Consider the following 72,089-nt stretch of genomic DNA (forward strand, 5'->3'; position numbering starts at 1 on the left):
ACAAGATCTTCCTAAGGAGTCAAGGTCTCAAGCATGTGGGTGAGCTGGATGGGCCTTTTACTCAGTGTCATATTTTAAAATTTAGTTATCAAGATGTCCTCCTGCTTCATCATTTCATCTTTGCACTAGTAATCAAATCTCCTTGTTGCTTTTTATCTTTGTGCTGTAACCTTCCCTATTTAACTCTTCAAATCACAGAAGACTTCATTAAACCCCCCACAAAAACTATTGGTAAGAGAAGGCTTGTGTTACTAAACCTGCATTTATCTCTAATTATAATGATAGAACACACTACAATCTTTTAACAGGAAATATTCACAACTTGGCTCCACACCTGAAGTGCTTACGGATCAGAATGCCCAATTTTCAGTTATTAAAACTAAGTTAGAAGATGTATGTAAGGGATAAAAATGGTGAACAGTGAAACATTTTAGCTACATATGGAAAAAATCTGAAGGAAAAGTGGGGAGTTCAAACATATCAGCGATCAAGCCTAGAGTTTATGACATTCAGCAACAAAATTAAATACAGTTTACTGGAATTCTATTGCCAGAGAAAAGAGCAGGCTTCTGAAATTTACCAATCTCTACCCAGTGAATATATGATCAGCCAATGGCACAAGATGCTCCATTAGTGTGACAGAAGACAGATTTTAAACTCCAAAAGCTACATGACTGTGGATTTCAGCCTAAAACTGAAAAAACACATGCATCTGTCAAAAAACACAATCAAAAACCAACACCACAAAATCTCCCAAAACCCAAATAAATCCCCAAACCCCAATAACCACTCAACAATTCCCAAATCCTTCCTGTTTACCTTAACAATTACTAGGATAATTTTAAAGACTAATTCAACTCTGCACTTGATCTCAGGTAGACAAGTAGAGAAGAAAAGCAGAGAAATCCTTTTCTGAAGGTGTAATTACTTTGTGCATTCAGTAAAAGTAGTAGCAAATAAGGAAGCCAACTGTAGTTTACATAAAAGAATAAGGAAACAGTAAATGACCTTTCCCTTACAGACCTTCCCAGATTTCTCTAAAAGACGCTCCAAAATAAGCATATAAAGCAAGGTTTGCATCAATCACCTGGAAGCACAGAGGAATCTCCACTTCAAATCCCAGCCCCCTGCCCCATGGCTGGTTCTACTGTTTTCTAGGCTCTTGATTTGTTCTCTCTTAAAACTCCCTCCTGCTGGTTTACCACCCTGCACTCTGGGGAGCCAGCTCTCCACTGCCACTGACTCTTGCAGGAGCATCAGCAAGACATATGTTGCCCATTTCTTCTAAGTGCATTTTTTATTCAAGTACCACTTAAATCAGTGGAAGAAGTCTTGGGATGTTGGATCAGAACCCAGTATTAAAAACCACCTTTGAAATTAAATAGAACCTACAGTTTGTTAAAAGGGAGATGCTGGAAAGTAGTCTGCAGCCAGCAAGATGGGGCGTGAGACAGAACTTTCAGAGGTCAATGCAAACAAGTTTAACTTGCTACTCTCTTCTTTTGGTTATGGCACCAGTAACAACATTTTGGAAACTCTATTGAGTTTCCCATTTGAAAGTTTCCAAAAAAATGGTGGAGGTGGATACAGCCAGGTACTCCCCCAGGTTGAGCTAGTGAGTAGGCATCATCTAGCCCCAGCCACTCTGAAATGCCACTTCTATGCAACAGCTACTGGCAGCTACTTACAATCAACAGCTTAACTTACATTTTCTAAGTTTTCTGAGAGCTTTTCATAGGCAATGAACATGCAGTTTTAGGGAAGGTGACCAGCATTATGTAAATCCTAACTTTCAAAAATGTCTAAAACACAAGACTATTTTCAAGAGGATAAGACTACACTGATGTGACTGACAGTTTTCAGTGTGGTTTGTAGGGCAGAAATACCTTGTTTTAAACATGATAGTCAAGAAATCTCAGTTTTCTAATTGTAATGAGATTTTCATTTGAAATTTTGAAAACCATGATAGATTCCTTCAGTCCTTTACTATGACATCTGCATTTCCAGGCATATGGTTTGTCTCCTAATGCTTCACCCAGCACAGGACTTATTAGGGTCAGTTAAACATTTATATAGCAACAAGGCAGCAATTGTGATTTTTCTGACTATCATGAGCTAAAGGATTTGGTAGTTAATTACTGAAGTAACTCATACATGTCAAGAAACAGAATAATTTTGTAATTCTAGCCTACCCTGTTGCCTCTCGGTATTCCTTACAGATGCTTTTCTATTACTTTTTACACATTACAGAAGAAAAGCATCTGATATTTTATGAGGAATAGCCCTAGCAACAATGTAAAGTGCAAGTCTTAACCAGAAAGTTTTAGATCTTCATTTTTTCCCTTCTATAAGGCCCCTTTTCTTTTGCTTAGGCATCCACATTTTTTCCAGTGTTTTTTAAATGTTGTATGTATTTATGAAGGAATTTTCAAAGCCACCAAGAGGATTTTGATGTCAAACTGCAGCTTTTTGAATGAGTTCTGAACTTACATATCCATGCACAGACTGAATATACATTAGGCTTTCCATACGTGCTAGCAAACAGCTAACAGAACTAGCAACTATGAGGCACCCAAAACTATACTCAATTTGATTCTGCAACACTTTATTTATTGCAACCAGATCATCTACAGGCAACTGAGCCACATATTGCCATGGTGAGTCGGTTCTGTTGTGACAGACATTAAGAGCAAGAAGCTGAAAAGCAATTTCACTTGCCAAGCAAGTCAAATCCTAAATATAAACCTCCCACCACAGTATATTCAATTACAAAGTCACAACTGCCTCCTATTCCAATTAGTCTTTTTACAGGATTTTAGGGAACACCCCCTTCCATTTGCGGCCAACCAGTGCAATTCCCTTCCTTCAAGGATTCAATTTCTCTGTGTACTTCACCCCCAGAGGGCTGTTTTTCAGATAGTAATGTAGGCATTGCCTTTGAGAGGAGGTCTAATCCCAATGGCCTCACACATGCCTATGGTGGCCAACTGGACTTTGTGCTGGAAAAGTATAAAGCCATATGGGCACAATTGTCAGTCTGGTGTTAGCTCATGTTCCAGTAACTTTTTTTTTTCAGGGGGGCATGTTTGCAGTTTATAGATGTCCCAAAGAGAACAGTTAAATAAAGTTTTCAGGAAGCTACATGTCAGTTATAGAAAACAAGTGACATGCAGCACAGAGGATGGATTGCTACCAAATGTAAATGATACTAGGAATTGTCAGTGCAATAGACTTAGCAACAAGGGTTCATTTTTATCACAACTATTTTTATCTAAAACTGTTTTAGGAATAATATTTGTTGTCAGATAGAAGATAAAGTACAAAATAAATATGGCCTTTAGTAGGTAACTGGTGTTTTTAGTATCATTTTAGAAAACAGGCATACAATGATATAATCTGTAAATAATGGGTTCCCCGAAAATATGGAGGTTTTTTTCCTTTGCACAGAAATCTGCTTGAATGTCAATATAACAATTACTACCGGTAGATGGAATTTTTATATCCATTTGGTAGTGATTTACACCAGTGTTTTCAAGGCTGCCAACAAGCAAATCCAGAAGGCAGGCAGCCAAAATTCCAGAAGAGACAACTGTCTTTTATTTTATAGCTTATGCTTTTTGAGCTTAATATGATTTTCCACTAACAAGTTCTGTACCTTCTCCAAAGTGCTAAAACTGGTGTGCAGAATTGCAAAGTAACACAGCCTCTTCAAGGCAAGCTAATATTAAAGTCATGGTAAATTATAAAAGTTATACTGTTTACTTAGGGAAAAAAACTAGTAAGGTTAAAAGAACTGTGCATGATTTATTGCAGGCACTTGTTTCAACATTTAAGTTTTTCAGCTTGACTATATATAACACAACAATATTTCAGCTAAGTATTTTTCCCACTACATAAAAAAATCAATACTTAAGAAACAAGGAAAAGATTGCTGTAACACTTAATAGGAGCACAAAGTATTCATTGGCTATATCATGTGTTTGATAAGTAGGATGCAAATCATATCTAATCTTCTTAGAAAGGCATTAAAAACAAGCTGAATTTGAAGGAACCAAAAATGCACAAACAGAAACAATTTTCTTGTTTTTTCAAGAACTCTAGGAGGTGGGCACCCATTAGCAAGGTGAGGTGCAAGTATTGTCCTCAATATGATTAGTGATGTTTTCTAATGATTTCTAATGCTAATAGCATTAGAACATTTGTAAGAGCCATATTAGCAAAGAAAAAGCTACTCATCCATTAGTCTAGACTCTATACATGAAATGAAGGCCTTGTTATCTGTTTCATAACCATCAATGTGAAGGATGAAACAATTTTGCTGTGCAAAGCATTCATTCTTCCACTGATCCCATGCTGAAAAGGTGACCTCTCTAAGGATGGCATGTGCTCATTGCTCACCAGAGCAATAGCTGCCACTTGTCCATGACTATCTGAAACTAAAATCAAATTAGTAAAGTTGCTGACTTCGCAGAAAAGGTAGCTCTGCGTGCCTTCTGGTATTATAACTGCACAGAAGTGAACACCCAAAGAACACCTTCCAGTGTATTAGAAATTACTTTACAACTTCAGACATATAAGTTAAAGCCAATCAGGCTGTATACATAACATAATGCCAACATGCAGAGAATGACATTCATTCTGAAATTATGTCCTTACCTGAATCTCGGTGTTTAGATATGAATTGGGAATGAATCCCTTTTTTTGCTTTCTTCTTCCTGGCACAGTTTTTTGTCTGACTACAAAACTTACCATCCCATCTTCTTTCTTAGTAAAATTTGTCTGTCCCAATGAATTCCTAAGCTAAGTCTCGTTTGTGACTCCATGGCAGTACAAAGACCAAATAAATGCCAGCTTTAAAAGACACATAGCATCATGGATCCTGTTGCATGTGCAGGATATACTGTGTCAGTGTAGCCTCAGAAATAGGATCTTATTCAAAGACTGGTTATGAGACCACAGGCTGCAATTGTTTACATGCATGCTTGAGGAAAAGCAGCCACTGCACACATGCTACTGATCCCACAACCTCACACAGCCTAACCACACTGTATGCTTTCCCTCCACCTGTTAAGACCTGTACAATATATACGTCTGCACACATCCAGCATGTAGTAGCAGACTCCTAGGTACCAATTAGACACTTCCTTATAGCCCAGTTTTAATACATGTGATGCAAAGGACTTTGAAACATGCATTGAAGAAAAACCAGAGTTATTCTAGATGTATTGTCTGTGTATTTTATTGATCAATATACAAGCAGATACAGCATGTGTATGTGTCTGGATAAACATAGGTACACAAAATGTGTATGATACATACAACAAACAAGGCCAGATTATCTGGTCTTGCAGAGATCTTTGGTCCAGCACAGAACCTAAGACCAGGGTGGAGGCATACACAACCTTCAGAACTGTAACACTCTGTTCTTCCAGCTGCCTGAGCCCCAGGGCACCCTCTGTAATGCCAATAGGCATCTACTTGAGAGCTAGTAATAGAGAAGATGGTTGCTTTTATCTTCCCACTGATTATTCTGTTTTGATGAAACCACACCAGGTCAAACAAATCTTTGGGACCCACAGGCTGAGATTTGCAAAACCTGGGTAAAGACTAAGAAAGAGCTCAGTAGGAGTCCTTGTTTTATCCTTTGCCCACCCCCACACCTGCTGTACTTACACATCCCTCCAGTATCCTCCTCTAACACCACCACAGAATCAGTCAGAACCCACCAGTATGCTAACAAATGTTTTCCACAATAAAAAAAAATTACTTCCATTTATTTGTTATTAATGTATTTTATAAGATAAATGGTAAAATTGGCCAAATTGGTTATCAAGCACTTGGCTGTGTGTTTTACATAGGAAAGCACACGTGTGAGCTGGAAGAGAAGTGTATTCCCACAGTGTATTCTGGGAAAAACAAGAGGTATAGTTACCAAATTTCTGACTACATTATATTTTAACTTTTCAGGCTCGTGAAAACAGAAAAAACACTGGTGATGCAGCTCTGACAGGCATATTTTGCTGTTAAAAAGTAACAAAATATATTTTAAGCCATATTTTTTACCATAAAATACTGTCAGTTAATAACCTAGACCTGAATTTCTTCCTCTGTTGCAAGTTCGTAGCTTGGATCAATAAGACGTGTTCCTATCATTTTCCCATCAGACACTACTGGAGAAGCAGAAGGTGTCTGTATGGTAAGTAAAGAGAGAGTAGGAGAAAATCTGGGGGTCATAGTTGTTGGAGGGTATCCATGATTATGGATAATAGGAGGATAAGGGTATTTATTAAAAGCTTGCCCTGATATTACATTTGGCATTCTTGGGGGCACTGTCCTTATGCCAGGCTGTGCTACTGAAGTTATCAAGGGAGGAGGGAAAACAAGAGATATCTTCTCCTGAGAGAAGCTGTGAATGTGAATATTTTCATCTTTCAGTTCAGCAATATCATTAAACACTGAGGCAAGAGGTTGAAATCTGGGTTCGCAGCTCAGCACATAATCCCAGTTATAACCACCTCTGAGATCCTCATCTGAGGTGCCAACAGTTGCAAGCAAATCATACCCAGAGTCTTTCCTATCTGGCATCAAGACATAGTCTCTTGTGAGATCTGTCATTATGCCTTCCTCTTTTATTCCAGTTTTCATAAGTGTTTGAGACAAGATTTTGTGTGCATAGGCTGTGTCACAGGTTTCTTCCCTGCTTTCCCCTCTAATGGTCTGCACATTCTCCATGCTTTGCATGGTAGCTGTGACATCTGTTTCTCCAGAATGATATGAGAACTGATCAGACTCTCTTGGGATCCCTGAATCTGGCATCTGCAAGCCATGCTCGCTCAGTGCTGAGCCAATGCTTTTTCTGCAAGGACACTCATAGATCCGTTTGATTTCCTCGTCCTCTGCAGTCTCTCCTTCAGCAGAACCATGGCCACTGGAGTCTGAATGCCTGCAGGAGACATCATCATCCTTCCCCTCTCCGAGTCCTGCTAGGCTCAGCCATTTTGCGATAGCACCCATGGGAAGCATACTGCTCTCAGTACTTTGGATTTTCTGGCAGTCCTCGTCTTCTTTTATTGAATTCACATCAGCAGCTGAGGAGGATACTGGGTTTTTTTTCACACAAGCATTCATCCGATCTTTCTGCCTAAGTCTCAGAGTAAGTGTGATAAGACTGATGGCAAGCAGCAAAAACAACATCAGTGAGATGGAAACACTCACTGTCAGGCTGTGTGCTGACACTGTGGGATCACTCTCAGGAGAACTGGAAATATTTACAAAAACAGTGCACGCTGTGAACCTTGACATAATTTTGGGGCTATGAGCTCTTACCAACAATTTCAGAGTATCATCATTCCTTTTGATGCCATTTTTCCTTCTGTGAACACTCTGAGTCAAATAAATATTGCCACTGGTTTGATTCACAGAAAAGAATGGAGAAGGTTTTAGAAGGGAGTAATGAACAACTCCATCCAGTCCACCATCACTGTCGAATGCTGTCACTCTACCAATCAACTGGCCTGCTTCATTCTTGTCAGGGAGATTAAAGAAATAATGTTCTTGTGTAAACACTGGGTCAAATTCATCTCTCCCCTCAATATCTATCTGAACTGCAGTCGTAGCCAGTGAATCGCCTCTGTCTTTTGCTTGGATTATGAGACAGTACCTATTTTGACTTTCATAGTCAAACATTTGCTTTGTATGAATATCTCCTGTTAAAGGATCAATGAAGAACATGCCATGGTCTCTAGCAGCTTCACGATGAGCCAAACATGAAGACTGAATGGAGTAGGTAAGGTGCCCATAGGAGCCTTTATCAAGATCCAATGCACAAACAGCACACACAAAAGAAAACGTAGGCAGATTTTCACTGACAGTGCAGCTCAGACTGGGAAACAAAAAAAGCGGGGCATAATCATTGTCATCTAGGACACCAACAAGAATAACAGCAAAAGCCATATTTTTTACATCAGTTCCTCCATCTGTGGCTTGGATAACCAAAGTGAATTTCATGGTATCCTCATAATCCAGCGTTTTTGTCAAATTTACAGATCCTGTTCTACCATCCAAGCAAAAATGCCCTCTGTCATTTCCAGAGATGATAGCATAAGTGATATCTGCATTAGTGCCTGCATCACAGTCTTTTGCTGAAACTTCAGTGATGTGACTGCCTATGGGGATGCTTTCTTTGACATGAACATGATACTCTGGACTGCTAAATACTGGAGGGTTATCATTAACATCCAGCACAGTTATTAGCACTGTGGCAGTGGAGTTCAAGGAAGGTGTTCCACGATCAGAGGCAAGGAGAACCAACTGGTGAGAAGCAGCTGTTTCCCTGTCAAGGGCACTGCTCAAAACAAGACTGCCGACAAGTTTGTAGGATGTTTCCGACCCCATGACACTTGTTTGTATGGAGAATAAATTCTCAGCATTGCCACCAATAATAGAGTATTCAACAAACGCGTTGTCACGTGTCCAATCGCAGTCAACGGCTGAGAACAGGAGGACACTTTCTCCAACTGAGGCATCCTCACTCACGCTGAGATTGTACAGAACCTTTGTGAAGCGAGGGGCGCAGTTATTGACATCTTCTACATGTACCTCTAAGGAGGTAACAGCACTCAGAGGGGGACTGCCACCATCTGTGGCCTCTATCAGGAGATGAATAATGGAAATATTTTTCAGCTGCATAACTGGTTCTGTGGCAAAGAGTGAACCTGAAAATAAAACAGAATTAACAAAAGCTCACACTTCACAGGCAAGTAAATGTGATTCCAAAAGCTGATTCTAAACAGCCATATTTGAAAATGACCCAGCTGTAATGGCTGTACACAACAAAATAACTCTCTTGCACATGGAAAGTAGTGGGTCAATGTCTGGATGGACATCAGTGACAAGTGACATCCCCCAGGGGTCTATACTGGGACCAGTACTGTTTAATTCCTTCTTCAGTGATACAGACAGTGGGATAGAGTGCACTCTCAGCATGTTTGCAGATGACACCAAGCTGAGTGCGGCAGCTGACATGCCTGAGGGATGGGATGCCATCCAGGTGGACCTGGACAAGCCTAAGAAGTGGCTCCATGAACCTCATGAAGTTTAACAAAGAGGGGTGCAAGGTCCTGCACATGAATCAGGCAACTTTTGATATCAACAGAGGGTGGGGAGGAAGGGATAGAGAGCAGCCATGTGGACAAGGACTTGGGGGTATCAGTAGATTAAAACCTGGACATGACCCATCAATGTGCACTTACAGCCCAGAAAGCCAATTGTATCCTGGGTTGCACCAAAAGCAGCGTGGGCAGCAGAGAGGAGGACATTATTCACTCCATCTGCTCTTGTTAGAGCCCAGCTGGGGTGCTGCATCCAGCTCTGGAATTCTCAGCAAAGAAAACACATGAACCTGTTGGAGCGAGTCTAGAGGAGAGCCATAAAAATGACCACAGGACTTGAGCCCCTCTCCTGTGAGAAAAGGGTGAGATAGTTCAGCCCAGAGAAAGCTCCAGGGAGATCTTATTTTGGCCCTAAAGAGGGTTTATAAGAATGGGTACAGACATTTTAGTAAGGCCTTTCATGATAGGACAAGGGGTAATAGTTTTCAACAAAAAGAGGGTAAATTCAGATCAGATATGAGGAAAAAAATTTCCAGTGAGGGTGATGAAACATTGGAACACATTACCCAGAAAGATGGTAGATATGCCCCATCCCCAGAAACATTCAAGGTCAGGTTGGACAGGACAATGAGCAACCTGACCTATTTGAAGATGTCTCTGCTCATTGCAGAGGGTTTGAACTAGAGAACCATTAAATATCATGTCCAAACTATTCCATGATGCTAAGAAATCATAGCTAATGCTGTGAAGGCAATACCTCCCCTCAATGATGTAGTATCAAATACACATACTGCATTTAGACCAGAAAAAATACACATGGTTTGAGGACAAACTGAGAACTCCAGTTTTTGATGCGATAGTTCCCCACTGATAATGGCAGGTTTAGCAAAAACACAACGGACTTTGGCCACCACAAATTTCCAGAACTCAAGTCATCACTGGTAACAGGTAAGAAAGCAATAGGACTTTGATTTATACTTAAAAAGCTGAAGTAAGAAACCATGCAGACTCACCATTCTTGTGATCAATGGAAAATCCCTCACAGGAAGAGAGGATTTTGTAGGAAATCATTCCATTATGTTCAGAATCTCTGTCTATGGCAGAGAGTGTCAGAACAGTGGCATCCATAGAAATGAGCTCTGGCAAGTTCACCTGACATATAAAATAAAAATAGAGCTTAATAAAAGATTTTAGAAATTAAAAAAATTTGCCTTTATTTGATCTTATCAGTAAAACCCACACAATTCCCAGCTTTGGAAGAAGCTTTAGCTTTTTCTTCTGGGACAAAAACCAGAAAGAGCTGAGATATTGAAAACTGTGCCTTCAATATGGCCAAAATTCACAATAAGCTTTAAACAGTAGTAAAATCCATCTAGTGCATTATGACAGCAAGTTCAGAAAATAAATGAATCACTTTTTTCAAGAGTACAGTTATGGACTGCAACTAAAGGCTTTTCCCCTTTCTTTCAAAACCCCCATCATTTCCATACATGGAATACAGTCTGTAGTCTCTGTCTGGAGTACATGACTGAATGCTAAAAAAGCCAATATGTGAACCCTGAAAACTCCAGCACTAGGGCACTTAATCACCACTGGATTATTCCTAGAATTTAACTTTTCAAACTGCTTCCTTTTTTTTCTTCTAAGAAACCAAGAAAGTCCATTCCCTTTTTAAGAATTTTCATTGTTTCAAGTTTCATACAGACTTTTGTGACCAAAGTTTCCTTCCACTTTATAAAACCAATTTCAAATGAACAGTATGATATAGCAGCTACCTCGTCATAACTTGAAGTGTTAGTTTAAGTAATTTAAACAGAGAGATTATATGTATATAATAACCACATACATATATTAAACTATATATGAGGAGCATAAATACGAAAACACTTGAAGGAACAAAAAGGGTAAAAATCCAGGATGATGAATAGGGAATTATACATATTGTCAACCAAAAAGAAGCAGTGCATCTTACTTGCCAAGCAACACATCAAAACATCAGGACTGTGGAAAGAGAAGCTCAGTAGTTTACATTAAAATAGTAAATAAAGCTACACTGTTTTGAATCAATAATAATGCTCCCTATAATGTCTGCTCCAATCTACAAAAAAAATTTCTAGCACTGGCACAAGCAAGTACTTGCTTAAACTACTCTCCAAAATCAGACACATATGAGGATTGAGGAAAATAAAGGTCTAAAAATCACTTAGAGTATTAATAATGAATTTTTTCCAGAATGTAGATTTACTACTTTAAGTGGAAAATTTACACAAATTCTGTTCACTCAGGCACCCAATAGTTTCACAAGTGCCTACAGTTTGTCCCAGAGGTATCTAAGTGACAAAACTACTGTGCCTGCACATGCTCAGAGGTAGAAAATTCTTTACTAGGCCAAATGTTTAGACTTATTTCTTTACTAAAACTGTCTGAGACTTACAAATGGAACATTATTAAAACCAAGTCTTCGGTGGTGTCTCATATTTTTGGCTCTGAGGACATCTACCACACACAAAAAACATCAAGTCAAACAGCTCAGTTCACAGGATTGCCGAATGGCTGGGGCTGTTGGGTACCTCCAAGGTGCAATCTTTGGTCAGAGTAGGATCACCTAAAATAGGATCACCATGACTACATACGCCTGAGTTTTAAATATCTCCGGAGACAGAGATTCCCCAACCTCTCTGGAAGACCTGTGCCAATACTTAGTCACTGTTAGTATTTGAAGGGGGAAAAAAAAAGGTGTTTCCTGATGTTTAAACAGAACTTCTTGTACATCCATTTATGCCTACTGTCTCCTGTCCTGTCACTGGACACAGCAGAGAAGACTTTGGTTTGTCCATCTTTACTTGCCCAGGCTAGTTTTTACACAAATTGGTAAGGCTGAGCCTCCTCTTCCTGAGGCTGAAATGTTTCTTCATGTAGAGGGTGGTCAAGCACAGGAACAGGTTTCCTCAAGAGGTGGTCAATGCCTCAAGCCTGTCCGTGTTTAAGAGGCATTTGGCCAATGCCCTTAACAACATGCTTTAGCTTTTGGTCAGCCCTGAAGTGGTCAGGAACTTGGACTAGATGGTGTTTGTAGATGCCATGAATCCCAAACTATTCTATGATTCAATGATTCTATTTTATGTATGCTCCACTTTCCTTAACCTCCACTTTTCTTTATGGCCCACAGCTGTCCATAGTGACTAAAAGATTTGTTTTCACTGTTGGACAACTTCATTTCTACAACAGTACCAGTTCAAATGCTTGTCCAGGAGTCCAAAAACTGAGCTCTGTACCCTCCTCAGTCTCAAGAGATGTTAGGAAGGTCAAAACTCATATCCTTCACTCCCTTGGTGAGTGCTATTGCCATAAGGCAGCATTACACATTGCAAACTGTATGTGCATCATCTACCACAAGGGCATTTGCTACACCTCTGTGGAGTTGTGTAACTGAAAATGAGGAAATTCATGCCAAAGTAACTGGGCCAGTATAAGGTACTGACTTGTTTAGCATTTTCTCTCAGAAGAAAGAAGTTCTCAACACTGGACCCTGCTCCCCAGACTGGACTGGATTGTATCCAGTATTGTATCCTAGTAATGACTGCATGCTTTATGAGCTAGCATTCACACCACTTGCTGTCTGAAGACAGAAACCACAAACATTGAAACTGAATAGTTTCCTCAGCCCTTTTAGCAGAATTCTTAGGAAGGGGCTGGAGGTCCCTAGAAGGGCTCTGCTCTGTTTCTGCTCAGTAATAGTTGGCAGAGACCTTTCTTCTCAGTTTTCACATACATTCAAAGACAAATACGAACAAGCACTCCTACTATTTATCATCCTATATAGAAAGATACCACATGCTGATTATTCATTTGCCGTGTTCCTACCTGATAAAAATCTTGAGTAAACATTGGAGGGTTATCATTGATATCCAAAACAAGGATGGTGAGCTCTGCTTCTGTTTGATGCACAGAATCTGAAACTATGATATGCAGCGTATACACAGCAGTTTCTTCAAAATCTAATGGTTCCACCACTGTGATGACACCAGTGTGTTGATCGATGGCAAATTTCATTTCAGGACTATTATCATAAATAAAACCAAACTGAAGTGCTGGCCTTGAGTCTGCATCACTTGCTGACACTTGAGTCACTATAAAACCAGGCAGGGCATCTGAAACAATAATTTTGAGAATAAATCAGAGTTAAAAGATAAAGTTACAATTTCTAAAGATTTTGCGCATTTTGTAATATTGGCCCTTGGATATATGTAACCTTTCTGTATAGCTTTTGATGTATTTAAACTGTGTGTTTTACAATAATCACAATATCCAGAAAAGCTATGGAAAGAGTAGTGTATTTCTTCAAAGGTATGTGCTGTATCCCAGTTTTAATTTGGGTTTTCTTTAGACTTTGCCAGATCCAGTGCAGTCATAACAGTTTCTTCACCAGCAGCAGGAACCTACATGGTTTTCCACAAGCATTTACTGAACAATGCCACAAGAAAAGTCAAATTATTTTGAAAAAGTCAATTATTTAAATGAGGCATTAGAGACCCTGATCTGTGTAGAACCAGCAAATGCAATTCCAGAGTTTTACAAATGAGGAGCAGGCCACTAGAGAGAAACAAGGCCTTCAGACAGACCTACATGGCGCAAAAATATGAAGAGATGAAGGTATAATCCTACGAGACTGAGAAACTGGATACAGACAGCTTTTGTCATGGGCCAATTTGATAGTACCAGAGATTGCAAACTGAGCCTATTAGTGATCATTTCACAAAGCCTGGTGCTAACAGAAGCTAAACCATTTCTCATTTGCATGCCTTGGGCATGAAGCCTCAAAAATACTGTGCCATGTCCTAAAGCAAGCGTTCTTAAAAGAATACAAAATACTAATTAAATAACCTGTAGTTTACAGTCACTGTGCATCCATGAATTCTTACTTGTCATTACCAGTGGCATGTAAATGTAGGAAAGACTAAAATATACCAGAAAAGACAAACTTGATATCTTGTGTTAACAGGAGTACTGATGTTTATAAGTTTTTTGCTGTGTATCTTAATGCATTAACATATAAGATGCCTGTATTTGAAAATTACAGGCCCAGGAGTCAAGCTGTGCAGATGTGGAGCTAATGTCACACAACACACAAGATGCATGCTGGGATGAGAACTCAGGAGGTCGAGTCCTTCTCTTAATGATCATCAACTGGATTTAGCTACAGAGTTTGAGTAACAGTTCATTCAAATGTATAGGAAGTATTTCTTTCATCACTATGAAGTTCAAAATGTCTCATTTCTAGCAATACTGGTTTAAACACCAAACATTTTTATTGGAGAAGAGCAGAAATCAAAGACATATGAAGAGTACAATACTGAAAATGAACAGATTAAAGTTGTATTTCTGCAGATTTTTCCCTCCTCCTAAATAGCCTATGGTTTTATTTCAAACTATTCACAATGTATAAAGATTAAAAATAATGACTCTGAGAATAAAAGCAGATCAAAATTTGCTTTGATATTTCATCTTTAATACTATCCATTATGATTTTTACTACAGTTGTTTGGTTACACAAATCACCAAAAGCACTAAATCATTATCCGAGGATTCCTAGGCTTAGGAATTAGGAAGGAAACTTAGCCGTACTTTCACACTTACTTTCTGGGACCTCCACTTCACCTAGTGGTTGGACAACTGGAGCGTTGTCATTAACATCTAACACTTGTATCCTCACAATAGTTGTAGCAGAGAGTCTGGGGTTTCCTTTATCAGCAGCTTGTACAACCAACCTACAATTAAAGGAGGCACTAATTGTCACTTTTGATCAGAAATCACTGAATTATCCAAAACAATTATAAGCAGGGGAAGTTTTAAAACCCCCAAAAAATAGCCATTTCTGTTCCTCACTGCAACTCTTAAATTCCATCTTTCTTTCTGTAAGGTTGACTGTGCACTGTTTTTCATTTTGCAGGAATAATGTCCAGGAGATTCTACGTGGCAAAAGAATGGTAAAATCATACAAAGAAAGGGAAGTGTTCATCTGTACTCATTGAATCCAGTTTCATACCAAATGTAAGTGGTTAAACAACTCTTTCAAATAAGACACAGTTCTCTCGTTGGTAATTCAGAGCAGGAATAAAAACCTTAGCACTAAATTATCATTTGCAGGAACTAGACTCTCCTCATTGTTTATAAAGGGACAAAAGGGATGTGGAAATTGGAAAATACAAAAACATCCAAAATAGTATTCAGCCAGAATGCCTGCAGACACAGAGTAGTCCTTCCATTACATTATAAATGCAAGTGATAAAGTGAAAACCCCGAATACATGTGCCATTTGACAATAGCAAATTCCCACTGATTTTAGTGGGATCAGAACCTTGCTGACAGATTAGAAGAGTTTTGACTTTAAACTTCCATTTCACATCTGCATAAGGATGGGTTGTAAATTCTGTCAACAACATTTCATTTCCACAAACAATGTAGCAAAGAAAATAGTGAGCAGCAACATGATAAACATGGATAAAAGGTTTACTCTTTGCGGGAATCAGTTTCCAAACAATAAAAAGCAAATGTGAGCTGAGATTATTTGGAAGACTTTACCACTTCCCAGCACGGAAGATCCCAGAAACTAATTCAAAGTTAAATCTAACTCAACAGGTGATCTTAAAAAAACAAAAAGGGAAAAAAGTAAACAATAAACGAGGCTAAAGGATATACAGGCTAAAGCTGAGCATCTCAATCAAATGTTTTATGTACTAACAACTGTTTTCATGTTGCTCCACATTTTTTTGCCTCCTCAAAGATCTCTTAAACACTTCATTTCTCCATTTTTCTTCTAAGTAACAGTTAATAAGTGTCAAATACATATTTTACTTCCTAAATGTTCACTTGACAATATGGATTACCAAGGCTGTAACTCAAGCTGTGGCTTACAGCATTTCCATTCCTTAACCACACCAGCTCTACTCTGGATATCCTTGTGGTTTCTGATCCAACAGAAGATAACTTAAATTGCAGGCTAGTATTCAATCAGTGACCATGAATAATTCCATATAGAAAGTGTATTTTTTCTAGAATGAATATTGGTAAGGTATACATATGGAAATATTTTACTAAAAATAATCACTTTCTAAGGTTTCAGGAAAAAAACCCTCTCATAAAAACACTTTAGCCAAGGCATTAAAATTAAGGTTCTGTCAACACTTTCATTATAAGCCCTGTTGTAAGGGATTTAGAACTCCTGGGGATGAAAATGTTCAATTCAGATATATAAACTCCCTGCAAATTAGAAAAAAACAACAGTAACATTTTGACATGAAACAGGAAATAATTTTGAAAGCTTCTTTTGCTATTCACTTTTCACCTAACAATGTACCGATTAATAACTTGCTTTAGAGAGCAGGAATATGAAGCCACAGATTCCCTGAACAAACTGTCAAAGTCCAGAATTCTAACATAGATACTGAAATAAATCACTCTCCCATTTAAAGAGCTATATGAGAATTATTATGCTCCCATGTTCAACATTTCACCAACAGTAAACATCCTTCCTTTGAAGGACTTATTCCAGGTGTTCTTCTAAAGTATTAGTTACAAATAAAATGTATTATTTAAATTTCTGAAAATCAGAATGTATGTTTTTGATTCAGTGAAAGACTGAAAAAACCCCTCCAAATTAAGTGTCACATGTATTAAGTTAAAACAAAGTATTTTGGGGACATTATTATCAAATCAGCCTGGTATTACAAAAACCCCACATACTCTGTCAATATTCTTGGATGTGGTTTTCTACAAGTTATTCTCATTCATAAGAATTCTTATTGGATATTTAAAACTTTCAGATCCCACAGGACAGTAAAACGTGCAAATATTTTAACTGATACCACAATCAGGTGGGGGAAAAAAAAAAGTAACTTCTACTGGCACATACACAGAAATAATACTTTCTGTGGAGATTGCAGTACTTAAAATGGGTCTATTAATGAATCTTGATAGTAATATTTTCTCTTCAAGGTGCTATTTATTTGTTTTATAATTCCAACTATGGAATGACCCATAAAGAAAAACTGTCATGTCCACTTGACCATATATATTCAGAGGTTCAGAAAAACTGGGAAAAGATATTACTTAGTACAAGAGAGGTTATAGATAGAAATGGTTTTACAAGAGTCTTTATCACAATATTTACTAGAAACTTTGAACTATCTACCAAATAAAAATGGGAACATATCCCTATTTCTTGGACTTGATTTGAGTGTTTTAACTGTGTCTTTATAAAGTAGATTTCCAGAGAAAGAATGGCTGTACAGTTATTTAGAAACTAAAATCCAGGAACTGTCATTGTTGCTATAGTGAATAATCGCACTTATATCAATAAGTGTTGTCATTGATTAGACTAGACTATATTTCTTTCTCTAAATTTGGTAACTACACAAGAATCTATAGGACAAATGGGCAGCTTTAGAGCTGTTCTCAGTGCTGTCTGGCTTGCACCCAGGTTCTGTGGGTAACGGATATCAACAGGAAACGATAAAATATGTAACATTAATATTCTCAAATTAGACTAGACAAAAAGAATACATTTGTATGAGAACCTAAAATACAAACCTGTAAGATGAAGTGTTTTCATAATCTAAGCCTGTATTAGTTGCTAGAATTCCTCGTGCTGAATCAATCAGAAATGTTGCATTTTCATTACCAGATACAATTGAGTATTCAGTTTCTCCATTCAGCCCACTGTCAAGGTCAGTTGCAAATACCTGTTTGTGAGCAAACCTGAGGCTTAATTAAAAACAGTAGAACATGATTTCAGAAGGAAAACCCTTATACTACACTCAGATATTTCTGATTACTTTCAACTGCACATATTTAAATAAATCCTCATCTTTGTCCCCAGCTTGAGTATTGTGTAAGGTCACAAAATCTGCTCATGAACTGCAAGGGGCTGCACATGAATGAGTAATTTTGAATTCAGCTACATAAAGTATTAGGGCTGAATGCAATCATTTTACTATTAGGTTGCTGTTAGAATGCTCTCCCTGTTGAGCACATAAAAATGCACTTTCTCAGTGGTACAGGACTGACCTTTAAAGTAGTGCTGCTATACTAACAGATAAAGGATAAAATAATTAAACTACTATGTTTTCAGAGCTTTCATGGAATAGTTCATTAATTACCTTTTAAAAATACCATCCAGAAAATGTAAAAAGGGCAGAGGCAATCTGTAAAGATTTACCAACAAAATAAGGAACATTCAGCAGGAGTGAACAGGTTTCCCAAAGAGTCCTCTTACTCTTTGAAGAGTCATCTTTGTATTTTTTTGTTGCTGAACAAGCATTATAATGAGTCTGGGATCCAAAACATAGCAGAGGCAACCAGTCAAATTGAATAAAGGAAACATAATAGAATGTATTCTGTCATAAAATTTTGATTACACATCTGGCTTGACTGCCTTTTGATTTTTCTCCATTCCTGGACATATGTTTCTCTAAATAGAATGTCCATCAGTTTCTAATCACTTTGCCCTGGAGGCATTTGTAGCTTTTCATTTATTTATTCTCTAGAGAGGGAATATCTTTAGTACCTAACATGACCCTCACCGTGACCTGACTTGCAATGCAAGAACATGTACTGAGGAAATTATGTGCTCTTCTAGTCCAACTGATGTCTTCTTTTGCTCTAACACAGCCAGCTGGAAACATTTTGGGAGAATAGACCCATTCAGAGGAAGAAGTGTTTGCACATTTAAATTAAGACAAGCTGCTCTTTAGGCATCAGATTTTAAATTGAACACTTGGGTTTGACTCTACTAGTCTGATGAGTAGAAAGTATTCTTTTTATTGCTATAGTCCTTTCAGTAGATGCACTAATACAAGACCCAGCCTATATTGTAACCAGAACCACAGGTTTGAATGGTATTTTTCAATTGCAGATCTCTAGAAACAGATCTCTTTAAAAAGAGAATTTAAATTCCAGGTGCAGAGTTATCCAGAAGATATAGAATTCTCTTTCAGATCAACAGACCTGAATGAATGATCTGAAATACGGTCTAGAAAAAAGAATCATGTAATATTTTAGATATCCAAGCAGACTAGTAGCAACACCAAGAACCCTACCTCCAGTTTTTAAGACAGAGTGGTCCAGAACAGAGCTAACAGGATTGTAGTGATGAACAGATCAGCCAAACTTCTTTTGAACTGCAGCACTGTGCTTGGGAAGATACATTTCCACTTACCTGTATGATGTCTGTTTTAGGACTCTGGCCTTCCCATATTGATGCTTTGTAATAGCTTTGCTCAAATTTAGGTGTATTATCATTCACATCTTGAATCAAAACTGTCACTCCACAGAACACTGAATTGAAGCTATTTTCAGCCACAACTGTGAGATATATTTTACACTTATCTTCATAATCAAGGTATTTTGGCTCTTTTACTGTGATTGTGCCTGGTTTATTACAAGAAAAAAAGAAACCTCAAGATGTGACATACTCATTCAGGAAAAAACATGTACAAATGCAGTTTTGAAATTCCAAACATATATGGTCACCTCCACTGAATGCAGGACAGAATTCCAGCAAGCTTGCCATTGTGTCCTTTTTTCACCTACCATCGCTGCAATATGCTAGCTACTGAATAAATCTTGGATAGCTCAGTTTTCACCAACCACCTCTACACTGGCAATTTCCAAATACTAAGCCAATTTACTAGCAGAGGAATAAAGACAAAATGTCTGCATGATGTTTCCTCCTTAGTGCCCGACAGTGAGACAGGCATGTGAGAAGAGACCCTTGTCCCTCATCTGGCAGTGGCTACATCTATTCCTCCATCAAAATCCACATCAGGAAACAGCTGTAGCAATTTCTGTACCTGACTGACACAGAGCAAAACACTCACTCCTTGTGATGCAGAGAGCCCCCTTCCACTGAGCTGTTATTCCATCAAAAATAAACAAAGAATGAGACTTATTGAGATGACAAGCACAACTGGTCACCTCCACATTAAACATGAAATGTCCTTGGAAATCCATAGACATTGTTTCAGTGTTCTAGGAACATACTCATAATTCTGCATTACATCTAAGTATAAAACATACTTGATTTGTATATTAGTTTTCATTAGAATTGAAACTCAGTTTTGCATGAACTTTTCAGTAATCATGTCATGAATCGTATCCCAAACTTGGGTTATCATAAGAATGCATCAACTGTGGATCCCCAAACTAGTGTTTTTTATTTTTTTTTCTAGGATAAGCAAATATTAACTACATTTTATGGACCTACGACTTGAATATAAAGATTTCAAAGGTGTTTTATTTTCAGCACAACACTTTAAAATATCACATTCTGTTTACAGAGAAAAGAAAACAGACAGTGGCAGAAGAAATAAATTTCCAGATGACAGAGAGCAAACTGAAAGGCTCTAGAGCAGACTGAAACAAATAATCAAGTTTGAGGTACACCACCTAGGAGGAACATGTGAAAGAACCAGAGCTGCTCATTCTTCAGAAGTGCACTTGAAGAAAAAACAGGGTAACAATCTTCAAATATGCAAATAATAGGGGGGTTGCCTTTGTCTCAATGTCTACTCTTACTAGATTAAGAAGTAATAAAACATTTCAGCAAACATTCAGATAAATATGAAGAAAAACTTTCCAACTGCCAAAACCTTTTCAGACTTTTAAGATGGTTTGCAGAATCACTGTCCCAGATGGTTTTGAAAGACAGTACAAATTTCTGTCATATTTTGGCACAATTGATTCCCCTCCTGAATCAGAGGGACAGACTAATTCATGCCTTTGAGTCACCTCCTACTCTTTCTACAATTCTACAGCATAAAAAAATTTTTTTAAATGGTATAAAGTCTTCTCCAAAATGTGGCTAATTAACATCAGTGCTTGAACAGGCAAGTAGAGCAGACCTTTGGCTGTTCAGAACATGAATTACAGATGGGGCATTGATATAGCTCAAAAGAAGCAAGGGGTAGAGAATTACTGGTGTCAAAATTATGCTAATGTAAGCAGTGCTCTTCAAAAGTCTTGAAAGGTTGAACTTCAATTAATTTTTTCTAAGAAACACAAGAGAGGCTTCAGAAGAAAGGAAACAGAAGAAACCACAATGGATCAAATGTCTGAAAAGAAGACTTGTGACATTCACTGCTATAGAAATTCCACTCCTGTTTGGGAAGACAGTGCTTATGAGATCCTTCAAAGCATCATGTAACCATTTTTCAGCCTAGCTTGAAAAAAAAAGAAAATACCATTTGAATTTTCTTTTTTTAAGGTGATATTGGAGAAGATTCATTTCCTCAGTAAAAAACCTGTAAGGTGTTCTTTAAGGCTAATCTCTCTAGTTTTATTTCAGTGAAATAAGAAGGACTTGAAAATCAAAAGTCTGCACTTCAAGCACACCTCATCTAAAATATTATTCAAGTGGTAGGCCATTTGTTGTCTGGAGACATCAGGATAATCAGAGGTTAAAGTCTTCAGAAACTCAGGGATAAAGCTATTTATTAAGGGTACAAATATTTACACTGTTTCTGAGGAAAACTGCTTGCACTGTCTATATGTCATCCCAAAAAGAGAGACTGCAGCTATTCAGAAGTCAAACTTATTGCAGATGTTTAGGAGTTGAGAGGTAACCAGAGTAGCTGTGCTCTTACGAGCCTTAGAGGAGAAAATGTAAATGTACATGGGGAACAGCTCACCCTCCTGCACCTGAAATTCCTGACAGAAGAGCAGGTGAAAGCAGAACTGATGCAGAACACAAATACAATCATAAAAAAATAAACAGACTTTAAAACATGTTGATGTTTGCCTGGAACAAAGAGCATTAAAATCAACAAGAGTCTAATGCTTCTACTTTAAAAGTGTTTTGAAGGATTTTGTTTATTGAGTTTTTTGGGAAACTGTACCATGAGAAACAAGCTGGAATCTCAGCTTGAATCACAAAGCAGTAGTTTATCAACTCTCAGCACCTGGTGATAAGTAGTAAATCAGAACTGAGTGTTTTAAACAGGTATACTGGTGCTCAATTTCTTTTTACATCAAGTTTACAAAAGTATATGGATTTACTAATGACCTGCTCAATGTAACAAATTATTACTAGGGAGTACTCTTAGGATACCTAGCCCTTGTTCTTGTGGTAAGAACTTGCTAATGCTCCAAAATACACACAGACTGAAAAAATTATAAAATTATAAAATATACCTGTAACAGGGTGTATGGAGAATATTTCCTGGTCACTGAAGATGCTGTATTTTATGTTTTCTCCTCTAAATTTGTGTTCATAGGCTTCTACTGTTAGAAGTGATGTACCTATAGAAGCAATAAGACATTTTCATCATGTTTACCGTAAAAGGTTTTGTTCTAATTTTATAGCATTGATATTAATAGTAGATACACAACTACATACTAGGTTAGGTGCTCAGTCATTAGTTTAGTAGACAATAACTCTCTGTGATTTTTCCTATAAGACAAAGCACTGTCTATCCCTCCTTCCTCAGTAAATTACACATCTGATAACAACTTTACGTGCCTAAATAAAATTATGAGATGTAACCTTTCCTAATTGCAAACTCACAGCAATCATTGGATGTCTCTCTTACCTGAGGTCTTTTTTTTTTTTTTTTTTGGTGCATCATGTCACCCACAAATGACCAGAAAGAGTTTAATTTTTTTTTATCCATTTATCAGGATTCAATATGGGTTTTTGAACAGTACCTTAAATTAAATATCCTTCAGAATTTTAATAAGTCACCTTTTGACAAAGAGAAAGAAAAGATGAAACTATGGGTGTAGCTGTGTGTCAATTCACATGGACTCCAAATTCTATGAAAAGACCAATAACTTAATATAGAAAGCAGGAAACATGAAATAGAAATCCTGTTTGGAATAAAATAAAAGGGAAAATGTGCAACTCAATAAATTATCCAGCTCAGAACCATCAAATTTAACAAAAATATAGTAAGTTCAAAAGGCATTATCACAACCTCCAAATAATTATTCTTTTCAAGTGACTTACGAAATTGTCTAGCATATATGGCCATTGATTTTAATGCTTTTAATTATTTAATTAAATTGTAATTGTTTCCATGCAGCTGTGATGGAATGAGGCAACCTGAGCTCTTTCAAACAGCATTAGAGACAACTAGTTATTTTATTGTATCACAAAGCACAAAGGTCATAGTCAGTGTCCTGGATATCACAGGAAAAGCCTTTACTATAAAAAATGAGAGGAAACATTGTTATTACAATGATCCAATACCATTTTTCTTTCAGCAGTTACATATTATATTTTAGAAACCAGAATTTTTCAATTAAGGGTTTACTATTTGGTCTCAAAATCTGTCTGCCAAAAGAAAAAGTATGCCAATTTTGACATGTGATTTTCTGTACTTGTCAATATACTTGTAAGATATTTACTAGAAAAGCTCTGGAATCAACATCTATCTGTTCAATATGTACGCAAAGATATAAGAATGCTGACCTAGATTTTTTTAGGAACTAAAATAAGGGGCTGTAGGTTGAATTTTCATTGCCAAGCAAACTTGATTTACTACAGAAAACTGCAAGGACAATCATTCACACCATCCTCAGAGCAGAGTTAGAGATAAAAAACTCCATGGTCTGAAGGATATTGCTCTTTATCTTTTAACACTCTCTGCATCTTTTTGTTTGTTTAAGAAGAAATACTACCAGAAATAAAGGAAGCAGCAGCATTTCTACTTGAATCCTTGTTTTTCAGAGGTTAATAAACACTTTTCTGAGTCCTCTAATCCTAAAGCTCAACATTTTTCATGCAGATAGAATTGTTTACAACTTCTTTTTTAGCAGAGTACAAATCTCTTGTTCTGATACCCTCCACAGAAAACGATTCCTCCAAATAGTGAATTTTTACAGTTCATTGTCAAAAAAATATGACCAAAGTGTGAGGTCAGCTGTGACATAAGCAGGCCCTATACAGATAAAGAGCAATAGAAAGTATCCATCTGCTGGAACTCGCCATTCCAATCACATGCAATTCAGACATTGCCTCAAGCAGCGGTCACATAATGTAGCCCTTAACAGAGAAAAATCAGGGAAAGGGAGCTTTCTCCCTGCAAAACACATCGAGGCTGAGATCAGCACTGAACAGATAGAGCAAGGGAGCAGGGAGATCAGGATCAAAGCAAAAGCAGTCAGATTGGCTTGAAATGCTAGGCAATTGACCTCTGAATTAGTAAAAAAATATTGAAAGACATGAAGAGTGATGCAAAATATGTAAATCTAGGCTTTTTTTCTGTTTAATCACATACAGTCTGACAGCATATGGAAGTATCTCAAACTGTTTTATACCTCCCAACATTATGGCTGCAGACTCAAAACCAAAACACAGCAGAGTGAACAGCATTTGCCTACCTGGCCAAATCAGCTCCAAAACACTTGCTGAATTCTTTGTTAGGGCATATATGTTTTATATATATGGGACTTTTTTCATATGTATGTCCTAACACCAGCATCACACAGAGCTGCTGTATCACTGTAGCATTTTCTTCTTTCTTCAGTCCTCATTATAGTAGTCACTTTTCACTGTCCTCTTCTATGTAACTTGTGTTCATCCTTGCTGTTATTAATTCAGACCTCTTAATTGCCATGAAATGAAAAGCTGAGCATGGAGATAATGATTCAAGAACCATCTGGACACAATCCTGTGCCATGTGCTCTGTGATGACCTTGCTTGAACAATGAGGTGGGACCCAACGACCCTTTTGGTCCCTAACACTAATCCATCCTCACCCACTCTGTGATTCTTTGACTTAAAGAATGAGGGGATACATATTTGATATCTAACAGAAAAAGAAAATAGAGGAGTCAAGAAGTTTTACTGGTGAATTTGTCTCCAAGTGTTAGGCAAACAACCATTCAACTAAAAGCTAGGTAAATAATAAAGGTTTCTTACCCTCTGAAGAGCACAGTCACTTGATTATTTACTGATTAGTTTCTACTGTACTGCTGTAGTACAGTTTATAATATTTAAAGACATTAAATGTTCAATATTAAACCAAAAAAAATTAGAAAAGTGGGGTTTTCTAAAGGTCATCAAACTTGGAGGTTAAACACTTAAAGAAAATGTGACCACAAGGACCAGTTCCTGAGGCACTTGCTCATTTGATGGGTTTAGACTAAATTAAAACTAAGGATCCCTGGCTTTGGTTTTTTGTCATTTATATTATTCACATTTTTTATTCTTTTTAAAATAAACGTAGCATTTTTTCCCTCCATCAGTTAAGGCAGAAATAAAATTATGAAAAGAAGCCACATTTATTAATACCAGTTCTACAAATAATCAGTATGTAATGTAAATCTTCCCTGGACTGAATACACTGGTACCATTCACATTTGTAGGGGTCCCAGGATCACATCTATCCTATAAGCTAACTTCTATGAGAGTTTTAATTACAATCATGCTTTTCTTCCCCACTGAAATGTAAAATATTTGATATTTATTTATGTTTATGAAAAAAGGAAAATAGTATAAACAGAGACAAACAGTACTAGCATTTGGTAAAATCTCTTATATTCTTAGAAGAATTTGATCTTCTTAGCAAATAGAAGTATTATTAAACAAAAACTAACATTTTGTGATCAAACCCGCCTGTTTACCCTGAAGCTTTGCTAAATTTCCTTTAATCAAAACAACTTAAATTGAATCTTAATTATATTTCTATAGATTGAATGGGAGAGCACAATGGCATTCTGATTCCACAGTTCCTTGGGGCATTTCTGTAGTTTCAGGCTGGCATTTCAGCCTGACCTGGGAACACATCTACACTTGAAAAAATCTAGGATCACAGCAGTTTATCTATTGCCATAAAGCTCTGATCTTTATTTTCTTTCATTAAATGGAACTATTCAAAAATTTGGCTTGTAGTTCCAAACAAGCACAGAGGAAGGAATGGCTGAATAACCACAGCAGTAATTACTGCAACAACCATCTTCACCCTTCAGTCCTCTTCTGTTTGCAATCATCCAAGACTATTGATTGGTTTTCCAAAATTACTAACACATTTCTTATTTACTGAATCATAATCCAATATACAGGCTGTTACTCAAGATCTAGGAATCCACTAGTCTCACCCTTAGGATATAAGGGAATGCTGCTTTTGTTTTACTAAGGATAGTTTGAATTATAAAAGAGAAATTACTTGTTCAAGGTGGAATTTCATGAGCTGTTTTAATTGAGAATATAGTGCAAGTCAGATCTTGAAATACATCTGGCCAATTAAATCTTGAGATTTGTGGACAGAAACATGTGAAAGCCATTTCTTTCTGCCCCTCATCAGGACAGAACCAATCCCTGATGCAGGAGAAGATAGCACATCTAATTGGCTGGAGGGATAATTATTAATGTTCTTTGAATGATAAAAAGTAGAGCAGTAATTCTCATCAATATCCAGAACAAACCCAAATAAATCTGTAAGCACCTTGTAAATGAAGCTGGTTGGTCTATAGGTGGCATTCCATAGTGCAGTCTCACCTAGAGAGAAACTGTAGAAGCATGTCCAAGTGACCATGTACCAATAGCTTCCAACCTTCTCTACCCCATCCTACTCACCTTTCTTCTTCTGCAAAGTCCAAAACTTCAGTAAGGTATTTGTGAAAGCTACTACAGTTTGTGAAGCATTTTGTGAAAAGAAGAAATGCCAGGTTGCAACTGGTTCCCAACACTCAACTCATCTGAGCTGGTGTGCACTGCCCAGTAAAACAACAAGTAAATTCTGTCCATCCATCAGTAAAGTAATTTTGCTAAATGAATAAACCCACTGATGATTAGACAATGCCTCCTCCATTGCATCTTCTTCATGCTGGTGCATTTGAAAGGGGCAAATTTGTATTGGCTACATCCACATTAACTTTTCCCTGCTGCTGCACAGAAAAAAAAAGGTTTTCCTATATTATTCATTACAATTTCCATTCTAAAAGGAGGAGACATTGGCGACTACAAGAAGAGGGATTTCACACCCACCTGCTGCACTGTTCTCAGGCACACTTGCTTCGTAGAGGCTGTGGCTGAATGAGATCACCTCCTCTTGCTCTTCTGTAAAGATAATGACCACAGCTGTGGCCGTTCGAGGTGTGATGCCTTGATCTGAAGCTGTCACTACCAGCTGGGTACTGAAGTCCTTGGAAGCCAAGGGCTCCCGAAGAATGATGTCACCTGTCTTCACATCAACCTGAAATACAGTTTCTGCCACCAGCAAATTAAAAACAACAGCTCCATTTGATCCCAGATCCACATCCTCTGCTCTCACAGTGGCTACTGTCTCATTCACAGCAATTTCAGCAGGCACAAAGACCCTGATAGGATTCTGCATAAAAACAGGATCGTTGTCATTGACATCATTAACGTGCACCACAACACTGACAGTGGTGCTCCTTGGAAAATGGGTACTGCAGTCACTTGCCACAGCCCTAAAAGTGTACCGGGACTTGGTCTCCCTGTCCAGTGCCTTTGTAGTAATGATGGATCCTGTGACACTATCGATGGCAAATGCTCCATAGGTATCATCAATAAGGGAGTACATAACTTCACCATTCAGGCCAGCATCTTCGTCAGAAGCAGAGAGCTCCAGGACGGCTGAGCCTTCCTCCAGGTCTTCTGTCACAGAGATTTGATACTGGGTCTTCGCAAACAATGGGCTGTGGTCATTTTCATCCAAGACTGTTAGATACAGCTGTGCAGTGGAGCTTCTTGAGGGACTGCCTAGGTCATGGCACTCAATTACAAGAGTGAAATTGCTGATGTCTTCTCTGTCTAAGCTACGAGTGACCAGCAGCTTGCCCGCTGTATTATTTAGTGTGAAGTATTCTCCAACATTTCCACCTTTCAAACACATAAAAAATGAAATGATCACAACTACTTTTAAAAAAGAACTCCTTGTGAATGCTCTATGCTAATTGCAATAACGAGGTCCAATTGCTCATACAGCGGGTGTGCTCATGTGCCTTTCACATATTTTATTTCTCATACAAATTAAAACCTGTATTTCATTTAAATGAGTGAGTGGCAATGATAGCAAATGCAGAATGTCATAACAATTTACAGACTGGCCTTTTGGCCAGATGCATGTCTTTTTTTCCCAAACCAGCCCACCTATGCTGCTCCATGAAGTGACCTCTTCCCAACCTTAGTTACAAAATCCACAAATCTATAAAGCATTGCTGACAATTGTAATTGCTTGTTCCTAGTTCTCTTCTACAAACCTATCTCTTGGAATTCAAGGTCATGATTCGGGAGCACCGGGAATAAAAATGAAGCAGTCAACTGAAAAGTCAGCATTTTTAGTAACAGTGAATGGCTTACATACTTGATAACATGCAGAAGGACCAAAGGTAACTAAATTAAATGTCATAAAGATCACAACATTAAAACCAAGAAAACAAAGGAATTCACAACATTATTTGTTTCTTCAAAGAAAAATGTGTTGGTTTTAACTGCAGTAGCTCTCTGCCTACATTTGAGCTATTGCTGAGAGCCACAAACCAAAGTAAGCACAGCAAACTTGTACTTGTCCAAAGATACTACAGGAGGATTTGAACAGTTGTGGAGCTTACATTGGCATAGTGGACACAGGGAGAGTTTGGCAAGATGGAAGCCAAGTATGACATTACTAATTGCTGGGTGAAAGAAGCTCTCATGAAATAAAATTTAATAAATAGTGTTAAATAAATAAATTTCAATTAATTCTTGGGTATATTTTCAAGGGAATATTTATATTCAGACTTCTACAACTATAACAGAAAGGACAAAAATTATGCCTTCATGATTAATGTCTCGTTCCAGCATTTGGTATTTTTTTTTTTGTTTCTCTGTTCTGCACTATTTCAAATCCAGAACGCAGAATGAAAGTATGCCTGGGAAGTGCTTATTACTGCTGACAAAAGGGTGATAGATCTCTTTTCTTTTCCACATAAAAGAAGCATGTGGACAAGATGGGAGCTCAGGAGGCCTGGTAAAGTCAAGACTAGCCTAAAACTTGCATGCTGCTGTTTAAATATTTCCCTGATTTATAATAACAAAATGATGGAATATAACTTACCAGTTATTTTGTATCTTAGAGCTCCATTATTGCCAGCATCCATATCTAGAGCCCGGATAACATAAACAACAGAAAGCTGTTGGTTCTCTGGAATAAAGATCTCAGAGGGAGGAAGAAGAAATGTGGGAGAGTGATCATTTTCATCCAGCACTGTGCAGATCACTGTCACTGTGCTTGACAGCGACGGAGTTCCACTGTCCTGAACCAAAACTAAGATCAATAAAAAGAAAGAAAATTTCATTCAGTGGTTGTGGTTGCAACAACAGATGTTCTTTAATAATATCAGAGTAGGAGAGTTATTTGTGCTATGCAAAAAGCATATGCTCTTCTGTACTGGAAAAATCTTACCACTTGTATCTAATTCAGAAGGCATGAAAAAAGTAATGCTGATAGTAACACCTCACTCTCACTTCCCACTCTAGAGGCATTCATAGATATTTCACACTGCTACCTTTAATGCTGAAAACCTCCTGCGTTTCCCTGTCCAGTGATGCAGCTGTTACGAGTTCTCCACTGTCCGAGTTCATCTTGAATTTCTCATAACCAGTTCCTGGTAAGATTTCATAGTGAAGCAAGGAATTCAGCCCTTTAAAACAGAATGGAAATCTTAGTAAAACAGCAATTCTCCTCACATTCAGGTCTACTTATTTGTCACTTTCTTTTCCCTCCAGGCTCTTCTGAATGACAATTCCATACGGTTCCTGATCAGACCTACCAGTTGCAGGGATATTGGCCTTCCCATCTTTCTCTAGGAAATAGGCTAAATCTTTTAAAGGTTTTAGAAACCATTCTTTCAAAGTTGCCTGCCTTAGTTGAACAGGAAATCAGACTCAACATTCTTACTTATTATGGTTGTGAGATAATTCCTTTCATATTTCTTCTAATTTCAACATCCTCCCAAGGAAAGTATAATGCCATCTCCATCACACTTATATTATTACCTTTAATGAGTTTTATCCTATTTTATACCTGAAGGGTTTGACTATTGTGCCCTTATTTTTTTGAAAATTTTCTTACATTCCAGTCAACCATTCTGTGTTTTTCCCACCCAGAATTAATCCTTGAGTAGGGCAGGGACAGTTGGTACACCTGAAAAATTACAAGATACTTGTCATATGCAAACACTGCCTGCCTGTTCTCATCTGCTGCAGTCAAGCACAAGACAATCTGCACTGGAGTTGATGGAGAAACACCCATGTAAGAGAAGAAACAGAGTCTACAGTTTTTAACACAGTCAATTTCATTTGCCTTTGAATAGATTTGGTAAGTGGTTGACAGTGCTACTGAAATTCGATTAAGAGAATTACTACCATGAATGCATTCACACCTAAACTAAGTCAAGGGAGGGATGTATACAATACACACCAGGAGGAAAAATGACTTACAGAAATCCTTTCAGCTTTACAGAAGAAGGAAGAAAAATCACATCAGTGAGGACAGTCAAGGTGTATGTCTTCAAAGTCTTAGGTTATATTTATCTGATCTGCCCATATCAGATAACATTCAACTAAATTTTAAAAGCCATTCACAGTTCTGCCTGCATTCATCTATCCCTTTTCACCAATATGCTACCAATAAATAAAAAAAAAAAAGAGATACAAAGCTGCAGGTCTGATAGTATTAGCTTCTTGCCTCCTGCAATTGAGCAGCTTCAATCCAGTTCCTTCTCCAGCAGATTCCACAATGGACACTATTCACAACCAGGGCTGAAAAAACATGAGTGCCATCCAAGTTGATAATTCACACAATGCTGAAGTTAAAACTTTTAATCCTTAAAAAACACAGATATTAACATCTTAATTACATTTATTTACCAAACATTTACTGACTCCTTTCCCATATCCAACTGCTAGGAGTGTAAAGGAGCATTTGGAAATAGCTGCACACCCTGCCCAGGAGTGGAGCATGCTGACTCTACACATGCACACACCACAGCACAGCAGCTAGCACATATGCACTCAATCCAACCTGCTGGTTAATTATTCAGTAGCACTGGTCACACTTTAGGACCTGAAATTACAAACTGAAATAAAAAATGTTCCCCCTGCCCCAAATCCAGATTCAAGTCTCATCTTTATAAGACTTTACAATAATGTCTAATGGATGGCAGTAAGCCCTGTCTCATAACTCAAAGTCAATGGTTCCTATTAACCTTTAAAATTTTTTTCCTAAGGCTCCAGACAGAACTACTGAACCACAGAAGTACACATCAGCTTAAAAGGAGACCTTGCCAAATGCTAGTTTGGTTTGCTAGTTTAGTCTTCTGCAAAGACCTACCTCAAGCAAAAACCCTGACCTATCTTAAATATGCTGCTGGTATCTTTGCTTTGCCATGTGTATTTTTCCAACATGCATATTTTTCCAATGTTAACGTCTTTTACACTTGCATTTACTGATGTTGAGCTGTCAGATGTCAGCTGGGTAGGGGTGAGGGCACGAAGGGCTCCCTAAAGGCTCCCAAAGTCAGGCAACATAGAGATGCAGTAAGCACAGATGTTGTAATGTCCAGGAGATGGGTAGCTGAACAAAAGTTTTCAAGGATATTCATGTGAAAGAAAACCATTCAAAAGTCAGAAGTTTTACTTGTGATTTCCCCCAAAAAATACCCCCTACTAGTCACAGAGAATGAAGAAGAAAGGAAAATAAAACAAAAGGTTGCTAATGACTGGTTCCTCCCAGTGGTCACTCAGGGAACATACAAAGCAAACAAAAAAGTGTGATGGGACAAAGTCCTCCACTGAGAGTATGCAAATATTAATGGGAAGTGAACTGCAATTTAAAGAGTGTGTAAAAAATATATATATGATGGAAAAATAAAAAAAAAGGACACCATGACAGGAGTAATTTTATTCCAAAACTGTGTTCCAAAAACATAAGAAAAGTGAGTAGCATTATATTTATATGACTCCTACACAAATCATATTTTCTTACATTATGAATATCACTTCAATATTAATTGAAACAATGACACACCCACGTCATGGGCCCAAATCATGCAAATGTAAGAAAAAGACCCAACAGAAGGACTGTGGTTACTGGAAAATGTACTTTAAAAAACCAGCAGGAAGGAACCATCAGCCACAACAGTGCTCCAGCCCAAAGTGTCTGCACAGGCAGGCACACACTGTGCCACCCAGTACACTTGGAATGTCCTTCCTCTTCACCCTGCCAAGCCACCCCAACTCCTTCCCACTAACTGCTCTGGAAAGTTCCTTTCTTCTGTATTTCCCACAAAATGTGAAAAAAAAAACCAATAAGGGATGGAAAAGGAGGGAGCAGAATTCAAGCAAATTCTCAGTTGTCTCCTTTATCTTCCAAACCTTTCTTCAAGTATCACTTTTTTTGTGATCCACAAAAGAAATAAAATATTTGTAAGAGTGAGATACAGAGGCAGACTGCAGTACAGCTCAGCTGTTATGGAGATCATAACAGACAGGGATACCTACACATTCCTACTTTCTAAATACTTCACATAGTTATGGGGAAATGTCTTCTCTACATAATACCTCTACTGAGCCCACATCAGCCTTTTGTAATCTATATGTGCTCTACATTAAAATTACAAGTCTTACTGAATACATAAGATTATTTTGCTTACAAGTTCAATTATCTGTTTTTAACATCGCACACTCTTACACAATTCTAAAGAAAGTACAGGAAGTGAACCCACAGTAAAAATGAAGTCATTCACAGAGCTGAGACTACCTTTGGGCCAAAGATGGCAGTATTGTAATATTTAACTCTCTTTCCAGATTTTATTATTTATCATGCAGACTTGTATAAGTGCTCCAGCACATGGACTAGCTGTAACATCATATGCTATGCATTTTAGACAGTTCAAAAGAGCAGGCAGTTGAAGAACTGGAGGGAATTTTTTGTTGCTTAGCAGACTCTCTCAAGTTTAGTCCTTACATGTGATTCACTGAGGAGATGAACCATCCCCACATCTTATTCATCCATTCTGTGTCTTGTCAAAAAGCAATGTATTAACACACTTTAGCATGCAAAGGCCTCTTTAAAACCCGGAGCAGCTTCCACTATCCCTCACAGTTCAACCAGCTTGAAAAACTTGGATGACAGTGCCCCTCTCTGGTCAGAAAAGATAAGTGCACATTTGTCGGCTCTTAAAAAACCAGGCTAGTGAACTGCTTTAAAACTATTCAAAATGCTCTGATTAAGATCGATAAAATGTTCAGATATTAACTTTGAGTTGAATATTGTTTGCTGATTTATAACCAAAAAACGTTGGCTTTCTTCACGTGAAACCTACAATATGCTGTGTCACACAAGAACAGTTTTTACTTTTAATATAACCATCAGAGCTGAAGCCACCCCAAAGTGGGTGTAAGTCAGAATAGCTGCAAGCTCTAATTAAAGATCGAGAGTCTGACCCAAAACTCACATTTGGAAACTCAAAAGACATACATTACCTTGGGAAAAGCACAACATCTGTACACACAAGACATCAAGATTGGCCTACTATGATCCACAAGTAAATTACAAGCAAAGGACATATCTTACCTGCATCTCGGTCCACAGCCTCCACTCGTATGACAAACTCCCCTGGATCTCGGTTCTCATGAACTGCAGCCTCATAAAGTTGCTCCAGGAATCCTGGGGCCTCATCATTCACATCAAGAACAATGATGGTTAGAACTTGTGTGGCAGAGAGAGCTGGGCTGCCGTCATCAAGAGCTATGACTGTCAAACTGTAGCGCTCCTGAACCTCACGGTCTAGAAACTGGGCTGTAGTCAAGAGTCCTAGTTTAAAGAAAAAAGGTTTTTAAAAAGGAACCCAGCTGATCCAGCACACACAGCTTCAATGTAGCATCACCAAGTCACTGCTGCAAGGCGTCTGGACTTTGCAGTCATTCATTACCTTTGATTCCCTCTACAGTGCTAACTGGCTCAGAAATACTGCCTTTGGCATCCAGGGAAATTTGAATTCATGGAAAATTAAAGTGAATTTCAGAGATTGCTTTTTATTTAACTTTGGGCTTAACTTTTTAGCTATATTTAACTTAAATATTTGTCTTCTTCTGCAAGTAAGTTATGCAGTTAGGAGCTCTACAAATCAGTGTCAGCTGCATCACCTAATGGATTCAAAATCAGAGTAAGAACCAGAAAATATTACAACAATTAAGGTTATACTTGTATTTGTGAGAACATAGTATAATAGTTAAGAAGCAGAGAATTTCAGAGGGCTGAAGAATGAAATTCATCAGCACTTTGAGCTTCCACTGAACACACTCCACCCACAGTGTAATGCAGACTCCCTGATCTCAACTTTGCCTTTCCTCATAGGTACGTACCATAACATACATGTGTGCACATGCTTTAAGTATGCATCGTGCCAAAATCAGAATGAAGTATTTCACTGCCTGCTTTTTCTTCCCACCTTCCTCAATACACTATTGGAGGATGCCCCAGTACACCTACATAACACAGTAACAGTGTTATGCCAAAATTTTTGAGCTGAGTCTCACAGCGCTTGACTACTGTGCTCTGCACTGCCCTGCTTGTGTGGTGCTCTGCCCAAGGTAATCACCCCTGAGGACATTAAGTCACCTGGGCAGAGTGCCACACTAGTGTGGTATTTCACTATTGTATGGTAGGCTCTCCCAAATGTTACTGTGAGAATCATAACACAAGAAACCCCAGAGAAGATACAGTACCTGTGATTTTATCCAGTACAAATGCTTTGTTTTCATTGCCTGAAAGAATGTGATATGTAACTTGTCCATTTCTTCCCTCATCAGGATCCTTTGCAATTATATGATGTACAAGGAAGCCCACCTCCACATCCTCCATGACATAGGAAAGAGGCGAAGACATAAAACTGGGACTGTTGTCATTGGTATCTAAAATAACAATTTTGACAGCCAGGGAATCCAGACGACGATCAGTCAGATTTATTGCCTGGTCTTCTGCAAACACTGTCAAGATCACAGAACGTGTAATCTCCCTGTCCAGTGGAGAAGCTGTGGTCAAAGTGCCATACAAAGGGTGAATAAGAAATTGATTTTCACCTGTGTTACTTATTTCTAAGGAATACTCTATTTTGCTGTTCAGAAAACCGCCATCTCCATCCTTTGCATTGAATGTGTAAACGAGAGTGCCAATGGGTACATTTTCTTCTATGCCAATCACTACAAAGTCGTCTTGAAAATGTGGAGAATGATCATTCTTATCTTCTACATCAATACTTAGGAATACAGTGCTATTTTGGGGGGGATTATTATAATCCTTTATAATAACTTGCAAAAGAAAGTGCGAATCTGTTTCATAATCAAGTTCCTTGGAAAGATAAAGGTCTCCCGTTAAGCTGTCTATTTCAAAATGAACATTATCATCTTTAGCAATACTGAAATGCAGTTTCCTGTTAGGTGCTAGATGGTTACTCGATGCCTTCAGAGAATCCAACACTTGGGCAGGTTTAAAATTTTCAGGTACAACAAAGTGCTTGAAGTCCTGAAAGAAGCCAGATCTCCCGCTGGAAAGTGGGATTACCTGCAACCAAAACACAAAGACTGCAGTATTTTCCCACTGTTATTATGAATATTGTAATGTGTAGTGGCCTGACCCTGGCTGAATGCCAGGTACCAGCAAAGCTTCTTTCTCACTCCCCTCTGCCACTGGACAGGGGACAGGAAACAAAATGAAAGTTCATGAGCTAAGATAAGGACCAGGAGAGATCACTCAGCAAATACAATCATGGCCAAAACAGACTAGAAATAGAGATATTAACTGAAGTTATTACAAACAAAATTAGAGCAGGATACTGAGAAGTACAATAAGAGCTTGATACACAACTTCCCGCCACCCCTCCCTCCTCCTCCAGGGGTGCAGGGAGAGAGGGAATGGGAGTCACAGTCAGTTCATCAGCCAGTGTTTCTCCCATTGCTCAGGAAGAGGAGTCCTTTAACTCTCTTTAACCTGGGAACAGCTTTTGCCTTGCCTGGACTGAAGCTACAAGCTATCCAAAATTAACCATCTTTAGGGTGACTTGAATATAGCAGCTTCAATAACATTCAGCCTCTGACAGAGGAGTGCACAGGTGGCCTGGACAAAGCAGCCCCACTGCAGCTCGATGAACAGCAGGTGGCTGGCTATGGAATGAGCACATGCTGCATTTCATACTCCCATGAAGAGCAGCCCTGTATAAACCAGCACAAAGAAATAAGATATCCTTATACAAGGTTATAGAGACAGAATTTAGAAAAGAGAGCAACTTAGTGGAGAAAACAAGAAAGTCTACTCTCTTCCACACCTTCAATCCCACTTGATACTTTTCTCTCTGCCTACCTGGATATTTTCCTCCTATTTCCCAGTGTTTCCAATGATCTCCTAAAGCACAAGCATCATCTATTTGCAAGATGATCCAGAATGCTGCTGTGCATTCTTAACAAATCAAAATGAATCTGCCCTCTGACTTCCTCCCTCAACAGAAAAACAGCTAAGGAAAATTACCACTAGACAAGGTGCCTAAAATTTTGAACTTCTTCCTTTTTTCAGTTTATTTCCCAACCTTCCTCCAAAGTTGTTTTTTCTTCAAAGAAACTAAGCATTTAACATAATTAAATCTATCTGTACAAGGTAAATAAGTACCTGGATGTAAACAGCAGCATGCCCTTGAAGCGAAGGCATCCCCTGGTCCTTGGCTATCACCATCATTCTGTAGTCAGATCTCTCAGCATGTGACAGAGTCTGGGTTGTTCTTAACTCTCCACTGACAGCATCAATCTGGAAGTAGCCTATATCCTCTTCTGTGGGGTAAAAATGTATATGTGTTATTGCAAATCAGTAACAGATTGCCTCCATAGTACCGAACATTGTAATGAACGGTGAAAAGGAGCAGGACCCACAGGAAAGGAACCTGCTGCACTCATTTGGATCTCTCTGGCTTGTTTGGTTCACCTCCTCTTCCTTCATTGAGTACTTACTTATTATAAACCACTTAATGTCGACTTAGAAAAATATGTGAGAAACTGCATTGAGTACTAAAGCAATAGCCCAGTTTTGTACCAACTTTACTCACACCAATGATGTGTGCATCAGGAGGGTGACAGCCCAGGACTGGTTCTCCTATTTCTAACCCTGGCAGACAGGGCCAGAGAAAGAATTAAGTCTTAGTCTCCAAAGTGGCATGAAGGGTCGAGTATCTCCTGTGACTTGTAGATTACGGGGCCAGCAAAGAGCACTGCTGGCCCCTATGATACACCGTGACTGCAGCCATGCCACCTGCCCTTCCCCTGCTCTGTACCAGCAGCCAGTTGGGGGAAGCTACAATCTTACAGTAAGCTGTTGCAAGTGAATATTGGAAATTATGCTTGTATCTTTCATTGAGGACTGGTGGCACTCTAAAAATAAGTGGCTTTTAATTAAAGTTATTATTTGCAGCCACATCATTTATTCAGCAGCTGCAAAGAATTATTTAAACACATGTGAATAAATATCTCTTCATGACTTAGAATTAGAGAATCATTTAAGTTGAAGAAAAGAACCTTAAGATCATCAAGTGGAACCTTTAACCCCACACTGCCAAATTCCCAAAACCATGTCCCTAAGTACCATGTCTACATGTATTTTAAATAACTCTGGGGATGATGACTCCACCACCTCCCTGGGCAGCCTGTTCCAATGCTTGACAAACCATTAAGTAAAGAAATTTTTCCTAATATCCAATCTAAACCTCCCCTGGGAAAAGAGACTGATACATAACTGCCCCATGTTCAAGAAATAGAATACAAATTACTTTCAAATTTTTGTAAAATGGAATAGTATCTATTACTCTGTATACATCACCAGAAACTGAGAAAATCACAATTGTTACGAGTACTTCTCTCTTAGAATACTATCCAAACAGCTTTCTTTTATGTGAATTTTTAATAAGGTGTGCTAGCGGGTTAAATAAAGTCATGCAGCACAAGAACCACTATTACAGTAAGCAATTGTGGTAAAAATAAATTCAGTGCAGATGTAGCACACAAAACACGCATAAACAACTATATTTCCATAGGCATCTAAGTGAGCATGAAGCTGTTTACGTTCTCCAAATCTGCACATTCAAATTAGTTAACAGCACATATAGATGTTCACTTTTGTATCCAATTATATCATCTGCAACTGTAAAATATTTGCACCTGTAACATTTGAAGAAAAAAACATTTAGCAAGCTAATTATAAAACTGGATTTTCACAAACAACAAATAGGAGTTTTTTCAAAATTGTTCTGCTATTTTTTGCGTGAATATATCTTTCTAATTCTCCATCAGTCCCTTCTGAGTTGAGTCTTGCTGTCTGGAACATTAACAAGGAAATTGCCAAAAAAAGGAAACAATATATAAAGACAATTATATTGAATGAGACAGTCTTGCATTTTTCATGGTAGTTTCAAAATATTAATGCTGCCATATTACTGCTTTCATAAATAGCTTTTGGTTTACTTTCCTGCTGTAGGTCCCAAAAATATGTCTACAGTCACAGATCTGCTATTTTGTTCCATAGAATGTTTAATGACACAAAATCCCAGGTAAGCAAAAGTCACAGGAGATATGTGAAACAGAACACAATGTGAATTGCAAGTGTATATTTTCAGTATTTTGCTAAAATCTATACTAACAGTTACAACAAAATTCAAATATTGCATGAAATAGTTTTGTACATATTTTGATGGCAATAAAAGTAACAAAAAAGTCTGAAAATGCTGGAAGGAGATATTGTATAGAAAAAAACCCCCTTGGGACTTCAATTTTGTAATTGTTTCACATTTTTATTTTTTTTATCTGATACCACATTATAAAAACAGTCAAAACTGAAATGCCCCATGTCTGGTTTTAGTATTATTAGTGATCTCTTTTTAAAATGTATTCCAAGTGTAGCCATTTGATTGAAATTCAGAAACAACTTTTACACTGAGAAAAAAGTTTAACACCTATACAGCATCTAAGTCATTGGTCTAAAAGCTCATGCTCACTGCATTTCCAGAAACATTTCTTTAGCTCTCATCTCCACAAGTCACCTCAATTAGACAACTGCGGCTTATATCATACACCCTAAATATGTCCTTTTCTACCTGAGGAGAAAAGGAAGAAAGTATAGGAGAAATGGTTAAGAAATAAGGAAACTGGTAAGAGCAGATGAAGCATGGAACAGAAAAAAAATTGGATCTCTCAAAACTAGACTCCAATGGCCACAGTCTCTTCTTGAGTTTGCAAAAGTAACCTGCCAATAAATACATATGTTTTTACAATTAAATTTTTAATTTTTCACCTCTGTCTTGTCCAACTGTTGGCCAGACTTTCATTTACATGAGGTTCTCCAAAACTCAGACATTCTTTCAGCTCTGTGCTCTCAAAGATGATCAGAGAAATTGTAGTTTAGGACCAAAAAGAAAAAAAAATGGCGCCCTGAGAAACATCAAGCAATGTCTTACTGTGAACTTTGGCCAGCTGAACATTCAGGCCTTACAGAAACTGGCATTTAGGCAAACTGACCATGTCCTTCTCCTTTGAAATGATGGAAAAGTCATTTCCTTTAACAGAAAAGAGGAAGGCAAGGCCATGGCTCCCAAAGAACCTGAACATTATGGGGGCTTGTGCAGAAATGTAGCCCTCTACAAGTCTATGAATGCTCCCTGCATGCTGCTTCCAAGTCATTCTGGACAACAAGGACTTCTTCACAGACACATGGACAGCACGTGCCAATTTGTGCATGTTAGCAGTGTAACTAGGCTTCTCTTGGCACTTGTGTAGTCAAGGGCTAATGTTGCATTCACATAATTGCTCCAAATATAACTGTAAAAGCCTCTGTCAATGCTAGACTTAACACAGAAAGCAGTAGTTCCAGATGCCCTATAAATACACACTAATTTCTGTTATAAATGCTATACTATATCCTATTGACACTCATAAAGAAGAACAGGCAAATAACTTTCTGACTGCCAGCATCACTAAGGAAAAAATAGTACACACAGCTGGGATTAACTCCCTCTGAATTGGTGATAACACAGAAGTGGAAGTAGGGTCATGTGACCTAAGTGACCACCCACTCCCATACATACACATTTTTAAAGGATGGTTTGCTTTGATTTTCTAGGAAGAGGAAGGGGCATTTTGAAGGAAACACTTCCCTGTAACTTAAAATTCATCTGGTGTGTAAACAACATAGTTCTTTTACAGATTTCCCCTCATATATTTTGTTGGCATTTGTCATTAACATTCCTGCACAGCTTAATAGATTGCTCCTATCTTGAAATTTTTTAAGACCTCAAAAACATTAAAAATTACCCAGCAACATTTACATGCTTAACAGATGACACTGACACAGCTCTCCATCTTGTGGCAGCCCCATGACTGAAGAATAGAGCACTGGTCTGCATGGAGTTCTCCAATTAACCTGCTGTCTCTCTGTTTAACAAATATGGCTGTAAATCAGATCATGTTTCTTCTTCATATTTAAAGAAGAAATTGTTCTGTCCCAGAACAAGAAAATACTATTTCAAATATAAACCAGGCAAAAACTTCACCATGAAACAGAAGACCAGATGTTAAAGGCTGTGAGCCAACTAACAACAAAAATTAGTATCAGAGAAGCTCAGCTGTTTCTGGATTTGTTTATCAGGAAAATATCTAGTTCCAAGGCTGGGAGTGATTTTTTAGTGGGTTTTTTGCATTTGAAATGGGGGAAATGGGGGTGTGTTTGCTGCTGGTTTTATGCTTTTGTTCTTTCCAAAGACAGCTTTTGCAAGACCAGTCATATTTTTTGTTGCTAGTCATTTTTATAATTTGAACTCTTACTTACTCCCCTCTGGGGACTCTACAGTGAAGCCAGCAAGAAAGTCCTATGTGCTGTTTGAAGGAAGGGGATATAGTTAGATACATGAACAGGCAGAGACCCCTGAAAAACACTTCCAGTATTGCCTGGCCATCACTCTTCAAACAAAGGGTTGCACACTACTCATTCCCTTTTTTACAAGGAGGAACTTATTTGTGCAAAATAGTCTTACTCAAAATGCAGAAGTCTAAGATACCATCCAATTCCCTCTGGAATAGGCAGCCATTTATATCCAAATTAAGGGAATTATGCTTTCTTGCTCTGATAAAACTGTAAGATCTGTATGCAAATTGCCATAGATTACAAACCCCAAGCTTAAAAAGTACTGATTACATTAAACTGGTAAAATAGAACAGAAATCAAGCAAAAAAGAAGTAGTCCTGTTCCTGGGAACTCTTACTGTTTTGAAGCAATAGTGAGGGAAAGCAGGAGGAACAGACCTGTTTTCCTTCCTGGTTATAGATGGAGCTCTCACTCTTATGAAAGCATAGCAAGCTGTATGCAGCAAATCCAGACATCACATCTATGTCTCCTACGAGTATTAATGCCCCAGTTCCACTCATGTTCTAACTTAGGACTGCTCTGTTATTAATTTCACTTCAAACAAAACTGGATCCTACCACTTATCCCAGAAGTGAACTACTACATGTAGGAATTATGGGGAAAACTAAAGAGAAGTGTTTTTAAGCAGCCACACTATGTCAGGTTAGCACACTGCTAAACAAAGGGTGAAACCTGAACTAAAAACCACAAACCTCATTGTTTGCCCAGATTATCTGCTGATCCCTCTGATCCCTGTCTCAGACTGTCACAAACTGTTATTTTAGCAGGAAAATTTTCAACTGGTCATGGGAAAAGGGGAATAATTTTTTCTTTAAGATGCAAACTTACTGAAATACTAAACTGTACAGTACAAGATCATGGTCCTAGTCTTTTCTGAGAGCTGTTTGAACACTCTCTGGCCAGCCACAGAAGAAACCAAACCACATGAAAGATGGGGCAGAGAGCAAAGGGAGGAAAGGCAGCTGCTTGCACTTCCTTAAATATTTCATAAGACACATGGTGGTGCTGATTCCTATTTACAAAGGCAGCTTTATTTTACTTGACACAAAATAAACATAAAATCTTGTATGATACATGGTTTTTCTAAAATGCTACTTATTTTAATGTAGCATTTATCTTTTTATATTAATTAACCCTTAAAATTCTTACCTGATTCTAGTGAATATAATACAGCACCATTGTTTCCAGAATCAAAGTCTTTTGCAAAGACGGTGGCAACAAGTGTTCCTGATGGCTGCCCTTCCAAAACCTGCAGTTCATAAATTATTTGCAATTATACACAGATACTGCCAGTCTTAAAACAAATCCCTTGCCATAACACAAGAGTTTAGTTGCTGCACTATTTTCCATTTCACTAATATTCAGAGTGTGCAATGAGCATTTCAGGAGATGGTTAAACAACAGAGTTCTAGCAACCCTCTGTCGCAGTCTGCATAGAGCACTAACTCGAACATCTTTACTCTGGCAAGCTCGGAGGTAGGGACCCAAAAGGGAAGCCACTGCACACACGAGCAGAGCTGCGCTCGTGTTATCCTTTAGCGCTGCGTGCAGTGCCCCGGTTTGGAAGGGCCCGCAGCGTGCGGTGCAGCCGCGGGCGGCGCTGTGCGGTTCCCCGCCCCACCTGTCGGCGCAGCGCCCCCTGCGGGAAGCGCGGCGCGTGGTCGTTGCGGTCGCGGATGGTGATGTGCACGGTGGCCGTGGCGCTGCGCCGCGGCTGCCCCGCGTCCGTCGCCAGCACCCGCAGCTCGTGGTGCGCCCGCTCCTCGCGGTCCAGTGCCGCCCAGTTTATGATTTCACCTGATGGCCAAGGAAAAGGGGGGAGAAATGGAGTTAGGCATTTACTGTGTGCTAGCACTCAGTGCGTGTAATTATGCATTTAATTTAATGTGAAATAATGATATGTGCCCTCTGATACCCCTGATCACCGACATGAAAACCTCAGCTTTCCAAACCCCATCCTGCAGAAACGTTCTGTCAATCACAGTTTCGCACATTTAGTGCCCTATGACATGTTTTACTGTACACTGGGTGCCCCAGAGCAAAGGTATAAAACAGCATGAACCAAAGTGCTGACCTTCCAAAGAAATCCATCTGGCCTTCACCACATTCCAGAACAGATAACACATGAGCACAGGGGTTTAACTGCTGACAAGGGGTCTTTATTAATTATGTACATTAATCATAAACCATTATGTCTGCCATACATTCTGGTAAACCCAGCAAATAAATCTGACCAATATTCTCCCTGTCTGCTTAGCCATACCCAATATAGCCAGAGATTTGTGGTTGACCAAAGCTCATCACACAGGTAACCGCATGGTTTTTAAAAACCTTCCTGGTTAACTTCTAGTATTCTGTTTGCCTGTAAAGTTCTATAAGTGTGCTCAAAAGGAACCTGCTTTTATTTTGAGATTCACGCAGAGAAATTCTGGGAAGGCCTATTCACTCCCCATGGGGACTGGACATCTGGAAATAGGAATTTTAAACAGCAGATCATTGCTTCCTACATATCATTTTGCTAAACTGGATTATTTACGATGCCTGTATCCCTTGAAGGATTCCCTTCCTTTAAGCTCTCTGTGCTCTGGTCTCTGGTGTTATATTGTGTAGACATAACCCCTATTACTTGAAGCATTTGGGATTCACTGCAGAGTATGTTCTGTGCTGTGAAAAATCTCTCTCAGCCAATTTGACTTCTCTGATGCCATATACAACATTAACTCAGTTTTGATGTCAGTTACAGAAGCATTCACAAGTATTTTAAATCACTTTGTCTAACTTCATAAGTACCTTTATAGTTACTTATGTCTGATCTGTACTTTTCAACTCTACTTGATCACAGGCAAAAAATTTTCTCATATGAACTACTGAAGCTATAACTTAAAACTTCTTTTAATTTGTTTCAGCCAAACTCTGAAACTTATGACCAAGTGACCTGAACAAAGTAATGAAAAAAAAATTCTAAGGGCTAGTCCATTCTTCACGAAAATATATTGGGCCCATCCCGAAAATAAATTGTGACACTGAGCTAAAATATTCATATATCAACCCAAAAGATTCACAGCAGTTCCTGGAAGCTTTATACTTTGCTTTTATACTCTTAGGGAAGGCTGCTTTCCAAAAGCAATATTAGGCAGATTACAAATCATAAAATGCTACCTGTGTTGGAATTCATCTTGAAATACTTTCCATCAGACAAGAGGAAATAGGAAAGCTGTCCATTTCTTCCTGAGTCTTTGTCAACAGCTGTAATGGTGCCAACCACTCCACTGGGAATCGGATTTTCCTCAATTTCAAAGAAGTAGGTCTCAGGCATAAACATGGGAGAATGATCATTTTCATCCAGGACATTAACTATTATAGATGTACTTGCATTTTGCCTAAAGTTTTCATCCTCAGATGTGCTGACTAATGCTCTAAAACTCAGCATCTGTGCGCATTCATAGTTCAAATGTTTCCGAAGATAAATCCAGCCAGTATCAGAGCTGATTCCAAACACAACAGAATCAGTGCTAGGCTCTAAGGAATATGTCAGATTGGAGGTAACGCTGTGTGGATCAAGTGAGTGGGCTTGAACCTGAAGGATTTGGGCACCTGGAGAGGTAGCTTCACTGACTTCTATTTGATACACCAAGCTTTGGAAAACCAAAGTAGGGCCCATCTTCTGCTCTTCAATAACCACTGTCAGCATCAGCAAAGAAGTCAGAGGAGGGCTTCCACAGTCTTCAGCTGCTATGTGTAGAGTGTATTCCTGCTGCTTTTCTGCAAACACTGTCCTAGTAAGGTTTACCACTCCAAGACTTGGATCAATGCTAAATGCATCTGACTGCTTGCTTGCAATACTGTATTTGATTACCCCATTTAGGCCACTGTCTTTGTCTTCTGCATGAGCAATGTAGACAGCAGTGCCGGGAGGCTGGGTATGTGAGATGGTTACCTTATCAGATTTGGTAAGAAACACTGGGGGGTTGTCATTGATGTCTGTCACAGATATGTTGACTTGAGTGCTGCTGTAGATGGGGGAGTCACCCAGCTGTGACTGAACAGTGAGCACCACAACAGACTGAGCTTCATGGTCAAGTTGTTTCTTGGTGCGGATAATGCCAAACTGGGGGTCGATAGAGAACTTCCCATGTGGATCACCAGAACAAATTCTGTAAGAAACCACTTCTAGCGAATCTAGAAATGGAAACAACAACAAGAAGTATAACAAAAAAAAAAAAAAATAATGGAAGGGATAACAAACATTGGCAAGAACATCTGGGGAGAATGCATGCTGTTAAATTCAATGGAATAACTGTAAGCTACACAGATGTTTGACATTCTTGGGCTTTTTATGCTTCTTTCTTCCCATCCCTGGAGCCTTTCAGTAAAATATGAATTTATACAGTTTGTCCACTTCTCTACTCTTTGATTTTCATCACACTGGTATTATAAAACTATATAGAGAAAATCACATAATAGCCTTTTGTTTCTCCCTGATCTAAAATACAGAAAAAACACGCCTATAAATTAGTCTTGTGGGAGTAATTTCACTACACACAGGCATTCACTATAGCAAGGAATGAAACAGGTGGCAGTTCCCTGAAAAAATATGTATTTTAATAAACTTACTGTTCACAGATGACCATTGCTGTAATATTTATAGATCAGATACTACCTTAAGAACAAGCTGTTTAAAGATTCAGGCTTACTACCAAGGCCACATAGTGGATGCTAACTCCACCCTGAGAACAGTTCTTCCCAAAAGAAGGAAATGGAAGGACCTGACTAATCAAGCTTGTATGAAACCTTGCCATCTACCACTTTACATTTACAGATGCATCATCAGGCTGTTATATGGACTCACAGATCCCACTGCTTATTAGGTTCTGTTTTGTCGGGCCAGGGTTTTATGAGCCCTTAAAAGGGAACCTAATACACCAAGGATAGCTTAGCTATTACCTTTGGAGGCAAATAATGAGCAGGATGGCTTCTGCTGCAGTGTTAGAAACAGAAAGGTTTAATAAAAGGAAAAACAATAAACAGAAAATCTGATCCAGGTACAGAGGTCTGATCCTGGTAGAAACACGTTCACAAAAGCCTTGTGGTTCCTTTGTTCTCTCTTTTTCTACCTTATGGCCCAGGTGGGACCTTTTGGCTCTCATCCAATTAGGTGACCCCAAGGTTTTAGTAACGTCTCTGGGGCCCTATCAGGTGTCTTTTCACCTGATTGTTGGGAGAAACTTCTGGGCTTCCTTCCTTTTTTGGGGGACAAAGGCTAGTTTGCCCCTCTCTCATTGGGGGCATCCCCCTACACTCCTTCAACTGCTCTGCATAGGAACCAAATATGTATGGCTCTCAGGACAGGGCTCTTTATGACCAAGGACTGTTGGGAGCTAATCTATTTCCATTTACAAATGATAACAAAACCAGATGGATTAAATATATTTTCAAAAGGTCCTGCAAATATTCATCTGGATTTCTCCACTTAATTTGAGACAATATGGGGTTTTGTTTGGTCGGTTGGTTTTGGTTTCATTTTTTGAGGAGTGGCCAGGAGCACTTCCTGCAGATCCTCTGAAACTTCTGAATACTCTCTGATTTTAAGTATTGCTCTGAGATTTGCCTTGCATGGCTAATGCTTTAACTTGAGCCAGACCATCACACTTACTTAAACTTTCACAACATGCTTCCTATCTCCTCATTTACAATTATAGAAATCCATCAGGAAAAAAATGGAGGCCATTCCCAATCTCTGTGGACCACCAAGGAGAGTACCATGAATCTCCAACTGTTCTAAAGAGCATCCCGATAAACCAGCCATTACACCAGTTGCTGTAAATACCAAAGTTAAATTCTATTTAATGCTTGACAGACTGAACGAATAACACAGAGATTTATGGGAAAAAAATAATCCACAGCTATTTCCAACTAATGGTCACAACAAAAATACAACATAATCTCTGACTGAGAACTTGACTTACTTGAAGGCTCTCTGGCCTTTACAGTGCCAATCATGCTGTCTTCAGGCGCATCTTCTGGAACAGAAAAGCTATACCGGGATCTCTCAAATATGGCAGGGACCAAAACAGTCTGAAGGATGTTTACTGTGACAGCTGCATTGCTGGCAGAGGGAAGGCCACCCCCATCCCGTGCAGAAACAGTCAGGAAGAGTGCAGAACGTGCCAGCCGGCCAAGAGCTGAGGTCAGGTAAATAATTCCTGAAAGTACACAGAAATAAAATAGCACTTAAGAGACATGTAAGATACAATTCAGCAGGCTGTCAAAATAGTTTCAACATGTATTTCTACTCTAAGAGAAGGTCAGACCATGTGGAAAAAAATCAGCACTCCCAATTCAATTTTTGAGAGCCAAGTTCTTTTCGAACTATATGATCTTTACCATTTATCAAGCCACTGAAAGACAGCAAGTTGTGTTTCAAAACACAGTGTCCATAATTCTAATTTAGAAACATTTTAGAAAATCTAATTTTAGATTCATTTAAATCTTTGAAAATGCTAAATTTTACTACTAGTACTAGTCTATACCAATTTGGAAATGCATCAGGGTGGAAAACAAGAATTGTTTCAAAAGATTAATCTATCTCTGCAAATGGTAAAGTTAATGTTATTTCAAACAGGCTGTAGAGACATTCTGCTTAAGTAACTCATGAAATAAAACATACACAAAAGGAGTCAAGGCCCCAAAATGTAAATCTTAGGAGCAGGGGGCTCTGTGGAAAGTATCTGGGAAGCAATCACCTGCAGTCTGATCACAAATTTCTGTCAAAATACCCCTTAATAGTGAATTCTAAGGTCCATTGAATTTGCAAGCTGCTAACAATTACATTTTATATAAACTTTATGAAGTAATTACTTGAAAAGAAAATACAATGCTCGGTCCCAAAACATAGCACTTTGGAAGCACATTCCTCAAGATAATCTATTTGTACAGTAAACTTTTCAACATGAAAATGAAGATGAAAGGTGACCAAATGCAGGAAATTTTATCTTAGCAACGAGTGCATTTAAATAAATATACACTAAATGCTAGAATCACAGTGTGTTAAGCAGTAAAATTGCAGTAAACTCAAGTAATTCAACTAACCTTTTACATACCTACAGATATTTTTAAGAAATCGCCTAGTTTTTTATAGAAGCTGGTGAAGACACAGAACCTCTGTCAATTCAGTAAAACCAAACCTTTAAACTTTGGGTTACCTTTATAATTTCCTGGGTGTCAAGACAAGTTTAGTAGGGATGATGTCTGCCATTCAAATTGGACATTTAGTGGTTAGACAGGGTAAAACTAGATGTCTGCCATTCAAATTGGACATTTAGTGGTTAGACAGGGTAAAACTAGAGTTAGCTCAACGTGCCTTAGGAGAATCAATGGATGATTCAATAAGTCTACATCTTCTCAGAATTTAGGGTGAATTTTCTACAATCCATTTTTAAGCAGAATAATAGAAAACACATAAAATTTTTATAAATATTCAAATGTGCATGCAGTAGACTTCCCAAATATACTGTGAAGACACTATAATAAACTGTCTTGACATGCTTAAAATGCAGCAAAAGGGTCTTCAGGATCAAGGGAAAACACTTTCCACTAACGAAAAGGGAAGCTTATCCCAGTGTGACAAACCACACTAAAAGCTCAACACTGATACATACAGATAGATTCAGGGTTCAGTACTGATCCAGCTCCTTTGCTAACAACTGATGTAATTCTAAGAAACAACCTTATTTTGGCTTTTGCAATTTTTTTTTCTTCTGATGGTTGAGTTTTATGATTACTTCAGCAGTTCAATGAAGTAGTCCTTCAAGGACATAAACTTTTGGTATTTCCTGAGGTAATCTGAGCAATTATAGCTTGAAGGAAAAAGAAGTTTAACTATTTTTCTCCAGAGGATAAACATATACATATCAATTTTTAACATAATATCTGTCCAATTAATTTAAACCAATCAAATGGACTGTATGTTACTAATTTTCCAACTGGATATTTTTCTATTGACAAGGATATAAATATGTCCTTGTCATTTAAGACATTTCAAGAGGTATGTGGGAACTGGCAAACCTCTACAGAAAAGCATCAAACTGAAAATCTTACTCTCAGAGCAGTAAGTAAAGACTTCAGAACATCCTTTAGCAAAGGGTGGAGCAAACAGCGCTCCACTCCAGGAGCTCTGAAGACCTGTTGAACAGAAATATTTCAGAACCAAAAGCTCCTTCTCTGCTGACCTAGACACACTGCAGCACATCCCATGCCAGTTCAGTTACAGAAAGCAAAAAGCAAATTAATAAAAGATTTTGTTTTCTTTCTTCATTCTTTTGCTGTGTCATAGGAAAAACGGGAATAGGCAAGTACATCTTGCCAGCTCAGCTCTCTTTAGCAGGACCAATGACACCATAAGAACAAGAGCAGAATCCAAGTAAAAAGTATGTGTTTTCCATATGGCTCCCTCCAACCTCAAAAACTGCAGTATACAGAAATTTAATAACCCATTTTGACTTTTAACTGTGTACATTCTCTTTCTTTCAGCATTTGTAGCACAGGGCATTAGCTTTGCATCTGGTGATACATAATCCATAGAGACATTTGAGATAGCTCAGCCATATGTTGGTGAACATGCCTCATTAGGCTCTATTATGGCACCACATGGCGGGAAAGAAGCCGTAGAAGAAAGCAGCATCTGGGATTTCACTTTCTCTATGATTAGGTAAAACAGAAGACTGTGACTAAAATGGACAGTCAGGACCACTTGGGCCAAAAGCAGCTGCCAGCACACCTGAGAGCAGGTTGGCTGGGTGCATTCCCTCTGCTGCAGCACGGTGCAGGAGGTGCCTGAGTACTACTGCAAAGGCAGAAACACAGAGGAAATTTCAAGGAGCAGGAACTGTCAAAGTCACAGGTTCAGTGTGTGAAACTCAGAGGCACGTCTCACTAAGTCACTGGCTGAAGATGAACCATGGTTTTAATTTCTTCCCCATTTTGTAATTAAGATTGGAGTAGTACAGAATATGTTCTTCCATTATGAAAACCAGTTTCTATAAACATTGACAATGAAAAGGGAATAATGAGACAGCTCCTCTGCAATGAATGTTTTGCCAAAGCTGCCAACAGGGGACCATAAAGACCACAAAGTGTGGATCAACTTCAAGAAAAGTGATACATTTCTTATAGCCTGGCTCATCATACAAATGAATAGTCTTATCTGCTGCCTTTAAAGACACTTAATTTCCATTTTTCAAATTAATATTTATATCACTGCAGTGTTTTGAAGATTTTATCCCTGGTTAATTCCTTATTCTGCATGAGAGAGAGCTGGAATAAATTCTGCTTCACAGGTGAACAATCCTATAATTACACACCAGAAGAAGTATTAACACCCAACTTCATCCACCCCTTGGCAATCTCATTTTCCTGACTAGCTCCGCATAAGTGTAACTGATTGCGGATCCCAGTCCTTATAAATCAAAAGTGTGACATACAGACTGCCTGCTGACTGGATATGATCTGGATACAGATTTCAGGCAGAACCTGCAATGCTGGAGGCATGTTAGCAACTGCCACTGCAGACTGTACTCTGGGAACAGCTCTGCTCCAAGGCAGGTCAGCACAGCCATGCTGGAATTCACAGATGTTTCGCTGCAGAACAATCTGTGTTCAAGGGCTAGCAGAAATCATTACCATGGTTTGGAGGACTGAATGGATGGGGAGAACTAGTACTATTGAAGGAAAAATCATGACTGACAGCTCTTTCATCTGCTTCATACTTCCTCACTCACTGTACATGGTAACGCAGGAACTTCTAAGAAGTCTTGACCTTCACTTTGTTCCTATTCAACCAGAAAGTGCAAATACACTAGTGAAGGACAGGACTCTCTCCCACCCACCATCCTCTAGCAATGGCAAAATTTCTCAGGGGCTTTTGTTGTTCATATTTTCGCGGAGGTGCACCCTATTCCATGAGGGGGTTAACTGCTGTTTCTCAACATTTGAGGGCAGAAGACAGGAATCCACATGTAATGATTGTTTTAAAATACATTTTATTATATTCATCATCCTGTGTTCAGTCCTAATCTTACAACAGCATCCAGCACTAAAGTAGGTTCACTCACCAAACAAACTTTTTGTATGGGAAAAAAATACTTGTAAACCCCATAGGATTTCCACACACATCTCCATCTGAGCATTATAAAAATTTGCTTTGCACAGGGTTCTCCCATAAGCAAAACAAAAATCAGCCCTACATTTATAGGCATTTGTAGGTAAACCAAAATGTTTTCCACATTTGGTCAAGTGCTGCAAAGACAAAAATCAGAATGCACTAACTTCAGTAACAAAGTCTGGATTACATAGGTATGCATACTTAAATGGCTTCTAATTTCATTGTTCGTGAATTAAAAAAAAACAAAAAAAAAAAAACAAAAAACATTTTCAAACAGCTTCTAATTTCATTGTTCATGAATTAAAAAAAAAAAAAACCCAAACATTTTCAAACGTGCCAAGAGGAATCAAATCAACAGTTACCAGTGGTCTTACCTAAGCCCTTGAAACCAAACAACCAAACAAACTTTAAATGATGGCACTATTTCTTCAGTAAATAACCTAGGATGAGCCAGCTGGCATTAGCTGACACAGCTCAGACAACAAGCAGATGGCCAAAGGGTCCATATGGTTCCTCACCCCAGTTCACCTTCAAAGCTGGCCACTGGACCTGCTGTTCACTACTGTACAGGTCAGAGCTGACCCACAGATCTGCCCAGAGCACCCACCCTAACTCAGTAGCTTCCCAGTGCAGGGGTGCCTGCACAACTTTGCTTTTTATGTGTCAGAAAAAGCTTCAATATGAGCACAGACAGGGTGATCCTCCAGAAGATCAATGCAGTTAGGAGGTGTGCATTTTGGATCAACATTAAAATTAGCATTATTTTAAGGAAGAATGAAAGTGTTTCTGCTTGACATTTCTATTTAAGTTTATCCAACTCATTGCCTATACTGTAATCTTGGCACTGCATACAGGTTCCAGCTTTAGCATTTCACCTGTACTTAAAATACACCTTTTTTAGTGAAGCTGAATTCTTGATGGTAACCATAGCAACACTGCCAAATACACTGAACAGCTGGTTTAATAACAGCCAGGGGAAGGAAAGAATTAAATTGTTATTTACAATCTACCTACTGCAATACACACAGCTTCACTTGCATGAAAAGTCTTTAAAAAGCTTATATTAAATGGCACAAATGCTGGTTTGCATTTCAGCAAAGAAGAGGACTTCTTCAGTTTGAAAATATTCAGTGTTTAAATGTTTTTGTAGTAAATAACTGATCGAACCCATCTAGCTACATTTGTACTTCGACTGATTGAACCCATCTAGCTTCATTTGTATTTCACAGGTCTCATACCCCTGCATTGGAGATGCTTTCAACACTGGCCCCTCTGTAGCAAATTCTTGTCCTCAATTCATAATTTTCCTCTTAGAAAGAGAAACAGCTGTAAAAGGACATAGTGTCCACAACCAATGCTATACAAACAAACTGTGTTTAATCACAAGAATTTGCTTAGCACATTAAAGTTTGGTCAGGGAATCTGCACAAAACAAACCAGCACCTGGATCTATAAAGTAACATAAGCAGTTTTAACACTGCAGCTCCCCCAGCTGCATGGCACTATTTCAAATATTATAGGTTACAGAGAGTTTTAGTGAGCTTAGAAGTATTCATCAACACATAAAATACAAATTTCTAATTACAGCAGTTCCATTAGTCACAAAAAGAATACCCACCTGAGCATCAGCCTCTAATATCAAGCAAAAGAAGGCATAAGTTTAGTACTAGAATGGTTTTGTATCACATAGGTGGTTTTCTTTTACATAAGAGCTTTTTAAACAAAGTCTTGTAATTTGGGATGCAAAATTTTATGTCCCTAGAGACTACAGTTTGCCAGTTTAGATCAGGTTCCTCCTAACTCTATTTTGTTTTATTACATATTTAAATAATTATTCCCTTAAAAAAACCACAAACAAATAAGCAACAACATGAAAACCTCTTCTGAAAGTTCTACTTTTTCAGTAGAACAGATAACTGAAGAGACATAATTTGCTGTTACAAGATTTCCTTTGTTTCTGCCCTGGTTTATTTCCTTTAATCTGACCTATTAGTAACTCAGAGTGTGTTTGCTGTCTGATTGTGTACAAAGCAAACACTCTCACACAAACACAAGTCCATCCAGAAATCAAAGCTTACACTAGTAAGCAGGCAGGACTTTGGCCTGGTGAACTGCTGTATTTTCAAAAACAAAGACGGAGATCTTCCTCCACAATCTGCACAGCTCCAGCTGTGCCACACCTTCTCAACAGGTCACCTTTCCTTGCTTAGCTTATCAAAGTTTTTCAAACACGTCTAATTTAATCAAGGACCTTTTCAATCAAGCTGTCAGCCTCTAGATCCAAAAACAGCTCAGTGCACAACCTGCTAACACAATTCAACTGTCATGTAACCAGAAATGGTATTTCATTGAAAGTACTGTAGAAAAAGATATCAGGACAGATACAGAATGAAGCCTGCTATAAGCTAAAGAAGATATATTTACTGTTCTTATATTAAGAGCATTACAAAACATTCCAGACGCTGCCCTTCATCTGCATGGACTGATTTTCTGCTGCACACACTTCCCTGCTACATTCATTCTACCATTGTACCACAGCTGTCTGCTCCCTTGGTGTGACCTGCCACCTTCTTCTTTTCTTTAGGTTAACTGAGAACACAAAGTAGAGTAAATATATCCTGTACTCTGAGACCCATGCAGTCTCTAGCAAAGAAAAGGGTTGTTTGTCTGAATTTCACTGCATAAATATCACACTACTCACCTCCTCTAAAATGGGAGGTTTGGGCATAACTTTTTCCTTTTCACCATTTTTTTTAATCAGTCCACATCATCTGTGCAATGCCATGGAAGTTCACTCTTTGCTTCTTCTGGTGAGTTCTTCTGTTTCTGAGGTCTGACACTGGCTTAACTAGGACAAAGGAGGGTGGGCTAGAGTATTATTTTTGCTAATACTTTGCATTCTTTCCTGCAGAATAATCTCACACACACTCCACTATTTCATGGTTAAGTTTTTGGTGCATAGCTTGTAGGAATATTTCTTTGTAGATAGTTGATTCTATTGGATTTTATACATAAAAGAAAAAAAGAGATACATTAGGAGCTAGCAGTATGGATGTTTTTTCATTCTCTTCTAGAACTTTCTTTCAGGGCCAAAATCTGCAACCTTACACTTACTACAGCAAGTTTTGTGTGCTTCTAGGACAACATACTATTTTCTGAATTATTTATCGTAAATTTCTCATTAGGTGAGATCTCAGTGAAGGCAAATGCCCACAAATAACTCAGCTGAGACCACTAATTTTTCCTTTTTGATTTAACTCAAAGTTCTGCAAAAGTAAAAACTTACTCTGCTAAACCAATGTCTCAGACATATTCCACTGATTTGCAGCATTCCAAAAACACTGTCAATATCATATGACAGATCAGAAAGACAGTAATTGAAGAAACTGCAGTTTAAAAAAAGAAGTGGCCTCAAAATGTTCCAAAATAAAGCACTCCTAATTTTAAATGTTATTTATGTGAAGCTCTTCATATGTTTAGCAAATGTACTACATGCTGTAGGAAAATGCCAAAAGTAGTTTAAAAATAAAGTATTTTTTCCTACAATACTATACGAAAACATAATCAATCATCATAAATATGGGCATTGTTTTCTTTAGAAAGGGTGCATCCCCATTTTACTTTGATGCCTAGTACAATCTGCTATATATTAAACACTGTATAGTACATGGAGTTAAGCAAAGTTTTGGGTTTTTTTCCCCCCCATAAAAAGAAATGTTGGTATTTCAACATTACTTTTCAACCTGCATTGCAACAAAAATAAAGCTATTAGAATTTTCAAAGATGCAGCTGTTAAAAAACAGTTCTATTTTTTTGTTAAAACTAAATTTTTCAGCATCCCTAACTGGAATGAATCTATTCTGAACCAAATCAAAGTTTTTTGTAAGTTAGTTTGCCATTAAATTGCATTTACATATGGTTCCATAGTGCAGTAATTAAAGTAGTACAGCACTAAAATACTGCCACAAGAAACATACACCAGTGAGGCACTGTTCTGTACAAACTCTACACAATTCCTCTTTTTGTATCCATTACTAGGCACTGCTAAAGTGACAAAATGCTGGAGTTGATTTTGGCTTTTGGATAAGGTACTTATATTCTTAAATTTGCATGATCTTAAGGTGTATTCATCCTTTTATTCTTTGCCAACACTAAGCTCCTAGACTGCTCTACGTCTTTTACAGGCCATTTTAGTCACATGGTACCCTTTGCTAAAAAGAAATAAGAGTGCATCTTAAAAGGAGCAGGTTTTTAGCAAGTCAAAATTTCCACAAAAGAATGTTCATTTTGCAGGAGCTGTACTTCTGTGCTGAATTTTTCTTTTATGTTATGTTTTTATGTTTTTAAATGTTCAACTACTAACCAGCTCTTGCAACAAGGCTTGGCTGTTCTCCTCAAAATGCGTTTTTTGGTGTAAATAAGTAACAGAAAGTATTATAACAAAAGGGTGATCCAAGTATCTTCAAGTCAATGGAGAGATCTCCAAATATCTCAGTGTACTGTGTTTATGTGGCAAGGGCTTGGCCGTGTGGGGGCTACAGGAGTGGCTTCTGTGGTGCAGACCATGGTGAGGCACCTGTCCCCCTGCAGCCCTTGGAGTGCCCCAGGGGAGCAGAGACCCACCCTCAGCCCATGGAAGCCCCCTCGCTGGAGCAGATGGATGCTCAAAGAAGGCTGCGACCCCATGGGAAGCTCATACTGGTGCGGTTTTGCTGGCAGGACTTGTGACCCCACAGGAAACCCACACTGAATCAATCTGTTCCTGAAGGACTGGACCCTGCTCAAATGACCTGAGCTGGAACAGAAGAAGAGTATGAGGAAGAAGGAGCAGCAGAGACAACCTGTGATGAACAGCACAGTTCCCATTCCCCATCCTCCTGTGCTGCCAGGGCCAGAGGACATAGAGAAAATTGGGAGTGAAGTTAAGTGCAGGAAAAGGGAGGGGTGGGGGGGGAATGTCTTTTATGATGTAGTTTTTATTTCTCATTACCCTCCTCTGATTTGATTGGCAATAAATTGAAGTCATTTCCTCAAATTGAGTCTCTTTTGCCTGTGACAGTAATTGCTGAGAGATTTCTCCCTGCACTTTTCTTGACCCACAAGCCTTTTGTCACAATTTTCTTCCCCTGCACAATTGAGAAGGGGAGTAATAGAGTGACTTTGGTGGGCACCTGGCATCCAGCCCAGGTCTATCCGCCACATTCACAGACACATTCTCAATAAAATACACCAAAGGAAGGTCATAGCCTTTTGTTCTAGGCATCTAATTTAGGTAGGAATCACAGAAACATGAACCTAAATATCTCATAGAATTGAAAGAAACAGAAGCTAAATTAAATGCTTATACTGCTGTGACATGCAATGATACTTTCTCTACATGGTTTTCATGCTAGATTTAAATAACAAATACGTTCACATGAAGACAAACCACGGCTGCTGCCTTTTGCTTAGCCTTCATGGAAGTTTTCTCTGCACACAAGGACTAGCTAGGGGATTTAAGACTATGAACAGACCATTTACCTGAAGACTGACACATGAAGTCACACTGGTCCAGAATAATTTTCAAGGACTAAAATTTTGTTGTTTTGAAACAACTTCTCTGAACCAGAGCAATGGTGATGATGATAATAACCATCTTTTTACCAGTCTCTTGAAAAGGGCATCACTAAGATCAATGGAAAAATTAATTACATGCCCTTGAGTGAAGAAAAGAATTAATGCTGTTATTGTAATGGAAGTTTACTAATTCAAGTTGTTAATCCTAAAGTGTTAAAGTCAAGCACTGCATAGGTTTTCTGCCACACTTATGATTGCATCCTGTGACTTACATTTTTAATTACCAGCTCAGCCATAACTATAAATACACCGTCTTTCAGATAGCTTGTTAGGTAACAATGGGAAAATAAACAAACATAGCTCAGTTTCTTAGCCAGAAGAGCTCTTCAACTTGCCCTGTTCTAATCAGTTCACGAGTACTGTTCATAGATGATGCATGGATCAGATATCCACAAAAGGCAACATAATGAAGCCAAGATGTTGTTTACACCAACACTAGAAACAAACGATAGCAAGAGTCACGAACCAGCAGAGGAGCTGGTTTACAGTTTCCTATCCATACATTTTTCTAGTTACACGGTTCTTAAAGTGGTTTTTCTTGTGGAGAGTGTATCATCAATCAAATGAAAAACACTTCAACTTTTTCAAAAATGGAAACATAATAAATGTTATTTATGAGGACAAGAGCATATCACAAACAATAAATGCAGTGTCTAAAAGCTATAATAGCAAACAAATATAACTAATAAAATCTTGTTTAAAATTGAGAAAGAATTCAGTGGAATGTCTGTCTGGTCAATGAAAGGATGTTCCTTCCCACTCCCACTGACTTTATCTATTTACAACATCCACATGTCCCAGTGCTGAAAACAAAAGATGGAAACCCTTCAAAGAGCCTGGATGTGCCTCAATATCTATGTATCAAAAGCAGTATTGTTATAGTCTATATAGTGAGGAGTTGGCCAGCTGGTAAGACATTTTGAACACAGCTCATAGAAAAATGAAAAGCTTCAACAAACAAGAGCCAGAAGCAAGACATAAGCAGTGAAGATTTGGGGTTTCAATCGTTATTTTACTGTTTTATCTATTTATCTTCCAAAAATTCAAAAGTCAATTTTTAGTGATTATTCTAAATGCAGCACTCAACAAACATCCTTGAAGAAAATTACAGTCAGAAATTTTCATGCCAAGAAAAAAGGCAAAAAAAGAAAAATTACATACATCATGGACAACAGCATCATCTTGCATATTATTTAATGTATCATAGTGTAATGTGACACACCATTTGCCACTAGTTATTCTAAATCTCATAATACTGAAAATATCTCTGTCCACATAAAATATTAAAGGCTATAATGAAGTAGTCAAAGAGCCAAAAAAGTAAGTCAAAACTACTAATTCACTCATTTTCATTTCTCCTTTCTAAATTCTCCATCAGTGAGAAAAAAAAAATATTTAAAAAATAAAACTTATCATGCAGCCAAATCCACAGAGTTCTCCAACACCATCATTGTCCTTCTGTTTAGGTCCTCCAATAATGAGAGGAGCAGATAAAACAGAATATGCCGTACTGTGAATTGGAAAAAATGCAGAACACAACAGAAACAGAGTGCACATCCATAAGATCAGAAAAACAGAGACCAAACTGTAATATCGCCTCATTTGACTTTCTGGTTTGAGCATCCATCTCCTGGAGAATGCCTATTCTTTCACATACTTATCTGTTGCTCTCTGTCCACAAATGCTGTCTAGCTAACTAGATGAAGTCCCTCACATAACCTTCAGAGAGGCACAGCTAAATTAGGCCATATATCAGAGCATATGAAGAGAGCTTTAGCACAATGAACACTGGAAAATGTCTCTGTTGTAACAAGAAGTAAGGAGGAAGAGCTCAAAACCTCTGTGACCTTACACTTGTTTTATCTCTCTGAATACTAAACTGATTTTCAAGCTCAAAGATTGCAAAACCTCTGTGTGATATATTGGCAATTTTAATGTTTTGTTTTTTTGGGGTGGGGCGGTGGGAGGGGGTGTGGTTCTTTTTTGGGACTTTTTTTGTTTAAAATGTTTCATTTTTTCTTATAATTTAAAAATAATTCACCTCACTAGTGACTGAGCATAAGGCCTATTTTCAATAGATGTGGAAGAATATAAATGGAAAAAATGTATTCAGAAAAAAAAAGCCCGTAGCATTAATATTAATAAGTTAAAATTAGACACAGTCTGACCTTGTGAATTACTCAGGAGACCTGATTAAGTGCAATCAGATTCCAAGCACTATAATGCTGGGAATAGTGTCTGACCTAAGAGCTTTTCTCATCATGAAATGTCAGCAATAATGACCTCAAGCAACTTCACCCTGAATTTGGTCTGCCTTTGATAAAATACCATGATAGATCCATGAGGTAATAGTAACTTACAAGCTTATAGAGTCTTCATCATTAAGCATGACATTTTTCCTATACAAAGTGCCAAACTGGAAAGAGAGGCCAAAAGGTCACAATCCGAGGAAGAAACCTTTCAAAAGGCTTTCTTTCAGCAGAGGGTTGCTGCAAAGCCAGTGCTGCTAATGTGATCCACAGGGGCTCTCTTCAACAAGCCTGATGGGACAGTTTTAAAACGACCAGTTAAATGCCTGTGGAGATCCAGCTCCCTAATTATTGACTGACCTACGTATTTTTGACATCAGTTATGCCCCTGAGAACTTGACTTGACAGGTAGTTAAAAGACCACAGTTAAATAAATTCTGAAATAGCCAAGACAAGCAGCCTGACTTCCTAAGAAGATTAGTTTCTTCTGTTCATCAGAATGTTTTGGGAACTGTGTAAAAACAGACACCGTTTTGAAAGAATAGAACCTTGCAAGATTTTGAATGCCAAAGAGCTAATACATACACACATGTATCACAGTCTAAAATATATAAAATAATCTGTGCCATGACCATCTGTTGATCAGGATACATTCACATGCAAGCCCTGGCCCTCAAGAAAAATGGAAATTTCAGTTTAGTCAATCACTATTGAAAAGCAAGTTAGAAAGCTAAACATTGAGTCAAACAGGGAGGCAAATATGCATTGTAAGACTGAGCAGAATGAGGGCTTAGCACAGTACAGAGAAAAATTAGAACAGAAAGAAAATAAATGAAAGGAGCAAATGAAGGATGATTTATCGCTCTTCAAGAGTAAGCCCTAAGAATTTCAGAAATGCAGCTATTTTTGTAAAAAAAAGTAATGTTTTATTATTTCTTACATTGATCAATAGATTTAGAGCTGAAAATAGTGGATAAATGGCATGCTGCTTGTACCTTCATTGTGCTGGCATGTACTGTTTTCCATTTTTCTGCTTACTCCAGTGAACACAAAGGTTTCACATGAAACCTAAATCCTCCATCTACCTCTAGAATTAAAATTCCATCAGAATCTAAACTTCACCTGTCTGACATGACTCTAAATAGAAAAAGCATAATCAAGGAGACTATAGATCTTGTATAATCACCTTTCTGAATCATAGACATGTACAGTACCTGTGGATGTATCTACTGTGAAAAAAGAAGAAAATTCTCCTGGGACCAATTCATATGTGACAATTCCAAACATTCCTGAATCTCTGTCTGTGGCAGCAACATTGATGATTTCTGTTCCTGGCTGTGTGTGACTGCTGATACTTGTCACATAGGTGTCTTGCTCAAAAACAGGTTGATTGTCATTAATATCTTCTATCTCAATGCGAACAAAAGCTTGGGCACTTAGACCACCCTGTTGGATAAATAACAAAAAAAAAAAAAAAACAACAACAAAAAAACAAGATTATTTTTTAAATAGGACCGTACACAGCTGGCTTCAGTTCACCATTAGGAAATAGAGCATGCTGCAACAATATTGATCAATGAAAATGTCCATTAAAAGCAAATTACAGTACCTGCAATACCCCAAAACACTGCACAGAAGTAAGCTATGTGCTCAACACAACACCAAGGGCTGATGGAGTCCATAAAGAAGTTTAATTTCTCTACAATGGCGAGGCCTGAACACAAAGTCAATTTTGTTAATGCTAATGAGCACCACACATCAAAAACCTTGCTAGTCTAACTTTACATGCTTCTGCTGACGTCTTCAACACTCCGCTTATTCCTTCACAGATAAAAGTCAGGGCTTTATGCTCCAGGAAGACATGCCCCTCACATGACTGTGGTGCTTCAGTAGAGAGAAGTTATTCCTGCTTTATGAGACTTTCAGATGTAAAAGCATGACCATCATAATGGTGAATATGAGTCTTTTTCAACCAGGGACACAAACTAAAAAGCAGTGCAGGACAGCCAAAAGCTGACTTGTCAGGCTGCTGCCTACAATGCCTGTGCTCAATTCACTGACAGATGCCCTACAAAAGCCCATTAAAATACCACATGAGACCACATTTAGCCTTGCTCTGGAGTGAAACTGGAGAAGAAAGGAGCAACTACAAGCTGGCTTATCACACCATGCTCCACAAAAATACTGATTTGCTATGACAAAGCACTGAATTTTCTGACAACCTGCAAAAAAGACCGTTCTCTGGGTACTGAAGTGTAGACTCCACAGGCACCTGAGTGAAACTAATGGCAATTTACTTCTCAGAGGACTCCTTCCATGAGTTTGGAGGAGTTTATGTTTCCAAGACTATTTTGTAGCCATAGGAAGTACAAGCATTTTTAAAAGAAAACAGGTCCACTGTGGCAGAGATAACAGTGAATTTGGGAGCACTGACGTGCTAAGAGGCACGAGGCAGCACAGGCATATACAGTCTGCTTGTGCTTTATGTGGTACATTAAAATACAGATGGAGGAAGAATCCTGAGCTCTTCAAAGTCCACTGAGCATGCTGTGCTTGTAGCAGTCACTTTGAGAAACTGCTGACACAGATCTGATGTTCATGCATACAAATAAACTATGCTGAGCTAGTACAAACTTCATTTTGCAGTCACAGTAGCTGTGATACAGAGAAAACCACACCAACCCAAAACCAAGTAGGTTGTATAATTCTGCAGTCCAATTGTACACGTCAATAATGCTGACCTTCATTAAACTATCCAAGGATTCAGACTGGATATGACTCCTTTAGACTTATCCTGCCAAATAACAGTCTCCCACAAAACTATTTTTGAGTGTTTGCTTAGTGTGTCCATAGGTTCAGACTAATTAAAAAAAAATACTATCAGCATTTACTTACACATTTTCATAGTGATTTTTTGCTTTATCCTGTTGGTTTTTTTTTTCTTCTGTGTTGTAAATGTTACCACTGTTGGGTGAAGTGATATAAAGGCTCAAGTAAATGGAAAATTAAGATGATCGTGTGCATCATGTGTCTGTGTTTCACCCACAAACAAGATCTATCCCACATCCTCCTGGTGTGCTTCTGAAGAAAATAAGGCATGGCATGCTTCCAGGGTTCATGCTGCTGCACAGGCAGCCAGGACTCTTGCCTGGAGACCAGGACTCTAAAGAACAGTAATCAGCCTACAAATTACTGGGACTGCCATGAATACCCATGCCAATATGAAGAAATGTGGATGGCAGTAAGTCCAACACCAACATCCCCACTTCAGGGCAAGCCCCTTCCCCAGTACCTTGATTTCCATGATAAGGAAATCCCTGCACAGGAGCTAAAAAGGGAACGCATGGGAAGGGGAGGGAACGTGTTCTGCTCACATTCAGAATATGCTCTGTATGTCCACGGCTTTCAGGTACTTTAGAACAGAAATCAGAAGTATTTTTAAGGAAAGAGGACCAGGAAAGTGGGGTCAAGAATAAAAAGCATGTAAAAAGATGGTTGGAAGAGCATGAAACCAAACTCACAAGAGCTTGTGTTAAGCTGTTTCTTTCAAGCTTCATTATTGCCAAACAGACATGAAAAATCCCCAAACCCCATTCTTCAGCCAATTTGTATTCATGCTACAGAGTTATATAAAGACTGAAAAGTCTTTTGAAATTGATTAACTCTAAGTATATAGGGAAACCTATTGTCTAAGAAAATTGACCAAATTTTATGATGGAAACAGAACCTTCCTTCCCTGAAGAAGCAGTGTATATCTTCACATGCCAAGTATGACATTTACTTAATAACTTAATGATATTAACTGGTTGTGGCCAATTCTCACTCTGACAACTGAAAAAAAGTATCATTCCAGTTGAGAAGGAACTAAAGCTCCTTCAATTTCTAATGATGTGGATATACTTCATCTACTCAGAAGCAAGCAAAACTTTTATCTTCCAAAACATGAAGGCTGACTTACATATATATATTACTGACATAAAATTACATTTGGCAAAACATGTTAACAAGCAACAGAGAGCCACAGCTGTTCATTTTAAAATCCCTTATCTCAAATGTTCAAGTATTTTTAATTACTGTTGTACTCTCTGGTACAGCAAAGTCACAATTGCAATGATTTCTCTGTCAGAGTCCTGACGGTTGTGTCCCTCACGGAAGAAAAAGGGAACATAAGCTACCATCAAGTCAAAATAACAACAACTAATGTTTTCATTACTTCAGAAGGATCAAATTTGTGTGAATAGCTAAAGCTATTAGTAGACCTCTTTATCAAGTCTTAAAAAAAAAAAATTATCCTGCCTTTGGCAGGGGAAACTCTTTGTCATAACAAGTTGAAATTATGCTATTTTGAACAGCTGTATTTCTTTATTTCAGTGCTGTAAAGTGCTTAAAACTCTATCAAGATTTTCATCGCAGCCTCCAAAGTTTTTGTCTGTGAACTATGCTGTCAAATTTTTGTTCCAAATTGAACTGTTAGATACAGAGTCACTGACATAAAGGCTTCTTTTTTGTAAACCTAAAGGGTATGTCATCTTGAAGTAATGCTGTCAAAGTGATGTCTCCAATTATTTCAAAAGCCTTAAGTTCTTCAGAAGCTTTGCCTCTGATTTATATCTAGGTTTCAATTGCTCCAATGTAAAAGAAAAAATTAGATAGGCAGGGTGGATTACCAAAAAGCAAGAGACAAAGCGTCTCTATGCAGAAAGGCAGTAAGAGAGTCACTAACACACCTGCTGATGCTGTATTGAACCTTTTGCAGTGATGCTGAGTCAACTATAAAACTGAAGACTGACCATTTCATACAGGAGATACAAGGATACTTTTCATTTTTGCTTAATCAGTGAGAGTGCTCCCACAAGCTCTCACAGGATGTTTATTTAAAACCAATTTAACAGAAGCTGTTTTCCACCTGCCTCTCCATGGGCTCTTGTGTGTAATTCAAGTTCACTCCTTACATTTTCTACACAATGCATTAAAGGCATGACAGACAATTTCTAAAGCCATGTAATGGAGTAGCCAGGAACAGGTGGAGGAAACTGATAGTTTTGCTGTAAGATAAACTGCACACCACCTGGAAAATACTTTAGTTTCCTCCTCATTTCTAATTAGATGTGTTATTTTTCTTTCCTTTTCATCTTTCTACCCTTCTTTGTCACAAGTGACCTTTCATCCTTCCTCTCTCTCTTCTGTGCACATTTCTTCCTTGATCACAGCCTCTACTTTGAGCCCCATACCTAACATCTTTAATCCATCAAAATCAGCAGCAGAATGTCAGGAAATAAGATAAATATCCTGCTACAATTCTGCTTTAAAGGTAGAGTTGGTCAACACAAGTTCAGGTGCACTAAAAACTTTGAAAAGCTGATATTGTATTTAGATGCTTTAGTATTCAGGTGTCAGTGAGCAAATGTCTACAAAGTGCTGACTTCCAGTAAAAATTCAAGCCTTACCTGCCACAAACAAGGCAATAAAAACTGAGCCTTTCTCCCCATCATTGAACTTCTGAAAACACAAGGTCCATAAATAGAGATAAATGACAGAGCAATTTAAAAATTAAATACCCTGTAGTTTCAAATAATTACCTATTTTCCTTTAACCTTAAAGTAAGATTGATCAATAGAGCAGTAATTTAACTTAAAAAAATAAGGCATCAAGTTTTATTTCATGCAAACATATTTGCTTTCAGATTTTCAAAATTATTTTCTGTACTTGACTGAATATCTTAGAAACTTTTCAGAATTTCACGGCTATTGTCCAGCTCTGACATACCCTTTATTAATGATTAATCTTGATATTTCAGACATGTGTATGTGTCCTTTACATTTATACAGCTTCAAAACATGTGAATGAGAGGAAAAATGAAATTATGAAGCATAGCAGAATGCCTAATTTTCAGCTGTTGTACATTTCAATACAGACTGCTTTACTCTTCAAAGTTTTTTTGGATATATGTATTAAAGTATAAATTTTGAAGGCAGAAATCACATACAAGTGAAATTCCAAAATGGTCAAATAGAACTACCTTTGCTATAGACATTACAGTGTCCTGGAAAAACATTCTCTTATATCCTTATATTAACATCATAGAATGGTTTGAGTAGGAAGAGACCTTTCAAAGGTTTTCCAGTCCAAACCCACTGTGATGAGCAGGGTCAAGTTATTAGACATTCAAATCAGAAGACTATGGAAGCAAACATACAAATATATTTATGTATTTTTTTCTGCTCTAAAGAAATCTATAAGGAAAAAAAAGCACACTGCTAAAAGCAATATTAATTAAAGAATATTTCTGTTGCCTCTGAAATGAACACTGAATTGGGACAGCTAAAGAAAAAGCATTGTTTAACTATTACATAAATATCTGAATTCAACAAAACAGATAGTCCCTCAATGGCTACATTCTCAAAATGAAATAATTAATACAACCAACAACTGCAGCTATTTAAGTTAATCTACTCATTAATACAGAAATCATAGTTCACTAAGTTTCTTCAGTGTACAATAAAAAACACCTACAGGCATTTTAATGTAAAATACAACATTTCTAAAAAAACTATATTTTTTAAAAGTTATATTAGATACACTTAGGACATTAACTTAGATGCAATTTTCATATTCAAAGTAAGAAATAAAAACTGCATAGCCTGAACTAATTGAATTTCAATGTTTTTCAGGACAAATTGTATTGCAAAATGTGACACTAATAACATTTCAAAAAGTGTCCTTATATTAATTTTAACGTTTGAAGGCAACCAATAATCTTTTCTTCAGCTTCTTCACAATTCACTATTAAGCTGAAGAAGGTAAAGACAAGTACGAACTGGGCCTTACAAAGCAAACAACCTCAGACTGCAAATCACAAAATGAATATTTTGTAATGAAAATACAATGAATAGTTTTCTTCCATTATTTTTCTGGAGCTTACCAGCAAAATTTTTTGTTACATGGCATCAGGTGGGCAAGGTGTCTATTCCCAGACATCTTAACATGTTCCCACCACAGCAAATGTCTCCTCGCTGGATTACCCTCCTTGCCAGGATCTGCAATGGACTATTTCAGGCAGATACAACTACCCTGTCCTTGTTGTACCATGAATGTTCATTTCCAAACACCAGATCTTGAAAAGTGAGAAAACTTCCAGACATGCAGCTGCAGGGAGGCTGCATCCAGCCACAGCAGCAGCTATGGCATCAGCCAGCTAGAAAGGACAAGGAACTTACCCAGGAAAGTCACCGTCACGCACAGCAGCCATGCAGTTCTAGCCCATGGTACTGTCCTATTACTGCTGCAGTGGTCTTGAAAGCAGGGAGCAAAGTAACTTGGAGTCCGTTGGTTCCAATCGGAGGAGGAAAAAGAGCAAGGACTAACATCCTAGAAACTCTTTTCCAAACCTTTTTAGGAGTCATTGGGTATTTCCCAGGCAATTTTATTAGTTTGTGTAAAAATTCACAGTTCATGAATATAAGTTTCTGCTCTTTTTAAGGACAAGACATTTTATTCAAATTCATGCAATTTTAACATAGTTGTCATTTCACTCATAGTTCATTGAATGAAATGACATTCTCATTTAAAAGTATACCAGACATCCAAATTTGCAAGTACATTCACAAATCTGGCAGTGTAGAAAGGTGAAACTTACCCCATCTGTAGCTTTTACTAAGAGATCATAAGTGGTTGGATCTCCTTCTCTGTCAATGTCTTGAGAAACAAAGATCTGACCAGTGTGTGCGTCAATCTGGAAAGCTTTTGATTTTTCATAAAAATTAAATCCATCATAAAGAGAATACTCAATTTCTCCAAACTGGTCAGCATCTGCATCTGTTGCTTTAACCTGCAGGGAGAAAACAGAGATAAAAATGAAGCCAGTGAAACTATTACTCATTAAAATAAAGTGTCTGTGATTTTTGAGCCCACTTGTGCTGTAAAAGTAAATGTGTGCGCACAGAATAAATACCAACATGTTCTGCTACCTAAGCTGGCTGCCAAGAGTTCATAAAATCTCAACTACTAACAATGTAAATATCAATCTTCTTGCTTTCCCATGACTGGAAAAGCCATGCTCTTAAGCCATACCTTAAACTATTTTCCCTTTATGTTTTCACCAGTGGAGGTAGCTCTTATAAAAGATCAAAAAGCTCTTATGTCACATGTAGATCAGGAAAGTGCAGCAGGACATCCATACCTATATGTCTTGTATAAAAGATTCCCCAGATCTTAATTTAGCTTTAACTTGAAAGAGGTCTTGGTGGCATTCATACTTTTTGACCCACAAGCAGGTTGATTTAAAATGTATTTGATAAACACAAAAGCTTTTGTACATTGCTCCTTCAATTTTATTCTCTTGAGATCTTGTATAACAAGTGTTTTGTGCTGAGTTTGGCTCTTCTCTGCTACCTTCCACTGTGATAGTTTTCACTTAAATTTAGAAACATTTTGGTAGAAAATATTTTATAAAAATATGTACGCGTTTAGAAAGCCAGTAGTTTCAAGTTCTCTAATTTGCCATTACTGGAGATACATAAAGAATTTATCCCTCACAACTGGATTCCTTTTCTACTTTTTCTTTGAAAATGGTAATTTCCGTGGGTTTTCCGTCAGCCTGTCTGTACAAGCACAATGCCCTAACAGAGGCACTAACAGAGAAGACCTTAACAGAGCTTTGGAAACATTAGTATAACAAAGCCCAAGAGTTACAATTGGTGGGAGTCCACAGAGAAGACCTGAGCCAGTCAGTGCCTGCACCTGACACAGGCAGGTAAGGTGAGATCCAGAGCCATCAACCACGGCCAGGGCAGAGGTGGAGATCTGCACATGCCTGCCTGTACAGAAAACCACCTGGCACAATTTAGGTAGAGTTTCAAAAGAAACAGTCTAGGCCAGGGAGTATTCCTAGAAATAAGTTTGGATTAGATCATCCTGTTTGGGTGATATAAATTCAGTTGCATGAACACAAGCTGTGCCAGGTCATTTGGCCATGGGACCCAGAACAGCCTTTGGCTGCTGCTCCTACCAGAACCACTGAGGCCATAAAGACCAGTCAGTGCCTGCATCACAAGCTCCCTTCTTTGCCTTCTTGCCTTTTTCTTCATTGCACAGGAATTGTTTTGGCACTGAGATACTTAACTGGGACTGAATTAAAACCAAATGAACAAAACATGTCTTGGGAAGGCTGAAAAGCATGGAAGTGGGGAAAGGGAAACCACATAAAAAGTGCCAATTCAAATCATAAAGTTAAAACTTACTCTCGACAAGTTACATTAATCAGAATTTTAAAATGACAGCCCAAAAGATACACGTGTTATTTCAATTGTTATTTTTCGCTTGTTGTGGTTTGGTTTTGCTTGTTTTTCAGACTTTTCTACTTCTTCATGGAAACTCAAGATTTTTTGTATTTCTGAAGTATCACTGTGACTGCACCACATGCTCCATAACATTTTTCCTTTCATAAGAAGGTTTTTCACAATCATACCAGAGTTTCCACAAAAAAAAGCTCCTTTAGGGAATCTGTATGCTTGCAGAGCCCATCATGCCCTTTTCACACCCTTGCAGTTTGCATCCCACAGCTGCAGCAGTTTGCAACGCGTGGCCACTCCTGACCTGGGTCCAACCACTCGTTCTGGGCAATTTAAAGACAAAACTCACAATCATGCACAGCTAAACAAAGATCTAGTCCTAAAAATGCTTTACAGCTGTATGTAAATCAAGTCTACAACATGCACATTTCTCCAGCTTCATACTTTGTTATTTCTGTCATAAAAACCAGAACAGAACATTCGTCTAATGTGCTCTTAGTAATCTACCACCCTAATGTTGTGGAACAATAATTCACTCGGCCCTTATAAGAAAAGTATTTCAATTTATTTATTTTGCCTGAAATCCAACAGGGGTGACAGTACTGAAAGGTTCCATCTGACTGTGCCTACATCCAGTTACATGTGTAAATGCTAACTTTTTGTCTGCAACTGAGCATGAGTGATTAATTGCAGGTGAAATTTGAAGGTATTGTTAGAAGTTTAGCTCATTACGTTCGGTGACTTATTTGCTTTGTTGTAAATTATGCAGTCCTCAGACTGAACAGTACATGTAAAAGCATAATGAGTGATGAATTTAAATAAAAATGCTTCAGTTCAAGGCTATGCAAATTTAAAGGTCTAATTGTGATCAACTTAAATTACTATAATCATCTTTCAGGCAGCAGAACTAAGTGGCATGCAATTTTTGAGAAAAATATAATCTTTCTCCCCGTTCAAGTTTCTCACGTCCATTCAATTTCTACCCACTTAGTAGTCCTTTTTTTAATCACTCACCATGGAACCTTTGATCTGAAGAGGGAAGATCTGGAATTAAAAACGAATGAAAAATTTCCTGTCACAGACAGATCTGACACTGAATGGAACTACACTTGAGGTCAGGGAAGCTATTAACTATGATCATTAACTAATCATTGAGGCTGAAAAAATACCCTTAAGATTATCAACCAAATGCAAGCTGATTTAGAAGGAGGAATTCAGTGAAAACATGCTAATAAATTCAGGTTTTCTGACACAATTAAGTGACCACCTTATTGAAGATTTTAGGAATTAAAGCACACAGTAGTCACTGTCTGAAACACATTGGGTTGTGACAGCATGCCGTGAGTACCAATCCTACAGAGTATTGCAGCAGTTAACTGCCCAAAAGCTGTGAGTTACAGCAGCCCAAACAGGAGGAAATGAAGGCAGCAGCAGGAATTTTCACAGTAGACTGATCAAGAGTGTTGTATGCTAGCAACACCACAAAGGTGATAGAGTTGAGTGGATTTATGTGTCTTGAAGAAGTGGGAAGCAAGAGAGTACAAAATACATAACACCTCTGACAAGCCTAATACAAGATTGGAACCTCGGAGAAAAATAAAGGGGCAGAAAAGGAAGGGTTATACCCCTAAGGTCTTTCTCCTTTCACTAAATAGGTTTTCAATGCAGTAAGTTGAACATCCACGTTTTTAAGGAGTATAAACTTGGGAATAAGTTAGGACAAAGTATTTCTCCAAGAAACATTTTTTTAAAGCTAACAGGAGTCATTGTATGGATAGCTCATGGCTGGACTTCTCCTGTAAGTCATGCTTTCTTGTAGCCTACATCCTTTGTCAACTTGTACAATGTTTAGACTAAAAAATCTGTCAGGGAAAAGAGTTTGTTCTGTCCTGTTGACACTACCAATAAGGTGGTTAGACTTCAGACATCGTTTCAGGAGGAGAAAAGAGGGGGACCTGGAGAAACATTGTGCAGAAGTAGTAAAAAAATCTGACCCACCTGTGTGATGTTCAGAGACTAGTGCAAGAGGAAAATAAATAGTGTGAAGTGGTAGATACTAAAGGGTGTAAGAAGACAAATGAAATTCAACAGTGTTGGAAGTGCAGAAATAATCTTCTATTTGGATATGGAAAGAGGGGATGATCTCGAAGAATCTGTGATTTTAGGGGTAACTACCCTAATTTCCTCACCCTCATGTGCACTTCAACTGTAGCACATGAAGAGGTTTAAATGGGAAAAAAATATTGCTGGCAGTATACTTAAATAAGAAGATACAAAACCTTTTTTAGCTCTATGCTGAGAAAGGAGAGACTTCAGAGCTTACACAAAGCAAACATTTGGCAGATATTTAGCTGCTTCCCATTCACTTCAGTGGAACGATGACAACTCATATCAATGGGCAATATGTCCCCTTATTTTACAGACACTGAATAGTGTAACCAATAAACTAATAGTAAACAAGATTATAGTAAATTCTAACTAAATTCTACATTGCTTTAAACAAAGTCATTTTAAGAGAAAAAAACCCCAAAAAATATCAGGGGAGTTAAGATTTCCACTCCTTTTTATCCTCAACAAATTAAAATTAAGTCCCTGTGGTTATACATACCTTTATTTTGCCTCCTCAATATTATTTCCTAACGAATGTATTTTGAAAAGCAGAGCAAATATTTTACATTATATGCAAAATGAGGAAAATGTCTTGTGCACACAAAACCACAAGAGAAGACAATCCTATTACTTGCAGATGAAAGATTCAGAACTTACATAAAAATAATTTTTAGGATTTAGAGTATGCAGCCTTAAAGATGACTGATTGGCAGCGCTGAATTTCACGTGTGAGAGGCCAGGATTAATTTCACATCTTTCAGATAGACCAGAGCATTCAGTCAAGTAAGCCATGACCATTGGTCATCTGTGATAGCAATTAAATGAGACTAAGAAATGTTAAATCAATTCTTCACAGCATAAGAATTTTTCCCATACCACATATTCTTTCAAGTTTACTTCACTTGATTTCGGCTAACCAAGATACAGATTTCATAGCTGGTAAAATCTGCTTGGTGGACTCAATGTCAGAGCATAAGACATTTGGGGCATTTATTTTTTGCACAAGAAGTCTATTTAGTTGTTTTAGTTCTACTCATATAATGAAAAGCAAGTTAATTGCCACCTGCCAATTTTAAAGAAAATCAGAATATAGGGTAAATAAAAGCATACTACACTACTGAGGACAACTGGGGAATCAGGCCCAGCCAGGATAGGCTTAGGAGAGACAGGGTTCTGCTTGACTGACCTGATCTTTTTTCAGGGCAGGTGACCCACCAAGTGAATGAGGGTGAAAAAGCTGTGGATCTGTCTACCTCAACTTCATTAAAGCCTTTGATACTGCCTTCCACAGCATTCTCCTGGACAAGCTGGCAGCCCATAACTTGGACAGGTGCACTCTTGACTGGGTTAAACACCTGCTGGATGGTCCAGACAGTGGTGGGAAATGTGCTGGGTGGGACCATTCCTGTTCTAGATCTTTATCAATAATTTGGTCAAGGGGACTGACAGCACCCTCAGTCAGTTTGCAGACAACACCAAGTTGGCTGGGGAGGGTGGAGAAATCTGATGGAGGGCTGGAAGGCTCTGCAGAGGAATGTAGACAGACTGGATTCAGGGGCCAAGACCAATTGTATGAGGTTGAGTAATGAAAAGTGGCA

The 72,089-nt window shown here is 38.1% G+C and overlaps 1 protein-coding gene across 1 annotated transcript; it reads right to left on the reverse strand.

Annotated features, from left to right (window-relative positions):
- Positions 1-5,288: 5,288 nt before the first annotated feature.
- Positions 5,289-60,392, reverse strand: DCHS2 (dachsous cadherin-related 2). Its single transcript, XM_039700320.1, has 18 exons — positions 60,307-60,392; positions 47,035-47,271; positions 44,228-45,247; positions 42,690-42,865; positions 42,218-42,317; positions 36,779-36,936; positions 34,846-35,680; positions 33,692-33,931; positions 29,622-29,756; positions 29,171-29,380; positions 27,097-27,954; positions 22,299-22,406; positions 19,327-19,538; positions 17,700-17,851; positions 14,748-14,878; positions 12,975-13,261; positions 10,124-10,262; positions 5,289-8,714 (listed from the first exon to the last, which is right to left on the reverse strand). The coding sequence occupies exons 1-18, from the start codon at positions 60,377-60,379 to the stop codon at positions 6,088-6,090; spliced, it is 7,698 nt and encodes a 2,565-aa protein (XP_039556254.1). The 5' UTR covers positions 60,380-60,392; the 3' UTR covers positions 5,289-6,087.
- Positions 60,393-72,089: the final 11,697 nt, after the last annotated feature.

This window comes from Passer montanus, unplaced genomic scaffold (genome assembly GCF_014805655.1).
Source record: "Passer montanus isolate IOZ18808 unplaced genomic scaffold, ASM1480565v1 scaffold14, whole genome shotgun sequence".
In the NCBI taxonomy this organism is placed as follows: domain Eukaryota; kingdom Metazoa; phylum Chordata; class Aves; order Passeriformes; family Passeridae; genus Passer; species Passer montanus.

Excerpts from the sequence above, each read along its gene's own strand:
- DCHS2 (XM_039700320.1), bottom strand. The coding sequence starts at position 60,379 with ATGTTTGGAATTGTCACATATGAATTGGTCCCAGGAGAATTTTCTTCT. Across the intron at positions 35,681-36,778 it reads ATGCTGCTGTTTACATCCAG|GTAATCCCACTTTCCAGCGG; the intron begins GTACTTATTTAC and ends TTTTGGTTGCAG. Across the intron at positions 13,262-14,747 it reads TGAAGTGGAGGTCCCAGAAA|ATGCCCTGCCTGGTTTTATA; the intron begins GTAAGTGTGAAA and ends TTATTGTTTCAG.